Source organism: Gadus morhua, chromosome 1 (genome assembly GCF_902167405.1).
Source record: "Gadus morhua chromosome 1, gadMor3.0, whole genome shotgun sequence".
Taxonomy (NCBI): Eukaryota; Metazoa; Chordata; class Actinopteri; order Gadiformes; family Gadidae; genus Gadus; species Gadus morhua.
In genome coordinates this window covers 20,035,190-20,107,278 of record NC_044048.1, presented here as the reverse complement: position 1 = coordinate 20,107,278, position 72,089 = coordinate 20,035,190, and the positions used below count along the sequence as shown (strand labels likewise).

Sequence of the window (72,089 nt, the reverse complement as noted above, 5' to 3'; positions counted from 1 at the left end):
CGTACGCACATTTTTAGTAACGATCCTACGCACAGTTTTATAAATGAGACCAATATTCAGATTTATAAAACACTGCGTACGCACACTTGTACGCAATCTTTGCTTTATAAATCACATACTGACTATAATTGTGCGCAGCTGAATCAGCTTCACGTTCCGCCCTCTACACGCCCCTTTTTAACCATAAATGGTCAATGCAAATGACCTCATGAATGCGATCTGCATATAAAACAGACTCAGATGCCGGTATTATGTCTTGTTGGAAACAATGGCAGAAGTACTGAGAAAATCAAAAAAGCGAAATTTCACGGAGGTTGAAGTGGAGACACTTGTGGGTGAGATGGAGGCCCGAAAGGTAGTTTTGTTCGGCGGTCACGGGATTGGGATCGCCAACAACAAAAAGCAGAGTGAGTGGCAACATGTTGCTGCAGCAGTGAACTCTGTCAGTAGCACGGAGCGCACAGTCCCAGAATTAAAAAAGAAGTGGTCTGACATAGAGTTACATATTTTTATGTAGCCTACCAATAAATCGTTATGGTCCCTAAATACCCTCTCCCTCCGAATCCTGCATGGTCCGCCAGAAGTGCCATATGTTGCAGCATTACCACGGCGCTCACCTCTGTATTTATAGGGTTACGGTAATAAGACTGACGAGAACGCCTTGGATAATCAGTTTGTAATTACCCACGTAAAATGTTCTTGAACATAACCCCTTTTTAATGCCTGATTTGTCATGAAAAGCATCAAGAGTAACGGACAACGATTGTGATGAGTGTGGCTTGGTTTTTCACACTTGGGATTTAATTGACATTTGATCATGTGTTTTCAGTGTCACATAAAAATATTATGTTATTGACACATGTTGGACAGATGCTTTATTCCATGCAGTCGCGCCGTCAGTGGACAGTATGGAGTGACGGGATTAAATATAGAGAATTTCTTTTTATTTCTATTCTAAGGAGATATTTCTGGAGTTATAACTGAGAAATAACGCAGTGGACTTAAATTATTCTGATTAGGATTTAACGCATGATACGGGTTGAAATTAAATTGATGAAGGGCGATGATAAAACATAATCGTTCTTCTCACTCTGCAATTCTTCGGTCTGACTTCAGTTCACCACCACACCGTCTGTGTCGCCAATTCTCCTTTTCCTCCAAACCATGCGTACGCATGGGTCAGAGTTTGCTTAGGGCTGCGCACATTTTCCCGTCAAGTTGGTTTTTTATAGATCACAACCTTGGCGTGAAAAGTCACGTACGCAACTTTCAGCCCCGTTTTGTGCGTACGCAACGGTTATAAATGAGACCCCTGGGGCCTCATGTACTAAGACTTGCGTGGATTTCATACTGAAACTTGGCGTACGCCAAAACCCAGAAACTGTCTTACGCACAAATAAATTCAGATGTATCAAAGTGTGCGAACGCATGGATCCAAGCACGTTTCTTTTGTACATCTCAATCAAAGTGGAATTGAGCGCATATGCCGAGGTGCCAAACTCCTCCCTGTCCACGCCCTCATTTAAATATGCAATTTCATTTAAATAGGCCTCTGGACCTGAGATTCACCTCTTAATCCGATCACCTGGCACCATGAACAGAGTTAAAAAACGCAACTTCACGGAGTCCGAGCTCGAGATTTTGCTCCACGAGGTAGAAATGCGCAAGCATATGTTATTTTGTACCCTGTCAACAGGGATAAATGCTAAACAAAAGAGAAATGAGTGGGAGCGTGTTTGCGAGGCCGTCAATGCAGTGGGGTCTCAGCAGCGCACACACTCTGAAATTAAAAAAAAGTGGTCAGACCTCAAGGTGGAGGTGAAGCAGAGGGTTTCTGCCCACCGCCGAAGCGTGACCGCAACAGGAGGGGGGACGGGAGTGGGGGAACTCTCCCCCTTCGATTTGAGAGTGGCCGCTTTGATCGGTGACACCAGTGGCGTAGCCAGAAACTAGTGGTGTTCCTGTTTTTTTTTTCAAATTGATTAACTCCAAAATAATACATTAACCATGTATTTTAACAGAGAAAAAAATGCAACCGCTTGCAACGTGTGCGCATACTCATGGAGCCATACTATTACGCATGGTTAACAAACCCATTTAATCAGTATCTGAACAACACCGCTGCTGGGTTAAGAATGTAACGTATTTGCTGCTATATTTGCGCTGCAACTGAATTCACAGGGCAAGGCGGCGTGGCTCGGCTTTGAATGCATTAATTGTCTCATATTAATGCATTAATGCATATGAGGCCGGTCTGGACTCATATTAATCTCATATGATGATTCCGTCCCACACAGCTGGCATGGCTCGGCTCAGGGTGGACTGGCACACTCCTGACCGATCGGCCAGCTCCCGCTGGAAGGCCCCTGTTGCCAGGAACCCCAGCGTGGTCAGCACCTGTGTGGGCACGGACAACCCCTGGCTCCTGGCTGTGTGGCGCTCTAGGGCCGGCCGCAGCTCTGCGCACAGCTCCAGTAATACTGGCCTGGGGAAACGAAATCGGCTCATGAGCCAATCATCATCATTTGCGAGTAAGTCCTCGCGTTCCCTAAATATACGTTCCCTTCGGATTTGACCATTTGCGATGTCCTCTAACAACGCTAACGCAGCCATTTTTAAAACAATTTTCTTCATCCATTCCGCATGCTTTTATAGCCACCCATATAATTGCAAGGTGTGTTAATCGTTCATTAGTGTGTCTCTGATGTGCAAATCACTCGGATGAGTCATGGTTTTCACCTTTTTTCCCAGTTTCCCAGCGTCACCTCTAAGTGTCGCCAAAGGAGCAATAGCTGTAGAAACGTGCGTACGACAGCTCTGGAGCTGGCGTGGGGACCGCACATTTTTACGGTCATTTCACGTTTTGTACATCTGAACGTGAGCGTGGAAAAGGACGTACGCCACGTTTTTGTGCGTACGCAACCTTAGTACATGAGGCCCCTGGTCCTTTTCCCCGCACTCACAGATCCTGCCACTTCCATCTGCAATCACTTCCTTCCCCTCACCTGAGCTTCCACTTCAGTCCAACACCTGCATTTCATTCCCCCATCAGTCTCTCCCTGTATGACCAGTTCACTTCCTTTGCACCCTTGTCGGTTTGTTGTATTCGTCATGCCCTTTCTCCTTGTTGTACTCTTGTACTTAGTCTCTGATATGCCAGTTCATGTAACTGGCATATCAGAGACTTGTGGTTCTTGGGGAAGAATCAAGATAAATGGGCATCTGAGAGCTGTGACGAACAGAACAGGTTTCTTTGTGAAAAAAAAAATATATATATATTGTTGAAAACATTTCTTTGTGCCTATTTTGTACATGTACCTCTTCTCTCTGCTATTTTGTTTCATACTCTTTGGGTTCCTTCATTGGATAAGAGCTGTCATTGGCTGCCAGGTGTTCCTTAAAAGGAGATGACATGAATACCTCCATTTTTTTGTCCCCTCAATGGTGTGAAGATCACCCTTCAGAAAAGGAAATGGACATTTATAACTGATGTGTTTAAAGTGAGCGTGAAAAAACAAAAACAAAAAAAAGATGAGAAACTCGTCTCAAGATCACCTTCACAATTGTCACGACTATGGAACCACGTACCGAGTCCGTGATTGTACGGTGTCTGGTGAGGACCCCACTGTGCGTGGTGAGAGTAGGACACCTCGCGGTCGCTGCAGCTCTGTCCCTTGGCACTTTTTGCCCTGAACTGTTCATATGTATATTTTAATCATTGGTTCCAAACATTGTATAATATCTCACACGAAACCAATTGTATATTAAACCCTAATTTTTAATCTTCTAACCTTCTATATTTAACTTTAACTTTAAACATTTATTTTCGCATAGGCATATGGCAAAAATGTGTATTCAAAAGAGGTCTTCATGTATATTTTGATAGCTTTGAAGTAAGTTGAACAAGCTGTTCATTGCTGATTTGACCCTAAGTGATGCAGCAAAAGTACCACTGACGCACAGTGTCTCTATAAGCAGAAGTGGAAAGTAACATCTGGTCAAATACTTCCTGTTTGATCACAGTAGGTGTTAAGACTTTAAAAATGGACAGAAAGGCCAACCACACGTAGGAGTAGGATGATAAGATAAACTCTGTGAAACACTTTAGACCAGAATATGGCTGAGGTGATTCACACCAGAAAAATAAAAATGAAAAAGGACGTCTGGAATACAAATGGAGTGAGAGAGGAGAGGACAGAGGACATCTTGGTTTGTCCTGAGAGCCTAAGAGATCAACAGCAGGACTATGTGGGGACAGAGGTGTCCTCCAAGTCTCTGAGAATAGGAACACTGGCCAGAAACGTTGATTCCTACCGATCTGGCCAGTGATGTTACTTCTTTGCCACTACCTTCAGAAAATGAAAGACATTTATAAATCATGCATTTTTTATATTGGAATGTATCTTGACTTTGGTACCATGTAACCATCCCTCCAGGACCTGCACAGCTCCAGGGCTCTGAGGCGGGCAGGCAGGAATATGGCCGACCCCTCCCATCCTGGTCACAGTCTATTTGGAACTCTGGCAGGAGGCTGCGGTCCATCAGGACCAAAACCTCACGCCACTTGAACAGTTTCTTCCCCTGTTCAGTTGGCTTCCTTAACAGGTCCCAGGATCACCACCCCCACTGACCGACACTGACTCTGGCACTCATACCCATCACCAATTTGTAAATTCTTATACACTTTTAAGTATCTTTTACTTTGTTTTTGACTTTATTCTATTTTATCCTATTTTTAATTGATCACTTATGTCCCTGCTTGTTTATATTGTGTTATATATATATATATATATATATATATATATATATATATATATATATATATATATATATATATATATCACTGTTTGTTCATTGTTATTGCCTCCATGTATGCACCTTATTCACCAAGCCAAATTCCTGGTTGGTGTAAAACCCTTCTTGGCAATTAAATCCTTCCTGATTCTGATTCTGATGTAGTGTGATCACTATAAATATTCTACTTATTCTACTGTGTTCAGATAAACCAGTAGACTTGTGTCTTGGTGTGTGAATAGGCTTGTAGGGCTGCACTCTTTTGTTCGACTTTTTGACTGTTTTAGTGGCTCCAGGAGACTGATTTTAAAAGCTGTACAAGTCTGACCCCTAGTGGTCAAACAAGACTTCGCTCCAGAAATCCGAGATGCTCAGCTTTGCGTAACTATACACTGTAGACGTGTAGAGCATATTGTAATGCAGCGTTGAATGGATGAATAGCTTACATAAGGGTACCCAGCACTTTTCAGACCACACTCAAGCTTATGGTTATTGTCCCCACCACTTCTAAAAACAAACTGACGCCCTTGCTAAAGGAATACTTTTGAAGGTACACACATGCATTCGCACGAGTAAATTACGTTGAATTTGAGATTTCTTTTATTTTTCCAAAGGGTCAAAATATATTGATGAACATTAAAAAAATTAAAAAAAGTAAATATACAACGGCTATAATCCTATGATCCGTAAATCAAGTGTCTATTCTCTGTAGTGAATTTGGTCCTTTTTTCTAAAGTTCTTCAGCAATATGTTTTGTTCATATTTTATTATTTGGATTTCGTTTGGACTGGTCCGTTTGAACTGATACCTATTTTACTATTGGGACTGATAAATAAAAAATATATATTTCCGATCAAGCAATGTTTCATCCGCAACATTTCTAACTCCAGTATTTGATGGAGTAAGAAAATGCTTTTGCATTTTCACGAAAAATGTACAACAGCTTTTGAATGTATTTTCCATGTTTATCAACAATCTTAAAACATTCAGATGTTAGTTTTTAATTTACTGTTTGTTCTCTTCAGACAGAGAAAAAAGTTCTGCTATTGAACTCATTCCTCCGTAAATTAGGAGACTGTGTTGTGGTATGTTAACACATCATTGATTTCCAGGTATCTGATCACTACATTGTGTGTCGAGGTCACATGCTGTTATCTGTTGACTGCTGATTGGTTGATTGATCAGCTACCCATTTGCTGGAAAACTGCAATCTGGCAACAGTGGTCCCACTAGACTCCACAGCCCAAGTGAAGGTAGAGCAACGCTTTTCTCTGTGTGTGTGTGTGTGTGTGTGTGTGTGTGTGTGTGTGTGTGTGTGTGTGTGTGTGTGTGGAGAGAATATGTGAAGAATGAATCTGTTTGGAGTGAATCTGTTGACTTTAGCGCTGCTACCTTAGACACGCCGCCTGAAGGCTGATTGGCTGTCTACAGCTCAGGTAGGGAAGGCAGGCATCACAGACAGCATCCAGGTCAGCCTCACCTGAAACACAGAGCAATAAAGAAGTGTGTATTAATATATTTGTGTGTATGGGGGCGGGGCTAGTCTAGTAGGTAGGGTGTCCAAAGGGTCCGGGTTCGATCCCAGAGGTCCTCCGTTCTCTCTCCAGGATGATGGCTGCTAAATGTAGGAGTAGGACCCAGAGAGGGATATGTATCAATTATCTTTAAGGAGCTTAGTTTGCTCCTGGGAATCCCGTCTCTGCCACACTTGACACTGAAGAACACAAAACGCAGCTTGCAGAGTTTCTTTAGAAATGACAAAGTCTTGTTTGACCACGTGGGAGCAGACTTGTACAGCATGTAAAGTCGGGCTGTGCGATCAGAGCCACGAGCCCAATAGCAGAATACAAGTCTGCTGTTCTGTTATCTGCCCACCAGATGCCAGGACAGCTTTGAACAGACACCAATGTTGCCAGAAGTATTTGTTAGTTGCGTTTGGCAAAGGAGCAGTAGGCATTTGTGGAGTGTGTGTGGATGATGGCTGGTTGAGGCGGCCTCACCTGGCCCGAGTCAGACTGATTGAACCCTGGGGCTGGGTGGGACAGTACATCAGTTCTGCATTGAGTAATCAATGCGGGCAGGTTAAACCAGCCATCACCACAACACTCAAGGAGATCTGCTGCATGGCAACATGGAGCACCAGGTCATGCCTCCTAGATGGTGTGTAATGTCGTCCATGCTCCAGTCCTCATGATTGTTATAGATGATGGCTGTTATAATCTGTAGATTGGTGGAGTGTTGCATTGTTTTTGTTAATGCAATATTGCTGCAAAATGATTAAGTAAAAAACACAAAATGAGTCTTGACATTCAGGCAGCTATGTGTAAACTAAATAGTTCTGCAAAACCTCCAGGACTGCTTTCTGACTGAAGCAGACCGTTGCTGGACAAAAAACAACCATTAAATCTTTTACATTTCTTATTGGTTTGCGTGTTTCATCTAAATCTAGCCTACTGCTCCTTTTAAGAACTAGAAAATGCATTTCCTGCCCAAAACGTGGTCAGTGTTGTATTGCAAAGTGAGGTTGAAACTATGTTTTCCGAAATCCATATAGCTAAAGAAGTAAAGAAGAAAAGAACAGGGGGATTTGTGACAAGAAAATAATAAAATGATAGTTGAAAACATTTCTTTGTGCCTATGTTGTACATGTACCTCTTCACTCTGCTATTTTGTTTCATACTTTTCGTGTTCCTTCATTGGATACGAGCTGTGATTGGCTGCAAGGTGTTCCTTAAAAGGAGATGACATGAATACTTCAATTTTTGTTTGTCCCCTCAATGGTTCGAAGATCACCCTTCAGAAATGGAAATGGACATTTATAACGGATGTGTTTAAAGTGAGTGAAAAAAAAACACAGACTTTCTGTGAGAAAACAAAGGTGAGCAACTCGTCTCAAACACTATTCACAATAGTCACAACAATGGAACAACGTACCGGCAACGTTCAACAGGATGTTCAATGTTCAATCATACATATACCGTCTGTTTAAATAATTACCGAACATTAACTAATATCTCACTCAAAACAAATTGTATATTGAACCCTAATTTGAAATGATCTGACCTTTTATATTAACTATATATATGTAGAACTTTTATATTAACATTTATTTTGGCATCGGCCTTCGGCAAAGATATGAATTTCAACCATGTCTTCATGTTTATTTGGATCGCTTTAAAGTAAGAATAAGAATCGGAAGAATGCCGAAATATCCCTGAGTGATGCTGAACACGTACCACTGACATAGTGTCTCTATAAGCACAAGTAGAAAGTAACGTGTACAAGTAGAAAGTAACGTGTACAAGTAGAAAGCAACGAGTAATGTGGTTAAAGACTTCCTGTTTGATCAAAGTTGCCCTTAAGACTTTGACAGGCTGTCATACAAAACACACAGAAGGTCCAAGCACTCATAGGGGTAAGAGGATAAGATAAACTCTCTGAAAATACTTAAGACCAGAACATGGCCGAGGTGATTCACGCCAGACCCAGCATGAGCAGATCTGGTGGTTGTGGACAGTGAAGAGGAGATTGACTTCATTAGAAGGTACAACTCATACTTCTGTCTGGGAGCGACGGATGAGGCCCCGTGCTGAAGGGATGTGGAGATGGGTTGATGGGACAGTCCTGTCACTGGATAAACCCTCCTGGTGCGGAGGGGAACCTGAAGGTGGTGTGGACAATAACTGCCTCAAGGTAGCGAGGGTCTTGGGGAAGAATCAAGACAAACGGCCATCTGAGAGCTGTGAAGAACAAAACTTTTGTTCTTCACAGAACAAAGCTTTGTGAAAAGAAAATAATAAAATGTTTGTTGAAACCATTTCTCTGTGCCAATTTTGCACATGTACCTCATCAGTCTGCAATTTTGTTTCATACTTTTTGGGTTCCTTCATTGGATAAGAGCTGTGATTGGCTGCAATGTGTTCCTCAGAAGGAGATTACATGAATACTTCACTGGTCACTGCAGCAGCTGTACATAGGTGCTGTTCTTGTTACTTTATTTTTGTTCAATGTTTCCACAGTTGTTCTGGTGTTGGAGGCTGCAGGTTAGGAGGCAACGAGTCAGACAGCCATTGGCTGGTTTTCAGTTGACGCAAACCACACAAGTTCTCTGTCTAGGGCTGCCTTTGTCCCCTCGACGGTGTGAAGATCACCCTTCAAAAAAGAAAAATGGATCTTTATAACGGATGTGTTGTAGATGTAAATTAATCATTTTATTTTTCATGTTTAATTGTATCTTGACTTTGATACCATGTAGTGTGATCAATCAAAAACACTTGTATATTAATCATTTGCACTTGAACGGTTTTAGCGGCTCCACATTGAACTGATCTTTGATCTGCTTTTGTGTTGAAGCTTTCTGTGGCCAATCCACTATTCTTTCAGCCTCCGTTCTTTTAATTGCAGTTTACCCTGAACTTCTCCTTTTATATATATAAATCAATGGGACCAAACATTAAATAATATCTAACTCGAAATAAATTGTATTTTAAACCCAAATTTTAAATCATGGAATCTTTTATATTAAATTTAAAATTGTATTTTAGCATTTGCCTGTGACAAAGATATGTACTTCAAACATGTATTCATGTACATTTTGATCGCTTTGAAGAAGGTAGAATAATCTGAACATTAGTGAAATGACCCTAAGTGATGCTGCCGACGTACCACTGCACCCAGCCGAAAGTAACATGTGGTTATAAACTTCCTGTTTGAAGTTGCCCCACTTTGACATGCTGTCATACAAAACACACAGAGAGAACAACAACTCACAGGGGTAGGACGATAAGATTAACTCTGTGAAAACACTTTAGACCACAACATGGCTGAGGCAATTTACGCCAGACCCAACATGATGACCAAGGCCAGGTATACACAAGGAGAGAGAGAGGAGAGGATAGTGGACATCTACGCTAGCTTTGAGGGCCTCAGAGATCAACAGCAGGACTCTGTGGGGACAGAGGAGTCCTCCAAGTCTCTGGGAACAGGAAGAAGTCAGCGGCCGGACGCTGTGAGCCCTCCTTGGTGTCCTATCAGGGCTGTGGTGGTGCTTCTGGGCCTGCTGTCTGTTGTCCTGCTGGCTGGACTGCTGGGGTTGGCCGTTAAATACAAGACATGGAGAAGACTGTAATGGAGAAGGCTGTAAACATGGACAGAGACATGGAGCAACTTCTCCTAACGCTGAAGAATTTGACGGAACAGAGAGACGCACTGCTCTGTAAACAGGAATGTCCAGGTGGTTGGAAGAAGTTTGGTTGTAAATGTTACAAGATTTCCGATACGGGGCTATCCTGGAATGAGAGCAGGGAGTTCTGTGTTTCCCGTGGAGCAGACCTGGTAGTTGTGGACAGTAAAGAGGAGATGGACTTCATTAGCAGGTTGTACAACGTGTACTTCTGGCTCGGAGCGACAGATGCGGCCGGTGAAGGGACTTGGAGATGGGTTGATGGGACCGGCCTGTCGCTGGATGACCCCTCCTGGAGCGGAGGGAGACCTCAAGGTGGTGTTGACAGGAACTGCTTAAGGAGGGCCTGGGCGCAGAACCAATATAAATGGACAGATGTCAGCTGTGATTACACAAGCTGGGGGCTTTGTGAACAAAATTTAATGAAATGAATTATTTTGGCCTTCTCTGTACACGTGCCTCTTCACTTGATGCCAACATACATCGGCTGCTTTGTTTCATACATGTCTGATTGGCTGCAAGTTGTTCATTTAAAGGAGATGAGATGCACTGCTCACTGCAGGAGATGTACAACGTTGTACATAGATGCTGTTCTTGTTCCTACTTGTAAAAAAAATGTCAACGTTTCCACAGTTGCCCTTGGTCCTAGAGGCTGAGGTTAGGAGGTAAAGAGTCACACAGTCATTAACTGGTCTTCAGCTGCTGCAAACCACACTCGTTCTCTATCTAGGGCTGCCTTTGTCCCCTCAACGATGTGAAGATCCTTCAGAAAATTGAATTGTCGTTCATAACAGATGTGTTAAAAGCAGATGTTGTAAACTGTATTCAATTTTATATTGAATTAGCTTAGTTTTTTGCTTCTTTTTTGGGGTAAAATCCATCACGAAAAATGTTGTACCATCTTTTGAATGTTGTCCCCACTCTTAACCCAGTTCACTATCCTTTTATTCACCTAAAATGGCAATATTTTAAGGTGCTGTGTTTGTTCACTTCAAACAGAAACAAGTTCCTCCTCATTTCTAAGTAAATCAGGATATCAGTGTATAACCATGGTAACACATCATTGATATCCAGATATCAACGATGTGATACCTGATCACAAGCAATGTTGGAGTGACAAAGACTCTTTCTTCATCTTCACATTTTCATCTTCATTGCAATAAACTACATTGTGTCCTTGAGCAAGTGTCTCCATGTTATCTCCTTAAGTGTTGCCTCCTTCTGAACACATTGCAGCCAGCTCCAACATGTGGCTATCAAATGGAGGAAACAAATTACGGAACAAAATGACCACATGCTGGCATACAAAAGGCACAGAAAGACCAACCACTCACAGGGGTAGGACGATAAGATCAACTCTCTGAAAACAGTTTAGACCAGAACATGGCTGAGGTCATTCACACCAGACGCAACATGATAACCAAGACCAGGTATACAAAAGGAGAGGGAGAGGAGAGGATAGTGGACATCTTGGTTTGTCCTGAGAGCCTCACAGATCAACAGCAGCACTCTGTGGGGACAAAGGAGTCCTCCAAGTCTCTGGGATCAGGACCACTGGCCAGAAACTGTGATTCCTACAGAGTGTCAGATCTGGCCAGTGATGTTACTTATGTGCCTCTACCTTCAGAAAATGAAAGACATTTATCATACTTTTTTTATATTGGAATGTCACTTGACTTTGGTACCATGTAGTGTGATCACTTTAAATTTTCTACTTGTTCTACGATGTTCAGATAAAACAGCAGACTTGTGTCCTGGTGTCTGAAAAGGCTTGTAGGGCTGCACTCTTTTGTTTGACTTTTTGACTGTTTTAGCGGCTCCAGGAGACTGATTATAAAAGCTGTACAAGTCGGGCCCCTAATGGTCAAACAAGATTTTATCGCGTCAGAAATGCGAGATGCTCAGCTTTGCGTAACTAAAGGAATACTTTTGAAGGTGCACACGTGCATTCGCACATATTCAGAGTAAATTACGTTGAATTTGAGATTTATTTTATTTTTCCAAAGGTTCAAAATATATTGATGAACATTTAAAAAAAAAAAAGTATCAGTTCTGTTTGAACTGATACCTATTTAACTATTGGGACTGATGAATAAATAAATAATTATGTTTCCAATCAAGCAATGTTTCATCCACAATATTTCTTACTCCAGTATTTGCTGGAGTAAGAAAATGCTTTTGAATGTATGTTCTATGTTTATTAACAATCTTAAAACATTCAGATGTTAGTTTTTAATTTACTGTTTGTTCTCTTCAGACAGAAGAAAAAGTTCTGCTATTGAACTGATTCCTCAGTAAATTAGGAGACTTTGGGGTATGGTAACACATCATTGATATCCATTGTGTGTCGAGGTCACATGCTGTTATCTGTTGACTGCTGATTGGTTGATTGATCAGCTACCCATTTGCTGGACAACTGCAATCTGGCAACAGTAGTCCCACTAGACTCCACAGCCCAAGTGAAGGTAGAGCACCGCCGCTTTTCTGTGTGTGTGTGTGTGTGTGTGTGTGTGTGTGTGTGTGTGTGTGTGTGTGTGTGTGTGTGTGTGTGTGTGTGTGTGCAGGGCCGTCGGACTGCGGGGACAAAGGGGACAGTTGTGGGGGGGCCCAAGGCAGAGGGGGGGCCCATGACCAAAAAAAAAATATATATATTTTAGCTTTTTTTTTTTTACCCCTCCCCCCCGTCAACAATCACTCCGGACCCCCCCCCCCCCCCCCCCCGTCTACAATCGCTTCCCCCCCCCCCCCCCCCCCCCCCGTCAACAATCGCTCCGGACCCCCCCCCCCCCCGTCAACAACCTGGCGCAGGGGGGCCCATCAGTACCTATAGTATAGGGGCCCAGGATTTGGTGCTACGGCCCTGTGTGTGTGTGTGTGTGTGTGTGTGTGTGTGTGTGTGTGTGTGTGTGTGTGTGTGTGTGAGAGAATCTGTGAAGAATGAATCTGTGTGGAGTGAATCTGTTGACTTTAGCGCTGCTACCTTAGACACGCCTCCTGAAGGCTGATTGGTTGTCTACAGCTCAGGTAGGGAAGGCAGGCATCATAGACGGCATCCAGGTCAGCCTCACCTGAAACACAGAGCAATACAGACGTGTGTGTATGGGGCGGGGCTAGTCTAGTGGTGGGTAAGGCGTCCAAAGGGTCCGGGTTTGATCACAGAGGTCCTCTACTTCTCTCTCCAGGATGATGGAAGTCTTGTTTGACCACTTGGGGACAGACTTGTATAGTTGTTTAGATATTTTTTGTGTCATTTGTTAAACGTTTGAACGAAGTTTAATGGTTAGAAATTGACCAGTAGTAATTGGAACTTTTAATTGTTGAATATTTGAAAATCTATGAATGATTTGATGTAGAAAAAGTAGTAGCGAGCGATTCCAAGATAATGTGAACATTTTTAAAATGAAAAGTCTCAAGGTGAATGGAGTCTCTAGGTGAAAAACTGTGGAAGGTGAAGGGTCCCAAAATGTGTAGAGTATAAAAAGAAAAAAAGAAAGAAAGAGGCAGCCTGAGAACAGCAATAGTTGGGCGCTGTTTGAAGACCTAGCTTGATCACCACCTCCAGCAGCACCAAGAGGAACGGTGGAAAAGAACACAACAGAATTACACAGATGAACAGTTCCTGTAGTGAAGAATGTATTGATGTAATATTATAAGTAATGCTAAAGTGTAGGCTCCTTCTTAACACAAGATGGAGTCAGGCATGCTAGGCCAAGCTCCTCTCCTCAACCATCCCCCAGCTCCAGAAGGGAGTCAGGCCTGCTAGGCCAAGCTCCTCTCCTCAACCATCAACCAGCTCCAGGTGGGAGTCAGCCTGGTAGGCCCAGCTCATTGCCTCAGTCGGTGAGATCAAGCCATTTACATTATTCTTCACTTTCCCTTTCACTTCACTCTTTATGCAATGCATTGATTATTATCAATGCATTGCATATTATTATAGTGATTTGAACCAATTACCCGCTGTGTCTTGGTGCTGGGGGGCTCTGTGGTTCAAATAAGACTCGAGCTTTATTATTCTACATCTAATATACAAGCGTTGGCCAGAAAAAGAGTAGTCATAATGATTGTGGTTGCTGGTCATCCCCTGTGATTTCCTTGGTAATACTGCAGCTACCGCGACGGGCCGTCGCGGTAGGAAGTCTATCTAACCGGATGAGCCGTCGCTGACGGCTCATCCGGTTAGATAGACTTCCTGTTTGTTAATAGTGGGTTTTGAGACCAACCACTCACAGGGGTAGGACGATTAGCATGCCGAGGCACCTTGTCACCTGGTGTCAGGATCCCAGTTGGGTTTCATGGATTCATGTTTCACACATCGTGCTCATTTAGCTTGAATCCAAAATGTATTGACCCTCACCTAATTTTGGCTGAATTACTTTGCAAGACGAAGTGAAACACATGCAGGCCATGAGATTCAACGTGTGTCAAGTGTGTGTGTGGTGTGTGTGTGGTATGTGTGTGTGTGTGTGCGTGTGTGTGTAGAGTGAATCTGTGGACTGTAGCGCTGCTACCTTAGACACGCCTCCTGAAGGCTGATTGGTTGTCTACAGCTCAGGTAGGGAAGGCAGGCATCACAGACAGCATCCAGGTCAGCCTCACCTGAAACAGGTGTTCTTTTATCTGCCCACCAGATGCCAGAATAGCTTTGAACAATCACAGATGGACCAAGTTGCAAAATCTGAAGTAGGCCCTCCTAGGTGTCCTATTAGGGCTGTGGTGGTGCTTCTGGGCCTGCTGTCTGTTGTCCTGCTTGCTGGACTGCTTGGGTTTGCAGTGAAATACAAGACTGACGTGAAGAAGACCGTCAAAAGATTTTTAAATTGCTTTTGGACTGAAGGCTTCTGTTGCCACTCCACAATTTCTTCAGCTTCCATCCTTTAAATCACAGTGTTTGCCCTGAACATTCCCTTTACCATGTACCAAACATTCAATAATATCTCACTCGAAACAAATTGTCTATTAAACCCACAAATAATATTATCTAACATTGAATAATACATTTAAATTTTTATTTTAGCATTGGACTATAACAAATATATGTATTTCAAACATGTCTTCATGTACATTTTGAATGCTTTAAAGTAAGTAGAATAATTGCAACATTACGGAAATTACCCTAAGTGATGCTGCAGTCGTACCACTGACACACAGTCTCTATAAGCAGAAGTGGAAAGTACCATGTGGTTAAAGACTTCCTGTTGGGTCAAAGTTGCTCTTAAGACTTTGACATGCTGTCATACAAAACCCACAGAAGGGCCAAGCACTCATGGGGGTAAGAGGAAACGATAAACCCTTTAGACCAGAATATGGCTGAGGTAATTTACGCAACGCCCAACATGATAAACAAGGCCAGGTATACAGAAGGAGAGAGAGAGGAGAGGATAGTGGACATCTACGCTAGTCCTGAGAGCCTCAGAGATCAACAGCAGCACTCTGTGGGGACAGAGGAGTCCTCCAAGTCTCTGGGAACAGGAAGAAGTCAGCGGCCGGACACTGTGAGCCCTCCTTGGTGTCCTATCAGGGCTGTGGTGGTGCTTCTGGGCCTGCTGTCTGTTGTCCTGCTGGCTGGACTGCTTGGGTTGACCGTTAAATACAAGACCGACATGGAGAAGACCGTAAGCATGGACAGAGACAAGGAGCAACTTTTCCTAACGCTGAAGAATTTGACGGAACAGAGAGACGCACTGCTCTGTAAACAGGAATGTCCAGGTGGTTGGAATAAGTTTGGTTGTAAATGTTACAAGACTTCCGACACGTATCAATCCTGGAATAAGAGCAGGGAGTTCTGTGTTTCCCACGGAGCAGATCTGGTGGTTGTGGACAGTAAAGAGGAGATGGACTTCATTAGCAAGTTGTACTCGTACTTCTGGCTCGGAGCGACAGATGAGGCCAGTGAAGGGACGTGCAGATGGGTTGATGGGACCGTCCTGTCACTGTATGACCCCTTCTGGAGTGGAGGGGGACCTCAAGGTGGTGGGGACAAGAACTGCTTAGGGAAGGTCTGGGAGCAGAACCAATATAAATGGGAAGATAGGAGCTGCGAGGAAACGAACAGGGCATTTTGTGAACATAATTTAATGAAATGATTGTTGAAAACATTTCCTGTGAGTATTTTTTACATCTTAATGCCAACAGATGTTTGCGTTTTTTCCAAAAATGTTTGGGTTCCGCAAATCTATAAGAGCTGTGATAGGCTTTAAGGTGTTCCTTAAAAGGAGATGGCATGAATACCTCACTGGTCACTGCAGTAGCTGTACATAGATGCTGCTCTTGTTACTTTTTTATTTTTCAATGTTTCTGAGGTTAGGAGGTAAAGAGGTAAAGAGTCAGGACAGTCATTGGCTGATATTCAGTTGCCGCAAACCACACTAGTTCCCTATCTAGGGCTGCCTTTGGGTGTGGATATCACCCTACAAAAGAGGAAATAGGATCTTTATAACGAATGTGTGGTAGACGTAAAATGATTTATTTTTTATGTTGAATTGTATCTTGACTTTGCTACCATTTAGTGTGATCAATGTAAAACATTTGTATATTAATTCTCTAGTTGTTCTCCGGTGTTCAGAGGGAACAGTAGACTTGTGTCCTGGTGCCTGAATAGGCTTGTAGGTCTGCACTTGGACAGTTTTAGCAGCTCAACATTGAACTGATCTTTGATTTGCTTTTTGACTGAAGGTTTATTTTGCCAATCCACAATTTTTTCAGCTTCCATTCTTTAAATTGCAGCGTTTCCCCTGACTTTTTCCTTTCATATATTTTAATCATTGGTACCAAACATAAAATAATATCTCACTCGAAACAAATTGTATATTAAACCCACATTTGAAATCATCCAACCTTTTATCCTAATTTTATTTTACATTGGCCTATGACAAAGATATCTATTTCAAACATGGCTTTATGTACATTTTGATCACTTTGAAGTAAGTACAATAAACTGAACATTACTTAAATGACCCTAAGTGTTGCTGCAGTCGTACCACTGACAGTCTCTATAAGCAGAAGTGGAAAGTAACATGTGGTTAAAGACTTCCTGTTCCTGGGTCAAAGTTGCTCCTAAGACTTTGACATGCTGTCATACAAAACCCACAGAAGGGCCAAGCACTCATAGGGGTAAGAGGAAACGATAAACTCCCTGAAAACCCTTTATACCAGAACATGGCTGAGGCGATTCACCCCCGACCCAACATGATGACGGAGGTCAGGACCACACGAGGAGAGGGAGAGGAGAGGATAGTGGACATCTTGGTTTGTCCTGAGAGCCTCAGAGATCAACAGCAGGACTCTGTGGGGACAGAGGAGCCCTCCAAGTCTCTGGGAACAGGAAGAAGTCAGCGGCCGGACGCTGTGAGCCCTACCAAGTGTCAGATCTGGGCAGTGATGGTGCTTCTGGGCCTGCTGTCTGTGGTAATGCTGGCTAGACTGATTGGGTTGGCAGTGCAACACAAGAAGACTGCAAGCATGGAAAGAGACATGGAGCAACTTCTCCTAACGCTGAAGAATTTGACGGAACAGAGAGAAGCATTGCTTTGTAAACAGGACTGTCTACTCTAGATGGTTAGAAGAAGTTTGGTTGTAAATGTTACAAGACTTACGACACGTATCAATCCTGGAATAAGAGCAGGGAGTTCTGTGTTTCCCACGGAGCAGATCTGGTGGTTGTGGACAGTAAAGAGGAGATGGACTTCATTAGCACGTTGGGCTGGTACTCATGGCTCGGAGCGACGGAAGCGGCCGGTGAAGGGATGTGGAGATGGGTTGATGGGACCGCCTTGTCACTCGATAACCCCTCCTGGAGCAGAGGGGGACCTGATGGTGGTGAGGCCAAGAACTGCTTAGTGAGGTTCAGGGAGCAGGACCAATATAAATGGGCAGATTGGAGCTGCGAGGAAATTAACAGGGCATTTTGTGAAAATAATTTAATGAAATGATTGTTGAAAACATTTCTTTGGGAGTATTTTTTACCTCTAACATAAGTTTGCTGTTTTTTTCAAAACGTTTTGGGGTCCTCAATTCTATAAGAGCTGTGATAGCCTTTAAGGTGTTCCTTAAAAGGGGATGACATGAATACCTCACTGGTCACTGCAGGAGCTGTACATAGATACTGCTCTTGTTACTTTTTTTTCAATGTTTCCATGGTTGCCTCAAGCACAGGTGCTTGAGGCTGAGGTTAGGAGGTAAAGAGTGATGACAGTCATTTGCTGGTTTTCAGTTGCCGCAAACCACACTAGTTCCCTATCTAGGGCTGCCTTTGTCCCTTTAACGGTGTGAATATCACCCTTGAAAAGATGAAATTGGATCTTTATAACAAATGTGTGGTAGACGTAAAATGATGTTTTATTTTTTATGTTGAATTGTAACTTCCCTTTGGTACCATATAGTGTGATCAATATAATACACTTGGACCGTTTTAGCAGCTCAACATTGAACTGATCTCTGATTTGCGTTTTGACTGAAGGTTTCTTTCGACAATCCACTATTTCTTCAGCTGCATTCCTTTAAGTTGCAGTGTTTGCCCTGAACATTTCCTTTTATATTTTTCAATCATTGGTACCAAACATTAAATAATATCTCCCTCAAAATAAATTTTATATATTAAACCCACATTTTAAATCATCTAGCCATTATAATATTAACATGCCTTCATGTGCATTTTGATTGCTTTGAAGCAAGTAGAATAATCAGAACATTATTTTTTATTTTCACATATTCATCTTTATTGCAATGAATTACATTGTGTAGGCCAACTTGAGCAAGGGTCTTAATGTTGAACCCTCACGTGAACATGGATCTAACGGTGGCAATTACGATAACTGTCTCCGATTAGAGAGGGGCGTGGAGCAGAACCAATATGTATTTGACTCGATGGACAGATGAGAGCTGTTGGCCCTTCTACCCATAGATGCTTCTACCCATAGACATCTTATATGATAGACGGAGCATCGAATGCTACCGCCTACTGGCGCTGACGAAACGCGGGGCCGCCATCTTGGAGTGGTCATCCGCTCCACTCAGTGTAATCCGTTTGGCTGGAGCAATGAACTGTCAGCGCATTTAATTTATCATACCTCACTGAATACCACAGATTTTGATGCGGTTTTTAGTCATACGTGTAGCTATGATAAAGGCAACATGGTTTGGCGTGTTTTATTATTCAATACCAATTATACCAATAGTACGGTAATGTTAAATCTTACTTGTGAAAAGTAATCCCCCGATTCCTATTGTGGATGGTCCGCCGATTTGAGCAGGAATACGCTGAACAGCCCGGCATCCTGTTTCTGCTGCTGTTGTTGCTCCCGGTTGACCACTCCAAGATGGCGGCCGTATTTCTCGCGTCCCAGCAGCCAATGCTCCGTCTATGCTATAGATGTCTATGCTTCTACCCTCTGGGTAGAGGGAATCTGTTGACTGTAGCGCTGCTATCTTAGACACGCCCCCTGAAGGCTGATTGGTTGTCTGCAGCTCAGCCTCACCTGAAACACAGAGTGGGTAGAGCGTCCAAAGGGTCCAGGTTTGATCCCAGAGGTCCTCTGCTTCTCTCTCCAGGATGATGGCTGTTAAATGTAGGAGTTGGAACCAGAGAGGGAAATGTCTTTAACAATAATTCAATTATCTTTAAGGAGCTTAGTTTGCTCCTGGGAATCCCGTCTCTGCCACACTGTACACCAGGCCTATTCAACTAGCGGCCCGTGGGCCAAATGCGGCCCCTCTTAATTTTTTTCTGGCCCGCAAGAGGTTGCATGCAAAAAATAAATAAAATAAAGGAGAAACATTGTTGAATGCAAATCAGGTTTCTGTGTGTAGCCGGTGATACTAGCCAGTATCAGTCCCCAACAATCAGGAACTGACATCACTTATTCTGACAATGTTTGGCTCAACCGATACGTTTGGGTCTAGCTTTCCTCATATGAATGCCATCAGAACAAGGGCACGTTGCTCCATGACCTATGAGAAGCTGCATGAGTGTCTCATGATGAGGAAAACAAGGCAGTGCAATCTTTCTCACTGACTCACTGGCTCAAAATGTCTCATATGTACAGTAGTTCTGTTTGGTGATGATTCAAACAACATTGTTTAATCCTAAATACGTGGCCAAAACATGTGAGAACAAAATCTTTTATAATGATACGATTAAAAGTGAAGAAGGAAGGAATGCGTCTGACAAGTTTATTCCAAGTAGTAGTAGTATATATATTAAGTTAACACTACTTTAAGTACGATTTATTTGTAGCAATTCATTCACGTAGTTTTACTCTGTGTGGCCCATGGACCCCCAGTGGTTTTCCTTTTGGGCCCACTTGTTAAGGAGGTTGAATAGCCCTGCTGTACACTCAAGAACACAAAACGGAGCTTGCAGTTTCTTTATAAATGACAGTCTTGTTTGACCACTTGGGGGCAGACTTGTACAGCATGTAAAGTCGGGCTGTGGGAGCAGAGCCACGAGCCCAATAGGAGAGTACAAGTCTGCTGTTCTGTTATCTGCCCACCAGATGGCAGTACAGCTTTGAACAGACACCAATGTTGCCAGAAGTATTTGTTAGTAGTGTTTGGCAAAGGAGCAGTAGGCATTTGTGGAGTGTGTGTGGATGATGGGTGGTTGAGGCAGCCTCACCTGGCCCGAGTCAGACTGATTGAACGCTGGGGCTGGGTGGGACAGTGCATCAGTTCTGCCTTGAGTAATCAATGCGGGCAGGTTAAACCAGCCATCACCACAACACTCAAGGAGATCTGCTGCATGGCAACATGGAGCACCAGGTCATGCCTCCTAGATGGTGGGTAACGTCGTCCTTGCTCCAGTCCTCATGATTGTTATAGATGATGGTTGTTATAATCTGTAGATTGGTGGAGTTTGTCATTGTTTTTGTTAATGCAATATTGCTGCAAAATGATTAAGTAAAAAATATAAAATGAGTCTTGACATTCAGGCAGCTATGTGTAAAGTAACTAGTTCTACAAAACCTCCAGGACTGCTTTATGACTGAAGCAGACCGTTGCTGCTCCTTTTAAGAACTAGAAAATGCATTTCCTGCCCAAAACATGAAATCCATATAGCTAAAGAAGTAAAGAAGAAAAGAATAGGGGGATTTGTGACAAGAAAATAATAAAATGATAGTTGAAAACATTTCTTTGTGCCTGTGTTGTACATGTACCTCTTCACTCTGCTATTTTGTTTCATACTTTTTGGGTTCCTTCATTGGATACGAGCTGTGATTGGCTGCAAGGTGTTCCTTAAAAGGAGATGACATGAATGCTTCACTTTTTGTTACTCCCCACAATGGTTCGAAGATCACCCTTCAGAAAAGGAAATGGACATTTATAACGGATGTGTTTAAAGTGAGTGAAAAAGAAACAGACTTTCTGTGAGAAAACAAAAGTTAGCAACTCGTCTCAAACACTATTCACAATAGTCACAACAATGGAACAACGTACCGGCAACGTTCAACAGGATGTTCAATGTTCAATCATAAATATATACCGTATGTTTAAATAATTACCGAACATTAACTAATATCTCAATCAAAACAAATTGTATATTAAACCCTAATTTGATATGATCTGACCTTTTATATTAACTTTAAACATTTATTTTAGCATCAGCCTTTGGCAAAGATATGAATTTCAACCATGTCTTCATGTACTTTTGGATCGCTTTAAAGTAAGAAGAAGAATCTGAAGATTGCCGAAATGACCCTGAGTGATGCTGAACACGTACCACTGACATAGTGGGCCCTATCTTGCATCCGGCGCAAGTGACACTGGCGCATGTGTCGTTGCTAGTTTACAACTGGCGCAGAGCTTTCTTTTCCCACCACCGCCACTCGCCGGTAAATTAGGGATTGATCATGCGCCCCAAGGGGCGGTTCGGCAGAAGGAGGAGGCGTGTTCTGGCGCAAACGGTATTTTGTCGTTTCTGAATACCATTGCGCTACTGACCAGGAAATACCTGTTTTAAAGTCAGTGGCGCGTTGTTCAGATGCTATTTTAAGGGCGCATGCATACATGCGCATGCGATGCATACGTATTGCTTGTGCACCTCGCGCATACACTTTGCTTCTCCCATCTACCTAGCCGCACATTCTTGGTAAATTATTTGGGAAAGAACAGTTGATGCAGCGGTAATAAGTTGTACTTTTAAATCAATGCATCTGCAAACACCGTACAGCAAACACATATTTTCTTGACAGAGACATCGTGTAGGCCTACATGCCCATAACTTTTAGGATTGATGAGTATTTGATCGTGAAAAACATTGTTTTACCGCGAGTGAGTGTTAAAAATAATGAATGAATGCGGGCGCGGGTGTGTGCTCTGTTTCACACGCAAACTAAACACGTAACACATAATACAATCAATGGCAATGTCTATTACCGCGGGGAGTGGACACATGCATATTAGGATAGCATACAATACTGATAAGAAACAATGTTTATAATGTATTGCGTAGGCCTATATCATTAAATAGAACCACAGTTACCGCATATCATATGTTATATATCATATACGTTTTCTTTGCCGAAATTTATTTGAGGACTCAGTATTTCTGAAGTTGTGGAAGAAAACCCTTTATTCCATGTGTGAATTAGGCTATATTATTTGGCAATAAACTGAGCCATTTGCAGTTTGAAATTCATGTGCATCTGTCTCATCGGAGACTGCAGACGCGCTGTCAAAATATCAACTCGTCCGATTAAAATGCGCTCATGGCTCTTAAAGGGGATGGGAGCTGGCACTCTCATTGGTTTGTTGGACGTTACGCCCAAAACACACCTACGGGTTACTAGGCTGCTTCAGACCAACCCTTTTGACACTTGCGCCGCGACGCAAGTGTCATTTATCCGCCTGTAAAATAGCGATAGCGCCGTAGAACCGCCCACAAAGCTACTTGCGCTTTGCGCTTCCCACTTGCGTTTCAGACCGTTAAAATAGGGCCCAGTGTCTCTATAAGCACAAGTAGAAAGTAACATGTGGTTAAAGACTTCCTGTTTGATCAAAGTTTCCCTTAAGACTTTGACAGGCTGTCATACAAAACACACAGAAGGGCCAAGCACTCATAGGGGTAAGAGGATAGGATTAACTCTCTGAAAATAATTAAAGATCCCATGCCATTCTATTTTATGATGCTTTAATATAGGTATTAGTGGGCCACAAACACAGTATTCAAAGATGTCCCCGAAATTCAGCCGTGGTGCAGAGTTACAGTCACTCCGAAACAGTCGCACATTGAGCTTCCCCCAAACGCCTGTTTCGGTGGGCGTGTCAAGGCAGGTCAAGGAGGGGGGTGGGGGTGTGGCCCTGAGCAGCTTGTAGCCACTACCATGCGCTCTGTATACGGTGGGCGTGTCAAGGCAGGTCAAGGAGGGGGGTGGGGGTGTGGCCCTGAGCAGCTTGTAGCCACTGACAGTACCATGCGCTCTGTTTACGGTGGATGTATCGCAATGGCTCGTAGAAACCCATATTATACATATCTATATCATATAATATATTATATATATTATCACGGCCAAAAGCTGTGTGAGCCTCCAGACGATAGGTTATTATGAATCTCAAACGACCGCGTCTACTTCAGATTGATGTGGAAGTTCTTCCACTTCCACATCAATCTGTAGTAGACAGAACCGTGCGCTGCCTGCTGCCTGCTGCCGGCGCGAGGCACCACCGCCCGGCTGCCCGCTGCCGGGCGGTGGTGCTTCGCGGCGGTGGTGCCTCGCGGCAACCGGCGGCAGGCAGCATGTCGCAGTTCATGTAGTTCGATGTCGTTCTGCCATTGCATTCAAAATTCTGTAACTAGCTGTGTTATATTACGAACTAAGCAACTACCGTACACGTATTAGCATTTAGCACTAGCTCAATCACGACTCCTTCAGAATTCTTGTGGGTGGTTACGAACCAACCAAGTGGGCAGGGCCATGAATAATAATTTGACAACGCTACGTCACAGTGTCACCTTATCCAGATCGGCTCATTTCTTCTGCCTTTTTCCTTTCATTGCCTATTACATTCAGCAGACAAACTGCATAGATTTCAAACTTACCACAGCTCACAAACTTATTCAGACCTATGTTATTTAACAAACAATAGGAAAAATGTGATTTTAATGGCATGGGGTCTTTAAGACCAGAACATGGCTGAGGTGATTCACGCCAGACCCAGCATGAGCAGATCTGTTGGTTGTGGACAGTAAAGAGGAGATTGACTTCATTAGAAGGTACAACTCATACTTCTGTCTCGGAGCGACGGATGAGGCCCCGTGCTGAAGGGATGTGGAGATGGGTTGATGGGACCGTCCTGTCACTGGATAAACCCTCCTGGAGCGGAGGGGAACCTGAAGGTGGTGTGGACAATAACTGCCTCAAGGTAGCGAGGGTCTTGGGGATGAATCAAGATAAACGGCCATCTGAGAGCTGTGAAGAACAGAACAGGGGTCTTTGTGAAAAGAAAATAATAAAATGTTTGTTGAAACCATTTCTCTGTGCCTATTTTGTACATGTACCTCATTACTCTGCAATTTTGTTTCATACTTTTGGGGTTCCTTCATTGAATAAGAGCTGTGATTGACTGCAAGGTGTTCCTTAGAAGGAGATGACATGAATACTTCACTGGTCACTGCAGCAGCTGTACATAGGTGCTGTTCTTGTTACTTTATTTTTGTTCAATGTTTCCACAGTTTTTCTGGTGTTAGAGGCTGAGGTTAGGAGGCAACGAGTCAGACAGCCATTGGCTGGTTTTCAGTTGACGCAAACCACACAAGTTCTCTGTCTAGGGCTGCCTTTGTTCCCTCGACAGTGTGAAGACCACCCTTTAAAAAAAGAAAAATGGATCTTTATAACGGATGTGTTGTAGATGTAAATTAATCATTTTATTTTTCATGTTTAATTGTATCTTGACTTTGATAGCATGTAGTGTGATCAATCAAAAACATATATATAATCATTTGCATTTGAACAGTTTTAGCGGCTCCACATTGAACTGATATTTGATCTGCTTTTGTGTTGAAGCTTTCTGTGGCCAATCCACAATTTTTCAACTTCCATTCTTTTAATTGCAGGTTTGCCCTGAACTTTTCCTTTTATATATATATATATAAATCAATGGGAACAAACATTAAAAATATCTAACTCGAAATAAATTGTATATTAAACCCAAATTTTAACCTTTTATATTAAATTTAAAATTGTATTTTATCATTGGCCTGTGACAGATATGTACTTCAAACATGTCTTCATGTACATTTTGATCGCCTTGAAGTAGGTAGAATAATCAGAACATTAGTGAAATTACCCTAAGTGATGCTGCAGACGTACCCCTGCACCCAGTCGAAAGTAACATGTGGTTATAGACTTCCTGTTTGAAGTTGCCCGACTTTGACATGCTGTCATACAAAACACACAGAGAGACCAACAACTCACAGGGGTAGGACGATAAGATTAACTCTGTGAAAACACTTTAGATCAGAACATGGCTGAGGCGATTCACCCCCGACAGAACATGATGACGAAGGCCAGGTATACACAAGGAGAGAGAGAGGAGAGGATAGTGGACATCTACGCTAGCCTGGAGAGCCTCAGAGATCAACAGCAGCACTCTGTGGGGACAGAGGAGTCCTCCAAGTCTCTGGGAACAGGAAGAAGTCAGCGGCCGGACGCTGTGAGCCCTACCAAGTGTCAGATCTGGGCAGTGATGGTGCTTCTGGGCCTGCTGTCTGTGGTAATGCTGGCTAGACTGATTGGGTTGGCAGTGCAACACAAGAAGACTGCAAGCATGGAAAGAGACATAGAGCAACTTCTCCTAACGCTGAAGAATCTGACGGAACAGAGAGACGCACTGCTCTGTAAACAGGAATGTCCAGGTGGTTGGAAGAAGTTTGGTTGTAAATGTTACAAGACTTCCTATACGTATCAATCCTGGAATAAGAGCAGGGGCTTCTGTGTTTCCCACGGAGCAGATCTGGTGGTTGTGGACAGTAAAGAGGAGATGGACTTCATTAGCCGGTGGTACAACGGGTACTTCTGGCTCGGAGCGACAGATGCGGCCGGTGAAGGGACGTGGAGATGGGTTGATGGGACCGTCCTGTCACTGGATGACCCCTTCTGGAGTGGAGGGGGACCTCAAGGTGGTGGGGACAAGAACTGCTTAGGGAAGGTCTGGGAGCAGAACCAATATAAATGGGAAGATAGGAGCTGTGAGGATCCGAACCAGGCATTTTGTGAACATAATTTAATGAAATGATTGTTGAAAACATTTCTTTGTGAGTAATTTTTACATCTTAATGCCAACAGATGTTTGCGTTTTTTTCAAAAAGTTTTGGGTTCCTCAAATCTATAATAGCTGTGATAGGCTTTAAGGTGTTCCTTAAAAGGAGATGGCATGAATACCTCACTGGTCACTGCAGGAGCTGTAAATAGATGCTGCTCTTGTTACTTTTTTATTTTTCAATGTTTCTGAGGTTAGGTGGTAAAGAGGTAAAGAGTCATGACAGTCATTGGCTGATATTCAGTTGCCGCAAACCACACCAGTTCCCTATCTAGGGCTGCCTGTGTCCCTTTAACGGTGTGGATATCACCCTACAAAAGAGGAAATAGGATCTTTATAACGAATGTGTGGTAGACGTAAAATTATTTATTTTTTATGTTGAATTGTATCTTGACTTTGCTACCATTTAGTGTGATCAATGTAAAACACTTGTATATTAATTCTCTAGTTGTTCTCCGGTGTTCAGAGGGAACAGTAGACTTGTGTCCTGGTGCCTGAATAGGCTTGTAGGTCTGCACTTGGACTGTTTTAGCAGCTCAACATTGAACTGATCTTTGATTTGCTTTTTGACTGAAGGTTTCTTTTGCCAATCCACAATTTCTTCAGCTTCCATTCTTTAAATTTCAGCGTTTCCCCTGACTTTTTCCTTTCATATATTTTAATCATTGGTACCAAACATAAAATAATATCTCACTCGAAACAAATTGTATATTAAACCCACATTTGAAATCATCCAACCTTTTATCCTAATTTTATTTTACCTATGACATTGGCCTATGACAAAGATATCTATTTCAAACATGTCTTTATGTACATTTTGATCACTTTGAAGTAAGTACAATAATCTGAACATTACTTAAATGACCCTAAGTGATGCTGCAGTCGTACCACTGACACACAGTCTCTATAAGCAGAAGTGGAAAGTAACATGTGGTTAAAGACTTCCTGTTGGGTCAAAGTTGCTCCTAAGACTTTGACATGCTGTCATACAAAACCCACAGAAGGGCCAAGCACTCAGGGTAAGAGGAAACGATAAACTCTCTGAAAACCCTTTAGACCAGAACATGGCTGAGGCGATTCACCCCCGACCCAACATGATGACGGAGGTCAGGACCACACGAGGAGAGGGAGAGGAGAGGATAGTGGACCTCTTGGTTTGCCCTGAGAGCCTCAGAGATCAACAGCAGGACTCTGTGGGGACAGAGGAGTCCTCCAAGTCTCTGGGAACAGGAAGAAGTCAGCGGCTGGACGCTGTGAGCCCTACCAAGTGTCAGATCTGGGCAGTGATGGTGCTTCTGGGCCTGCTGTCTGTGGTAATGCTGGCTAGACTGATTGGGTTGGCAGTGCAACACAAGAAGACTGCAAGCATGGAAAGAGACATGGAGCAACTTCTCCTAACGCTGAAGAATTTGACGGAACAGAGAGACTCACTGCTTTGTAAACAGGACTGTCTAGATGGTTAGAAGAAGTTTGGTTGTAAATGTTACAAGACTTACGACACGTATCAATCCTGGAATAAGAGCAGGGAGTTCTGTGTTTCCCACGGAGCAGATCTGGTGGTTGTGGACAGTAAAGAGGAGATGGACTTCATTAGCCGGTGGTACAACGGGTACTTCTGGCTCGGAGCGACAGATGCGGCCGGTGAAGGGACGTGGAGATGGGTTGATGGGACCGTCCTGTCACGGGATAACCCCTCCTGGAGCAGAGGGGGACCTGATGGTGGTGAGGCCAAGAACTGCTCAGTGAGGTTCAGGGAGCAGGACCAATATAAATGGGCAGATTGGAGCTGCGAGGAAATTAACAGGGCATTTTGTGAAAATAATTTAATGAAATGATTGAAGTATTTTTTACAACTAACAGATGTTTGCTGTTTTTTTCAAAACGTTTTGGGGTCCTCAATTCTATAAGAACTGTGATAGGCTTTAAGGTGTTCCTTAAAAGGGGATAACATGAATACCTCACCGGTCACTGCAGGAGCTGTACATAGACACTGCTCTTGTTACTTTTTTTTCAATGTTTCCACAGTTGCCTCAAGCACAGGTGCTTGAGGCTGAGGTTAGGAGGTAAAGAGTGATGACAGTCATTCGCTGGTTTTCAGTTGCCGCAAACCACACTAGTTCCCTATCTAGGGCTGCCTTTGTCCCTTTAACGGTGTGAATATCACCCTTGAAAAGATGAAATTGGATCTTTATAACAAATGTGTGGTAGACGTAAAATTATTGTTTTATTTTTTATGTTGAATTGTAACTTCCCTTAGGTACCATATAGTGTGATCAATATAATACACTTGGACTGTTTTAGCAGCTCAACATTGAACTGATTTTTGATTTGCGTTTTGACTGAAGGTTTCTTTTGACAATCCACCATTTCTTCAGCTGCATTTCTTTAAATTGCAGTGTTTGCCCTGAACATTTCCTTTTATATTTTCATTGGTACCAAACATTAAATAATATCTCCCTCGAAATTAATTGTGTATTAAACCCAAATTTCAAATCATCTAGCCAGTATAATATTAACATGTCTTCATGTGCATTTTGATTGCTTTGAAGTAAGTAGAATAATCAGAACATTATTTTTTATTTTCACGTATTCATCTTTATTGCAATAAATTACATTGTGTAGGCCTACTTGAGCAAGGGTCTTCATGTTGAACCCTCACGTGAACATGAACATGGATCTAACAGTGGCAATTACGATAACTGTCTCCGATTAGAGAGGGGCGTGGAGCAGAACCAATATGTATTTGACTCGATGGACATCATCAACCTTTTATTATTAGACTCAAGGTCCATTTAAAAACATACAATACAAGAAATGGACAACACACACATAAATAAGAATAAAAACATAACGACCAATTATAAAAGGCACTTATACCAATGCCTCCAAAGGTATGACTGGTAGCGTACTGCGCTATAACTTGGGTTCGACAGCAGCATTATGACTTCATTCTTTGAATTATTCAGGCGACAGATAAATCTGTACATAAGGTTCCTCAATAAAGCTTGTAAGGTGTTAACTCCTGCATTCACAAATAGCTCACTTGCACTACTCCACCTAGGTCTTTTAAGTAAGATCCTAAAACAATCGTTGTAAGCAACTTGTAGTCTGTGCATACTTGATATTTTGAACTTACCCCATAAGGGGGCAGTATACAGTGGAGTGCAATATGCTCTAAAGAGACATATTTTAACATGATCAGAACACATATGAAATTTTCTTGCCAACATATTGGCTTGGGCATATAATGTAAGACACTGTTTTATAATGTCGTCATCGTCAGACATTTTATCTGTTATAAAGTGCCCGAGTTATAACAAACATAAAGCTTTTCCCCAGAAAGATAAAATTGTGGAAAGTGGAGGTCCTTATCTCCCTTCGCCCTACATATTATCACACTGCTCTTATTTGAATTGTATTGCACATCATGTTTGACACCATATTCTGTACACACATTTAACAACTGCTGAAACCCGGGAGAGAGAATGGCCAAATCATCCGCATACATTAAATGGTTAATCACCGTGTTACTAATCATACAGCCCGTTCTACAATTGTTCAGTTGGTCAGATAAATCGTTCATGTACAGATTGAAGAGGGCTGGTGACAGTAGCCCCCCTTGTCGAACTCCATTAGCAACACTGAAAGGACCAGAGACACTGCTACCCCATCTGACTTGCATACTCTGGTTAGCATACCAGTATGCAAGTATTCTTATAATGCTAGCAGGTACACCCCTTTGATTTAATTTTTGTGAACAGCTTCTGGTGATTGACTCTATCAAAGGCCTTAGAGGCATCAATAACTCCAATTAAAACAGAGGAATGTTGCCCTCTATACATTTCTACTATTTCTTTCAAACTATAAATACACAACTCAGTGCCATGCTCTGGTTTGAAACCAAACTGATTGTCTCTGGTATTAATATACTTACCCAATCGATCTAAAAGAATACTCCCCAGAACTTTGGAAATCACACTTGCCAGTGCGATTGGCCTATAATTGTCCATGCTCCCAATCTTGCCTGCTTTGTTCTTAATGACAGGCACAAGAGTTACGGCCAACATAGAGTCGGGCAACAGCCCATGCGTCATAAAGCCAGTGAAACATATGGCAAGTAGAGCGGCCACTTTCGGGCTAGCAAACCCGAGGTGCTCTGCAGTGATCTGATCTGAGCCACTTGCTTTATTCACAGATAATTTTGTGATAGCTTCAAAAACCTCATGTGTTGTGATTCCTACTGCATCCCTATTGGAAATATTGCCAACTGTATAAGAGTCACTTTTTACACAATTAAATAAAGCCGAGTAATTCTGCTTCCACAAATCAGCGATTTTATCAGCTCCAGAGACTCCCTCTACTGTGCTAGGCAACAATGTATTGCTCCTGTTAAGAGTTCTCACTTCCTTCCAAAATTCAACAACATTCTTACTTAGAAGCTTTTCAGCCATAGAGTCTGCCCTCATAACTTGTTCATTTTTGGATATATAACGAACTGCATATTAAAATTTTGAAAGAGTTAACTTTTTATAATCCAGGACAGGCCCCTGTCTAGGTCGGCCTTCCTGAACCCAAGCTTTATATGCCTCTTTAGCTTCTGCATGATGAGCAGCAACATGCTTTTTCCAACCTGGCTTGGTGTCAGACTTTCCCCTTTTAGAATACTTATGATATGACCTGCCGGCCTCATACACAGCTCCAACAATATCATTGTACATAGCACAGAGATCTTTACGGTGAGAAATTACATTACAGTTTACGTCAGAACACATAATTGCATCTCTCGGTAAATATACAGCACTAAGAAGGATATCAGTTTTCCCATAGTATGTTAAAATATCCTCATTTGTGAGCTTGGCCCAATCCAGTTTGGCCTTACAGGCATGTTTACCCTCCTGAGACATCTCAGGGAGACTCTCACAATCTAGTGACACAACAAAAGGAATATGATCAGACATGGACGCCTCATACACAATCTTAATAGATCTTATAATTTCATGGGCATCAGCAGTGCTAATGCAATGGTCAAGCCATGATGTTGCGTGCCAAGCCTCGCTTATATAAGAATAGCTATCAGCAGGTAAAAATATTTGGCTGGAAACATTTAAATTGTTATCGTCACATAACTGTAGCATATGCTTAGCAAACAAGGAACGTTTGTCTGTAAGGTCAGCATTCATATCAACCACTACAAGGACGCTTGTGGAATGATTATCAGAAATAAAATAATTTATAAAAGCAAGCCTATTCAGATATTCATCTTCATTTTGTTGCGACTCATATGGTGTTTATACATTTAGAATACTGAACTCCTTGTTATTTATTTGTATGCGCACTGCAATACACCAGTCAACTTCAAGCCTGATGACATTAATGACAGAGTCCAGCTTTTTGTGCCAGAGGATAGCCACGCCCCCTGCTATCCTCCCTCTCACTATTCCCAAGGATAGGTCCGTTGTGGACTCGCCAGCCCCGTGGAAATTGTCATTAAAACAGTTCAACTTTCCCAAATCCTGCTTTGGTAGAAAAGTTTCTTGCAACCATAAAATGTCACAATGTTGCAGCAAATTGTCCACTACTATACGTCGGCTCCTATCACCTTCGCTGTTACCCAGGCGCAGCCCGCGACAGTTATATGATCCAACTTGCATAAAGTTTGCCTACAGTTTAGCTGAGCATTGCATCCGTAGACCCATTCGGTACAATTGCTCTAGAAACCGACCTAGCTGCGCCAGCACCTATCACTCCCACTTTACGAGGTTCATAATATCTCCTCACAAGCGAGCCTTCAGGCCAGAGTTCTGGGTTGTACATCTCCGCAACTTCATCGCACTCAGCACACACTTAATGAGCTATATCTATTGCCTGCAGTGACAATACGCTGACAATTAACGTAGCGGCCAAGCTGTTCAGTAAGATATATACTCAGTGTCTCAGCATCTAGGAATTTGGTGCCGAAAACACTTACCAATTTCGTACGCACCACTTTTATATCCTTTTGCACAGCAGTGCCAACAATAGGCTTGGGCATCCTCCGTTCAGGTTTTCCAGCACGCTGTTTTAATAAGACCGACTGGCCCTCGGGATTATTGCTCCGACCTCGGCCCTGTTTCACGACTTGACTCCATCTTGGCGAGTTGGGTGCTGTTTTTCCAGGACTCATACAGGTAGTCACGGTTATTGCTGCAGCAACAGGTTCAACACAGGCGGGTTCACCTGCAACGGAGGAAAGGGGACAGATGAGAGCTGTTGGCTCTTTTTCCCTTCTGGGTAGAGGGAATCTGTTGACTGTAGCGCTGCTATCTTAGACACGCCCCCTGAAGGCTGATTGGTTGTCTGCAGCTCAGCCAGGAGCTTAGTTTGGTCCTGGGAATCCCGTCTCTGCCGCACTGTACACTCAAGAACACAAAACGCAGCTTGCAGTTTCTTTAGAAATGACAAAGTCTTGTTTGACCACGTGGGGGCAGACTTGTACAGCATGTAAAGTCGGGCTGTGGGAGCAGAGCCACGAGCCTAATAGCAGAATACAAGTCTGCTGTTCTGTTACCTGCCCACCAGATGGCAGTACAGCTTTGAACAGACACCAATGTTGCCAGAAGTATTTGTAGTGTTTGGCAACGGAGCAGTAGGCATTTATGGAGTGTGTATGTATGATGGCTGGTTGAGGCAGCCTCACCTGGCCCGAGTCAGACTGATTGGACTCTGGGGCTGGGTGGGACAGTACATCAGTTCTGCATTGAGTAATCAATGTGGGCAGGTTAAACCAGCCATCACCACAACACTCAAGGAGATCTGCTGCATGGCAACATGGAGCACCAGGTCATGCCTCCTAGATGGTGGGTAACGTCGTCCTTGCTCCAGTCCTCATGATTGTTATAGATGATGGTTGTTATAATCTGTAGATTGGTGGAGTGTTGCATTGTTTTTGTTAATGCAATATTGCTGCCAAATGATTAAGTAAAAAATACAAAATGAGTCTTGACATTCAGGCAGCTATGTGTAAACTAAATAGTTCTGCAAAACCTCCAGGACTGCTTTCTGACTGAAGCAGACCGTTGCTGGACAAAAAACAACCATTAAATCTTTTACATTTCTTATTGGTTTGCGTGTTTCATCTAAATCTAGCCTACTGCTCCTTTTAAGAACTAGAAAATGCATTTCCTGCCCAAAACGTGGTCAGTGGTGCTGTAGTGCAAAGTGAGGTTGAAACTATGTTTTCCGAAATCCATATAGCTAAAGAAGTAAAGAAGAAAAGAACAGGGGGATTTGTGACAAGAAAATAATAAAATGATAGTCGCTAATTATTAATTATTATTATTATTATCATCATTATTATTATGTATATTAATTATTAATTATTAATATACAAATTGTATATTAAACCCTAATTTGAAATGATCTGACCTTTTATATTAACTTTAAACATTTATTTTGGCATCGGCCTTCGGCAAAGATATGAATTTCAACAATGTCTTCATGTACATTTGGATCGCTTTAAAGTAAGAAGAAGAATCTGAAGATTGCCGAAATGACCCTGAGTGATGCTGAACACGTACCACTGACACAGTGTCTCTAAAAGCACACGTAGAAAGTAACGTGTGGTTAAAAGACTTCCTGATTGATCAAAGTTGCCCTTAAGACTTTGACAGGCTGTCATACAAAACACACAGAAGGGCCAAGCACTCATAGGGGTAAGAGGATAAGATAAGCTCTCTGAAAATAATTAAGACCAGAACATGGCTGAGGTGATTCACGCCAGACCCAGCATGAGCAGATCTGGTGGTTGTGGACAGTGAAGAGGAGTTTGACTAGAAGGTACAACTCATACTTCTGTCTCGGAGCGACGGATGAGGCCACGTGCTGAAGGGATGTGGAGATGGGTTGATGGGACCGTCCTGTCACTGGATAAACCCTCCTGGTGCGGAGGGGAACCTGAAGGTGGTGAGGATAGGAACTGCCTCAAGGTAGCGAGGGTCTTGGGGAAGAATCAAGACAAACGGCCACCTGAGAGCTGTGAAGTACAGAACAGGGGGCTTTGTGAAAATAAAAAAATAAAATGATAGTCGCCCACATTTCTTTGTGCCTATGTTGTACATGTACCTCTTCACTCTGCTATTTTGTTTAATACTTTTTGGGTTCCTTCATTGGATGAGAGCTGTGATTGGCTGCAAGGTGTTCCTTAAAAGGAGATGACAGGAATACTTCACTTTTTGTTTGTCCCCACAATGGTTCGAAGATCACCCTTCAGAAAAGGAAATGGACATTTATAACGGATGTGTTTAAAGTGAGTGAAAAAAAAACACAGACTTTCTGTGAGAAAACAAAGGTGAGCAACTCGTCTCAAACACCATTCACAATAGTCACAACAATGGAACGTACCGGCAACGTTCAACAGGATGTTCAATGTTCAATGTTCGATGTTCAATCATACATATACCGTATGTTTAAATAATTACCGAACATTAACTAACATCTCACTCGAAAGAAATGAACAAGGCATTTTGTGAATATTTTTTAATGAAATGATTGTTGAAAACATTTCTTTGTGAGTATTTTTTACATCTTAATGCCAACAGATGGCTGCTGTTTTTTTCGAAACGTTTTGGGTTCCTCAATTCTATAAGAGCTTTGATAGGCTTTAAGGTGTTCCTTGGAGATGGCATGAATACTTCACTGGTCACTGCAGGAGCAGTACATAGATGTACATAGATGTTTTTCAATGTTTCCACAGTTGCTCTTGGTGCTGGAGGCTGAGGTTAGGAGGTAAAGAGTCATGACAGTCATTGGCTGGTTTTCAGTTGCCCAAAACCACAATAGTTCCCTATCTAGGGCTGCCTTTGTCCCTGTAACGGTGTGAATATCACCCTTCAAAAGATGAAATTGGATCTTTATAACCACACACACACTTATATGCCATCCGCAAACTCAAAGGACTCTATGTTGCCCCCCATCTCCTCCTTCTGTTATATCAAAGTATTGTCCAACCCATTCTGCTCTACTGTTCCACCTGCTTCTTTAACATGCTCACTGTCAAAAACCGGGTCAAACTTACACGTGTCACAAATATAGCTGCCAAATTAATTGGTCTCCCCACACCCACACTGTCAGAGCTCAATATAAAGGCCATCTCACGCATTGAATCCACAATAGCACAGGACAACACTCACCCTCTCAACTGCCACTTCACTGTCATGCCCTCTGCACGCAGGTATAGGTCCCTGTTGTGCAGGAGGGCTCGCTACAGCAAAAGCCTGGTGCCTGCAGCCATAACAGCACTCAATAAAAGGCCAAGATAAATCACCCCCAGTCCTACTCTGTGTAGATGTTTTCTGTAGAACTGTGTAGATGTTTATTTGTTTCTGTCTATTGTCTGTCGGCGTGCGGCCCATATATGTAATGTACTGTGACATGAAGAAAAATTTCCCCTTGGGGACAATAAAGTCTAAAGTCTAAAGTCTACAAAGTCTAACGAATGTGTGGCAGACGTAAAATGATTCTTATTTTTTATATGTTGAATTGTATCTTGACTTCGTTACCATTTAGTGTGATCAATATAAAACACTTGTATATTAATTCTCTATTTGTTCTAAGGTGTTCAGAGGGAACAGTAGACTTGTGTTCTGTTGTCTGAATAGGCTTGTAAGTCTGCACTTGGACTGTTTTAGCAGCTCAACATTGAACTGATCTTTGATTTGCTTTTTGACTGAAGGTTTCTTTTGCCAATCCACTATTTCTTCAGCTTCCATCCTTTAAATTTTCCTTTTATAGATTTTAATCATTGGTACCAAACATAAAATAATATCTCACTCTAAACAAATTGTATATTAAACCCACATTTGAAATCATCACACCTTTTATATTAATTTTATTTTCCATTGGCCTATGACAAAGATATCTATTTCAAACAGGTCTTCATGTACATTTTGATCACTTTGAAGTAAGTAGATTAATCTGAACATTACTGAAATGACCTTAAGTGATGCTGCAGTCGTACCACTGACACCCAGTCTCTATAAGCAGAAGTAGAAAGTAACATGTGGTTAAAGACTTCCTGTTTGATCAAAGCTGCTCCTAAAGACTTTGACATGCTGTCATACAAAAAACACAGAAGGGCCAAGCACTCAAAGGGGTAAGAGGATAAGATAAGCTCTCTGAAAACACTTTAGACCAGAATATGGCTGAGGTGATGTACGCAACGCCCAACATGATGACCAAGGCCAGGAATACACAAGGAGAGAGAGAGGAGAGGATAGTGGACATCTACGCTAGTCCTGAGAGCCTCAGAGATCAACAGCAGGGCTCTGTGGGGACAGAGGAGTCCTCCAAGTCTCTGGGAACAGGAAGAAGTCAGCGGCCGGACGCTGTGAGCCCTCCTTGTTGTCCTATCAGGGCTGTGATGGTGCTTCTGGGCCTGCTGTCTGTGGTCCTGCTGGCTGGACTGATTGGGTTGGCAGTGCAACACAAGAAGACTGCAAGCATGGAAAGAGACATGGAGCAACTTCTCCTAACGCTGAAGAATTTGACGGAACAGAGAGACTCACTGCTTTGTAAACAGGAATGTCCAGATGGTTGGAGGAAGTTTGGTTGTAAATGTTACAAGGCTACCGATACGTATCATTCCTGGAATAACAGCAGGGAGTTCTGTGTTTCCCAAGGAGCAGATCTGGTGGTTGTGGACAGTAAAGAGGAGATGGACTTCATTGGCTGCTGGTACAACGTGTACTTCTGGCTCGGAGCGACAGATGCGGCCGGTGAAGGGACGTGGAGATGGGTTGATGGGACCGTCCTGCCACTGGATGACCCCTCCTGGAGTGGAGTGGGACCGCATGGAGGTGAGGACAAGAACTGCTTAAGGAGGGCCTCTGAGCTGAACCAATATAAATGGACAGATGAGAGCTGTGAATCCACAAGCTTTTTGGTGCTTTGTGAACAAAATTTAATGAAATGAATTATTTTGGCCTTCTCTGTACACGTGCCTCTTCACTTGATGCCAACATACATCAGCTGCTTTGTTTCATACATGTTTGGTGCCTTCATTCGATAAGAGCCCTGATTGGCTGCAAGTTGTTCATTTAAAGGAGATGAGATGCACTGGTCACTGCAGGAGATGTACAACGTTGTACATAGTTGCTGTTCTTGTTGCTACTTGTAAAAAAATGTCAATGTTACCACAGTTGCTCTTGGTCCTAGAGGCCGTTGTAAAGTCCATTGGTTCTGCTCACAGACACCCGTCATCTTGAGGCCCTTCTCCTTATCCTCTCACTCTGTTATTTATGTAATTTGGTTTCCATTCTCCATCTGTTCACCACATGTCCTGGTCCTTATCCCCGCACTCACAGATCCTGCCACTTCCATCTGCAATCACTTCCTTCCCCTCACCTGAGCTTCCTCTTCAGTCCAACACCTGCATTTCATTCCCCCATCAGTCTATCCCTGTATGACCAGTTCACTTCCTTTGCTCCCTTGTCGGTTTGTTGTATTCGTCATGCCCTTTCTCCTTGTTGTACTCTTGTACTTAGTCTCTGATATGCCAGTTCATGTAACTGGCATATCAGAGACTTGTGGTTCTTGGGGAAGAATCAAGATAAATGGGCATCTGAGAGCTGTGACGAACAGAACAGGTTTCTTCGTGAAAAAAAGAAAATATATATATTGTTGAAAACATTTCTTTGTGCCTATTTTGTACATGTACCTCTTCTCTCTGCTATTTTGTTTCATACTCTTTGGGTTCCTTCATTGGATAAGAGCTGTCATGTGGCTGCAAGGTGTTCCTTAAAAGGAGATGACATGAAAACTTCCCTTTTTGTTTGTCCCCTCAATGTTGTGAAGATCACCCTTCAGAAAAGGAAATGGACATTTATAACTGATGTGTTTAAAGTGAGCGTGAAAAAACACAAGCACTCTCTGAGAAAAAAAAGATGAGAAACTCGTCTCAAGATCACCTTCACAATTGTCACGACTATGGAACCACGTACCGAGTCCGTGATTGTACGGTGTCTGGTGAGGACCCCACTGTGCGTGGCGAGAGTAGGACACCTCGCGGTCGCTGCAGCTCTGCCGCTTGGCAGTTTGCCCTGAACTGTTCATATGTATATTTTAATCATTGGTTCCAAACATTGTGTAATTTCTCACACGAAACCAATTGTATATTAAACCCTAATTTTTAATCTTCTAACCTTCTATATTTAACTTTAACTTTAAACATTTATTTTCGCATAGGCATATGGCAAAAATGTGTATTCAAAAGAGGTCTTCATGTATATTTTGATAGCTTTGAAGTAAGTTGAACAAGCTGTTCATTGCTGATTTGACCCTAAGTGATGCAGCAAAAGTACCACTGACGCACAGTGTCTCTATAAGCAGAAGTGGAAAGTAACATCTGGTCAAATACTTCCTGTTTGATCACAGTAGGTGTTAAGACTTTAAAAATGGACAGAAAGGCCAACCACTCGTAGGAGTAGGATGATAAGATAAACTCTGTGAAACACTTTAGACCAGAATATGGCTGAGGTGATTCACCCCAGAAAAAGAAAAATGAAAAAGGACGTCTGGAATACAAATGGAGTGAGAGAGGAGAGGACAGAGGACATCTTGGTTTGTCCTGAAAGCCTAAGAGATCAACAGCAGGACTATCTGGGGACAGAGGTGTCCTCCAAGTCTCTGAGAATAGGAACACTGGCCAGAAACTTTGATTCCTACCGATCTGGCCAGTGATGTTACTTCTGTGCCACTACCTTCAGAAAATGAAAGACATTTATAAATCATGCATTTTTTATATTGGAATGTATCTTGACTTTGGTACCATGTAACCATCCCTCCAGGACCTGCACAGCTCCAGGGCTCTGAGGCGGGCAGGCAGGAATATGGCAGACCCCTCCCATCCTGGTCACAGTCTATTTGGAACTCTACCCTCTGGCAGGAGGCTGCGGTCCATCAGGACCAAAACCTCCCGCCACTTGAACAGTTTCTTCCCCTGTTCAGTTGGCTTCCTTAACAGGTCCCAGGATCACCTGACTGACACTGACTCTGGCACTCATACCCATGGCCAATTTGTAAATTCTTATACACTTTTAAGTATCTTTTACTTTATTTATTTTTTTATTCTATAACAGAATAGAACAGAATTCTATTGTATCCTATTTTTAATTGATCACTTATGTCCCTGCTTGTTTATATTGTGTTATATATATATATATATATCACTGTTTGTTCATTGTTATTGTCTCCATGTATGCACCTTATTCACCAAGCCAAATTCCTGGTTGGTGTAAAACCCTTCTTGGCAATTAAATCCTTCCTGATTCTGATTCTGATGTAGTGTGATCACTTTAAATTTTCTACTTATTCTACTGTGTTCAGATAAAACAGTAGACTTGTGTCTTGGTGTGTGAATAGGCTTGTAGGGCTGCACTCTTTTGTTTGACTTTTTGACTGTTTTAGCGGCTCCAGGAGACAGATTTTAAAAGCTGTACAAGTCTGACCCCTAGTGGTCAAACAAGACTTCGCTTCAGAAATGCGAGATGCTCAGCTTTGCGTAACTAAAGGAATACTTTTGAAGGTACACACATGCATTCGCACTTATTCAGAGTGAATTACGTTGAATTTGAAATTTATTTTATTTTTCCAAAGGGACAAAATATATTGATGAACATTAAAAAAAGAAAAAAAAGTAAATATACTACGGCTATAATCCTATGATCTGTAAATCAAGTGTCTATTCTCTGTAGTGAATTTAGTCCTATTTTCTAAAGTTCTTCAGCAATATGTTTTGTTCATATTTTATTATTTGGATTTCGTTTGGACTGATCCGTTTGAACTGATACCTATTTTACTATTGGGACTGATAAATAAAAAATATATATTTCCGATCAAGCAATGTTTCATCCGCAACATTTCTAACTCCAGTATTTGATGGAGTAAGAAAATGCTTTTGCATTTTCACGAAAAATGTACAACAGCTTTTGAATGTATTTTCCATGTTTATCAACAATCTTAAAACATTCAGATGTTAGTTTTTTAATTTACTGTTTGTTCTCTTCAGACAGAGAAAAAAGTTCTGCTATTGAACTCATTCCTCCGTAAATTAGGAGACTGTGTTGTGGTATGTTAACACATCATTGATATCCAGGTATCTGATCACTACATTGTGTGTCGAGGTCACATGCTGTTATCTGTTGACTGCTGATTGGTTGATTGAACAGCTACCCATTTGCTGGAAAACTGCAATCTGGCAACAGTGGTCCCACTAGACTCCACAGCCCAAGTGAAGGTAGAGCAACGCTTTTCTCTGTGTGTGTGTGTGTGTGTGTGTGTGTGTGTGTGTGTGTGTGTGTGTGTGTGTGTGTGTGTGTGTGTGTGTGTGTGTGTGTGTGTGTGTGTGTGTGTGTGTGTGTGTGTGTGTGTGTGTGTGTGTGTGTGTGTGTGTGTGGAGAGAATATGTGAAGAATGAATCTGTTTGGAGTGAATCTGTTGACTTTAGCGCTGCTACCTTAGACACGCCTCCTGAAGGCTGATTGGCTGTCTACAGCTCAGGTAGGGAAGGCAGGCATCACAGACAGCATCCAGGTCAGCCTCACCTGAAACACAGAGCAATAAAGAAGTGTGTATTAATATATTTGTGTGTATGGGGGCGGGGCTAGTCTAGTAGGTAGGGTGTCCAAAGGGTCCGGGTTCGATCCCAGAGGTCCTCCGTTCTCTCTCCAGGATGATGGCTGCTAAATGTAGGAGTAGGACCCAGAGAGGGATATGTATCAATTATCTTTAAGGAGCTTAGTTTGCTCCTGGGAATCCCGTCTCTGCCACACTTTACACTGAAGAACACAAAACGCAGCTTGCAGAGTTTCTTTAGAAATGACAAAGTCTTGTTTGACCACGTGGGGGCAGACTTGTACAGCATGTAAAGTCGGGCTGTGCGATCAGAGCCACGAGCCCAATAGCAGAATACAAGTCTGCTGTTCTGTTATCTGCCCACCAGATGCCAGGACAGCTTTGAACAGACACCAATGTTGCCAGAAGTATTTGTTAGTTGCGTTTGGCAAAGGAGCAGTAGGCATTTGTGGAGTGTGTGTGTATGATGGCTGGTTGAGGCGGCCTCACCTGGCCCGAGTCAGACTGATTGGACGCTGGGGCTGGGTGGGACAGTACATCAGTTCTGCATTGAGTAATCAATGCGGGCAGGTTAAACCAGCCATCACCACAACACTCAAGGAGATCTGCTGCATGGCAACATGGAGCACCAGGTCATGCCTCCTAGATGGTGTGTAACGTCGTCCATGCTCCAGTCCTCATGATTGTTATAGATGATGGCTGTTATAATCTGTAGATTGGTGGAGTGTTGCATTGTTTTTGTTAATGCAATATTGCTGCAAAATGATTAAGTAAAAAATACAAAATGAGTCTTGACATTCAGGCAGCTATGTGTAAACTAAATAGTTCTGCAAAACCTCCAGGACTGCTTTCTGACTGAAGCAGACCGTTGCTGGACAAAAAACAACCATTAAATCTTTTACATTTCTTATTGGTTTGCGTGTTTCATCTAAATCTAGCCTACTGCTCCTTTTAAGAACTAGAAAATGCATTTCCTGCCCAAAACGTGGTCAGTGCTGTATTGCAAAGTGAGGTTGAAACTATGTTTTCCGAAATCCATATAGCTAAAGAAGTAAAGAAGAAAAGAACAGGGGGATTTGTGACAAGAAAATAATAAAATGATAGTTGAAAACATTTCTTTGTGCCTATGTTGTACATATACCTCTTCACTCTGCTATTTTATTTCATACTTTTTGTGTTCCTTCATTGGATACGAGCTGTGATTGGCTGCAAGGTGTTCCTTAAAAGGAGATGACATGAATACTTCAATTTTTGTTTGTCCCCTCAATGGTTCGAAGATCACCCTTCAGAAATGGAAATGGACATTTATAACGGATGTGTTTAAAGTGAGTGAAAAAAAAACACAGACTTTCTGTGAGAAAACAAAGGTGAGCAACTCGTCTCAAACACTATTCACAATAGTCACAACAATGGAACAACGTACCGGCAACGCTCAACAGGATGTTCAATGTTCAATCATACATATATCGTATGTTTAAATAATTACCGAACATTAACTAATATCTCACTCAAAACAAATTGTATATTGAACCCTAATTTGAAATGATCTTGATGATCATGATCCTTTTATATTAACTATATACAGGTATATATAGAACTTTTATATTAACATTTATTTTGGCATCGGCCTTCGGCAAAGATATGAATTTCAACCATGTCTTCATGTTTATTTGGATCGCTTTAAAGTAAGAATAAGAATCGGAAGATTGCCGAAATATCCCTGAGTGATGCTGAACACGTACCACTGACATAGTGTCTCTATAAGCACAAGTAGAAAGTAACGTGTACAAGTAGAAAGTAACGTGTACAAGTAGAAAGTAACGAGCAATGTGGTTAAAGACTTCCTGTTTGATCAAAGTTGCCCTTAAGACTTTGACAGGCTGTCATACAAAACACACAGAAGGTCCAAGCACTCATAGGGGTAAGAGGATAAGATAAACTCTCTGAAAATACTTAAGACCAGAACATGGCTGAGGTGATTCACGCCAGTCCCAGCATGAGCAGATCGGGTGGTTGTGGACAGTGAAGAGGAGATTGACTTCATTAGAAGGTACAATTCATACTTCTGTCTGGGAGCGACGGATGAGGCCACGTGCTGAAGGGATGTGGAGATGGGTTGATGGGACCGTCCTGTCACTGGATAAACCCTCCTGGTGCGGAGGGGAACCTGAAGGTGGTGTGGACAAGAACTGTCTTAAGGTAGCGAGGGTCTTGGGGAAGAATCAAGATAAACGGCCATCTGAGAGCTGTGAAGAACAAAACTTTTGTTCTTCACAGAACAAAGCTTTGTGAAAAGAAAATAATAAAATGTTTGTTGAAACCATTTCTCTGTGCCAATTTTGTACATGTACCTCATCAGCCTGCAATTTTGTTTCATACTTTTTGGGTTCCTTCATTGGATAAGAGCTGTGATTGGCTGCAATGTGTTCCTTAGAAGGAGATTACATGAATACTTCACTGGTCACTGCAGCAGCTGTACATAGGTGCTGTTCTTTATTTTTGTTCAATGTTTCCACAGTTGTTCTGGTGTTGGAGGCTGAGGTTAGGAGGCAACGAGTCAGACAGCCATTGGCTGGTTTTCAGTTGCCGCAAACCACACTAGTTCTCTATCTAGGGCTGCCTTTGTTCCCTCGACAGTGTGAAGACCACCCTTCAAAAAAGAAAAATGGATCTTTATAACGGATGTGTTGTAGATGTAAATTAATCATTTTATTTTTCATCTTTAATTGTATCTTGACTTTAATAGCATGTAGTGTGATCAATCAAAAACATATATATAATCATTTGCACTTGAACGGTTTTAGCGGCTCCACATTGAACTGATCTTTGATCTGCTTTTGTGTTGAAGCTTTCTGTGACCAATCCACTATTCTTTCAGCCTCCATTCTTTTAATTGCAGTTTTGCCCTGAACTTTTCCTTTTATACATATAAATAAATGGGACCAAACATTAAATAACATCTAACTCGAAATAAATTGTATATTAAACCGAAATTTTAAATCATTGAATCTTTTATATTTAATTTAAAATTGTATTTTATCATTTGCCTGTGACAAAGATATGTACTTCAAACATGTCTTCATGTACATTTTGTTCGCTTTGAAGAAGGTCGAACAATTTGAACATTAGTGAAATTACCCTAAGTGATGCTACAGACGTCCACTGACACCCAGTCGAAAGTAACATGTGGTTATAGACTTCCTGTTTGAAGTTGCCCCACTTTGACATGCTGTCATACAAAACACACAGAGAGACCAACAACTCACAGGGGAAGGACGATAAGATCAACTCTGTGAAAACACTTTAAACCACAACATGGCTGAAGCGATTCAACCCCGACCCAACGTGACGACCGAGGTCAGGACCACACGAGGAGAGGGAGAGGAGAGGATAGTGGACATCTTGGTTTGTCCTGAGAGCCTCGGAGATCAACAGAAGCACTCTGTGGGGACAGAGGAGTCCTCCAAGTCTCTGGGAACAGGAAGAAGTCACGCTGTGAGTCCTCCTTGGTGTCCGATCAGGGCTGTGGTGGTGCTTCTGGGCCTGCTGTCGGTTATCCTGCTGGCTAACCTGATTGGGTTGGCAGTGCAACACAAGAACGACATGGACCAGGTTCTCCTTACGCTGAAGAACTTAACAGAACAGAGAGACACACTTCTTTGTCAAGAGGACTGCCCAAATGCTTGGGATAAGTTTCGTTGTAAATGCTACAGGATTTCCACTGAGTGGCTATCCTGGAATGAGAGCAGGGAGTTCTGTGTTTCCCAAGGAGCAGATCTGCTGGTGGTGGACAATAAAGAGGAGATGGACTTCATTAGCAAGGCCACCTCATACCACGACTTCTGGCTCGGAGCGACAGATGAGGCCGGTGAAGGGATGTGGAGATGGGTTGATGGGACCGTCCTGTCACTGGATAACCCCTCCTGGAGCAGAGGGGGACCTGTTGGTGGTGAGGACCAGAACTGCTTAGTGAGGGTATCGGATCCTAACCAATTTAAATGGGCAGATGAGAGCTGTGAAGAACAGAACCGGGGGGTTTGTGAACAAAATGTACAAAAATGATTGATTAAAACATTTCTTTATGAATATATTTTACATGTTAATGCCGACATATATCGGCTGTTTCTTTTCATACATGTTGGGTGCCTTCATTCGATAAGGGCTGTGATTGGCTGCAAGTTGTTAAAAGGAGATGAGATGCAATGGTCACTGCAGGAGCTGTACATAGATGCTTCTCTTGTGAATTTATTTTTTTAAATGTTTCCACAGTTGCTCTTGGTGCTTGAGGCTGAGGTTAGGAGGCAAAGAGTTAGACAGCCATTGGCTGGTTTTCAGTTGCCGCAAACCACACTAGTTCTCTATCTAGGGCTAACTTTGTCCCCTCGACGGTGTGAAGATCACCATTCAAAAAAAGAAATGGATCTTTATAACGGATGTGTTGTTGATGTAAACTAATCTTTTTATATTTTTATGTTTAATTGTATCTTGACTTTGATACCATGTTACCATGTAAAAACGTGTATATTATTCATTTGCACTTGAACGGTTTTAGCGGCTCCACATTGAACTGATCTTTGATCTGCTTTTGTGTTGAAGCTTTCTGTGGCCAATCCACTATTTTTTCAGCCTCCATTCTTTTAATTGCAGTTTTACCCTGAACTTTTCCTTTTATATATATAAATCAATGGGACCAAACATTAAAAATATCTAACGCGAAATAAATTGTATGTTAAACCCAAATTGTAACCTTTTATATTAAATTTAAAATTGTATTTTATCATTGGCCTGTGACAAAGATATGTACTTCAAACATGTCTTCATGTACATTTTGATCGCCTTGAAGTAGGTAGAATAATCAGAACATTAGTGAAATGACCCAAAGTGATGTTGCAGACGTACCACTGACACCCAGTCGAAAGTAACATGGGGTTATAGACTTCCTGTTTGAAGTTGATCGACTTTGACATGCTGTCATACAAAACGCACAGAGGCCGGTGAAGGGATGTGGAGATGGGTTGATGGGACCGTCCTGTCACTGGATAACCCCTCCTGGAGCAGTGGGGGACCTCATGTTGGTGAGGATCAGAAATGCCTCGAAATAGCTGACATCTGGGAGAATTCCCAATATAAATGGACGGATAAGAGCTGTGAAGCCCTAAAGTCTGGGCTTTGTGAACAAAAGTTAACGCAATGATTGATGAAACATTTTTGTTCCTATTTTTACATCTTAATGCCAATAGACATCGGCTGTCTTGTTTCATACTTTTTGGGTTCTCTATTGAATGAGAGCTGTGATTTGCTGCAAGGTGTTTCTTAAAAGGAGATGACATGAAAACTTCACTGGTTACTGCAGAAGCTGTACACATAGATGCTCTTCTTGATTTGCAACTTCTGATGCATTAGTTCACATTTGGGTTTACGAATGCACACATTTTGGGCATGTTCTCAGATTATGAAACACGTGCGAATGTGTTTTGCCCCAACAGCGCTGCAATGATTGTAGCAAAAGTGTCAATTGCATGACCCTTTCAAGTTGTTATGCACAGGATAGGATTTGTGCACCTGTAACACAGACTTGTGAACTTGTAGACCCTGTTTAGTGTTTACAATGGTAGAAAAAATATTTACGACTTCAAATGTACTGTTACACATTTGTGACTTTAGAGTACACATCCAAAATAAATATTTACGACTTCAAAATTGCTGTTACACATTTGTGACTTTAGTGTACCCTAAGTGATGCTGCAGACTTACCACTGTCTGACACCCAGTCGAAAGTAACATGGGGTTATAGACTTCCTGTTTGAAGTTGATCGACTTTGACATGCTGTCATACAAAACGCACAGAGAGACCAACAACTCACGAGGTAGGACGATAAGATTAACTCTGTGAAAACACTCAAGACCAGAACATGGCTGATGCAATTTACGCCAGACCCAACATGATGACCAAGTTCAGGTATACACGAGGAGAGAGAGAGGAGAGGATAGTGGACATCTACGCTAGCCCAGAGAGCCTCAGAGATCCACACCAGGACTCTGTGGGGACAGAGGAGTCCTCCAAGTCTCTGGGAACAGGAAGAAGTCAGCGGCCGGACGCTGTGAGCCCTCCTTGGTGTCCTATCAGGGCTGTGGTGGTGCTTCTGGGCCTGCTGTCTGTTGTCCTGCTGGCTGGACTGATTGGGTTGGCAGTTAAATACAAGAATGACATGGAGAAGACTGTAATGGAGAAGAATGTAAGTATGGACAGAGACAAGGAGCAACTTCTCCTAACGCTGAAGAATTTGATGGAACAGAGAGACGCACTGCTCTGTAAACAGGAATGTCCAGGTGGTTGGAATAAGTTTGGTTGTAAATGTTACAAGACTTCCGACATGCATCAATCCTGGAATAAGAGCAGGGAGTTCTGTGTTTCCCACGGAGCAGATCTGGTGGTGGTGGACAGTAAAGCGGAGATGGACTTCATTAGCACGTTGGGCTGGTACTTCTGGCTCGGTGCGACAGATGAGGCCAGTGAAGGGACGTGGAGATGGGTTGATGGGACCGTCCTGTCACTGGATGACCCCTCCTGGAGCAGAGGGGGACCTCAAGGTGGTGGGGATAAGAACTGCTTAAAGACCGTCCTTGAGCAGAACCAATTTAAATGGACGGATGACAGTTGTAAATACACAAACTGGGGGCTTTGTGAACAAAATTTAATGAAATGAATTATTTTGGCCTTCTCTGTACACGTGCCTCTTCACTTGATGCCAACATACATCGGCTGCTTTGTTTCATACATGTTTGGTTCCTTCATTTGATAAGAGCTGTGATTGGCTGCACGTTGCTAATTTAAAGGAGATGAGAATGATACAATGGTCACTGCAGGAGATGTACAACGTTGTACATAGACGCTGTTCTTGTTACTACTTGTAAAAAAAATGTCAATGTTTCCACAGTTGCTCTTGGTCCTGGAGGCTGAGGTTAGGAGGTAAAGAGTCACACAGTCATTAACTGGTCTTCATCTGCTGCAAACCACACTAGTTCTCTATCTAGGGCTGCCTTTGTCCCCTCAATGATGTGAAGATCAACCTTCAGAAAATTGAATCGTCATTCATAACAGATGTGTTAAAAGCAGATGTTGTAAACTATATTCATTTTTATATTGAATTAGCTTAGTTTTTTGCTTCTTTTTTGGGTAAAATCCATCACGAAAAATGTTGTACTATCTTTTGAATGTTGTCCCCACTCTTAACCCAGTTCACTATCCTTTTTATTCACCTAAAATGGCAATATTTTAAGGTGCTGTGTTTGTTCTCTTCAAACAGAAACAAGTTCCTCCTCATTTCTGAGTAAATTAGGATATCAGTGTATAAATCCTCTTAAGACCCATTCGCCCACCGGTGGGCGATTTGTGTTTGTTGACCACATGTTCCCACTACGCAGCGACATAACCCGCTTCAACTTTCATCATTACAGACATTCTATACATCGTTAGAAAGGGTAGAATCTCCACAATTTATTCATCCAGCTGTTTTTTCTATAAATCATGAGCACAAAACCATCAATCATTGATATTTACCAGCATGGTAAACCGGAAATGCCAATAAAACAGAGAGACTCCCTACCTTTGAAGCAATCCGAGAACCGTAATATGTGTCCATTCCTCAATTATTTATATTCCAAATGTCCGTGAGAATCCACTGATCAAAAGCATCCACATGGTTTTTCATAAAATTATTCCAGCTTGTGAATATTGTCGTGTAAAGTCCATTTGTTTACCATCTCCAAACTTTGTTCGTCAACTAACATCCAGATTTTCGAAGCCGCATGGATATTTTCTCTACCTCCAGTATGGAGTTGTTGGGTATGCTTGTTTTCATCACTTTGCTGGCTACAAAATGAAAGTGTCCCCGTCTTTTTCTGTTCAGTTTTCACCCCGGTACAGCCCGTGAAGTAGATGGAGCGCTCCCAGTTCGAAGGGCCAATGGGCTTTGTTTACTTCGTTACGCGGCTTTACTATAGGGACAGCGTATTGGCTATTGATATGTCAATCACTTGGGCTTCTAGCCAATGAGTTTACCTTTCCAACGCTGCTAGGCGTGTCCAGCTGTGATACGTATGAGCCGAGATATAAAGCTGCGTCAACACGGCAGACAACTCACTTTGCGCATATTTTGCGCATATATTGTTCATATTTAGTTCTTGTCATATTTTCATGATATGGCCAATATCTCAATATGAATGTGTGAAAGAATTTTAGTTTTGAATCACGGAGAAAGGTTTTATAGTCACCAAAATGCTTCAGTAATGTTTCCAGTGTCACAGAAGTAGAGTAAATGCATTTGGCACAATTTGGCCATTTGGAGACATTTTGGAGAGGTTTGTGCCGCCAGTGACAACACACCATAAAAACTCCATTAACTCCCCAAGGTTTAGGCCTAGAACTCCAAAATTTCTTCCAGGTGTAGTTGGCATGATGTAGAAGGTATTTAGCATATTGCCATATGCCTTACATATAAAGCACATCCTAGTTATTGTAGTTCAATTATGACCTATTATTTTCGAAGACAAAAAAAATTGCTTTAGAGCCATGTCTGAACTGATGTCATTTAGGTTGTGTGTATGATACATGCCAAATACATATCTACAGAAACTAGAGCTTGTCAGCTTTCAAATGAAGTATCATACATCCATCTAGGACTTAGGGTTACTGTGTTATAAGCTTTTCCATTTGGGTATGTGTATAGGCGAAAAAAACCAAAATACTGCCGGGTCTTAAGAGGATAACCATGGTAACACATCATTGATACGATTTTTGTAGAGTGACGTAAACAAATGTCATTGTTTGACTGACATAAGGTCCATGGACCTCAGAGCCCTCAGATCCGTTGTAAAGTCCATTGGTTCTGCTCACAGACACCCGTCATCTCGAGGACCTTCTTCTCATCGTCTGACTCTGTTATTTATGTTATTTGGTTTCCATTCTCCATCTGTTCACCACATGTCCTGGTCCTTTTCCCCGCACTCACAGATCCTGCCACTTCCATCTGCAATCACTTCCTTCCCCTCACCTGAGCTTCCACTTCAGTCCAACACCTGCATTTCATTCCCCCATCAGTCTCTCCCTGTATGACCAGTTCACTTCCTTTGCTCCCTTGTCGGTTTGTTGTATTCGTCATGCCCTTTCTCCTTGTTGTACTCTTGTACTTAGTCTCTGATATGCCAGTTCATGTAACTGGCATATCAGAGACTTGTGGGTCTTGGGGAAGAATCAAGATAAATGGGCATCTGAGAGCTGTGACGAACAGAACAGGTTTCTTTGTGAAAAAAAAAATATATATATATTGTTGAAAACATTTCTTTGTGCCTATTTTGTACATGTACCTCTTCTCTCTGCTATTTTGTTTCATACTCTTTGGGTTCCTTCATTGGATAAGAGCTGTCATTGGCTGCCAGGTGTTCCTTAAAAGGAGATGACATGAATACTTCCCTTTTTGTTTTTCCCCTCAATGGTGTGAAGATCACCCTTCAGAAAAGGAAATGGACATTTATAACTGATGTGTTTAAAGTGAGCGTGAAAAAACAAAAACAAAAAAAAGATGAGAAACTCGTCTCAAGATCACCTTCACAATTGTCACGACTATGGAACCACGTACCGAGTCCGTGATTGTACAGTGTCTGGTGAGGACCCCACTGTGCGTGGCGAGAGTAGGACACCTCGCGGTCGCTGCAGCTCTGTCCCTTGGCACTTTTTGCCCTGAACTGTTCATATGTATATTTTAATCATTGGTTCCAAACATTGTATAATATCTCACACGAAACCAATTGTATATTAAACCCTAATTTTTAATCTTCTAACCTTCTATATTTAACTTTAACTTTCAACATTTATTTTCGCATGGGCATATGGCAAAAATGTGTATTCAAAAAAGGTCTTCATGTATATTTTGATCGCTTTGAAGTAAATTGAATAAGCTGTTCATTGCTGATTTGACCCTAAGTGATGCAGCAAAAGTACCACTGACGCACAGTGTCTCTATAAGCGGAAGTGGAAAGTAACATCTGGTCAAATACTTCCTGTTTGATCACAGTAGGTGTTAAGACTTTAAAAATGGACAGAAAGGCCAACCACTCGTAGGAGTAGGATGATAAGATAAACTCTGTGAAACACTTTAGACCAGAATATGGCTGAGGTGATTCACACCAGAAAAAGAAAAATGAAAAAGGACGTCTGGAATACAAATTGAGAGGAGTGAGAGAGGAGAGGACAGAGGACATCTTGGTTTGTCCTGAGAGCCTAAGAGATCAACAGCAGGACTATGTGGGGACAGAGGTGTCCTCCAAGTCTCTGAGAATAGGAACACTGGCCAGAAACTGTGATTCCTACCGATCTGGCCAGTGATGTTACTTCTGTGCCACTACCTTCAGAAAATGAAAGACATTTATAAATCATACATTTTTTACAACGGAATGTATCTTGACTTTGGTACCATGTAACCATCCCTCCAGGACCTGCACAGCTCCAGGGCTCTGAGGCGGGCAGGCAGGAATATGGCAGACCCCTCCCATCCTGGTCACAGTCTATTTGGAACTCTGGCAGGAGGCTGCGGTCCATCAGGACCAAAACCTCCCGCCACTTGAACAGTTTCTTCCCCTGTTCAGTTGGCTTCCTTAACAGGTCCCAGGATCACCTGACTGACACTGACTCTGGCACTCATACCCATCACCAATTTGTAAATTCTTATACACTTTTAAGTATCTTTTACTTTATTTTTTATTTTATTCTATTTTATCCTATTTTTAATTGATCACTTATGTCCCTGCTTGTTTATATTGTGTTATATATACATATATCACTGTTTGTTCATTGTTATTGTCTCCATGTATGCACCTTATTCACCAAGCCAAATTCCTGGTTGGTGTAAAACCCTTCTTGGCAATTAAATCCTTCCTGATTCTGATTCTGATGTAGTGTGATCACTTTAAATTGTCTACTTATTCTACTGTGTTCAGATAAAACAGTAGACTTGTGTCTTGGTGTGTGAATAGGCTTGTAGGGCTGCACTCTTTTGTTTGACTTTTTGACTGTTTTAGCGGCTCCAGGAGACTGATTTTAAAAGCTGTACAAGTCTGACCCCTAGTGGTCAAACAAAACTTCGCTTCAGAAATGCGAGATGCTCAGCTTTGCGTAACTAAAGGAATACTTTTGAAGGTACACACATGCATTCGCACTTATTCAGAGTGAATTACGTTGAATTTGAGATTTATTTTATTTTTCCAAAGGGTCAAAATATATTGATGAACATTAAAAAAATAAAAAAAGTAAATATACTACGGCTATTATCCTATGATCTGTAAATCAAGTGTCTATTCTCTGTAGTGAATTTAGTCCCTTTTTCTAAAGTTCTTCAGCAATATGTTTTGTTCATATTTTATTATTTGGATTTCGTTTGGACTGGTCCGTTTGAACTGATACCTATTTTACTATTGGGACTGATAAATAAAAAATATATATTTCCGATCAAGCAATGTTTCATCCGCAACATTTCTAACTCCAGTATTTGATAGAGTAAGAAAATGCTTTTGCATTTTCACGAAAAATGTACAACAGCTTTTGAATGTATTTTCCATGTTTATCAACAATCTTAAAACATTCAGATGTTAGTTTTTAATTTACTGTTTGTTCTCTTCAGACAGAGAAAAAAGTTCTGCTATTGAACTCATTCCTCCGTAAATTAGGAGACTGTGTTATGGTATGTTACCACATCATTGATATCCAGGTATCTGATCACTACATTGTGTGTCGAGGTCACATGCCGTTATCTGTTGACTGCTGATTGGTTGATTGATCAGCTACCCATTTGCTGGAAAGCTGCAATCTGGCAACAGTGGTCCCACTAGACTCCACAGCCCAAGTGAAGGTAGAGCAACGCTTTTCTCTGTGTGTGTTTGTGTGTGTGTGTGTGTGTGTGTGTGTGTGTCTGTGTGTGTGTGTGTGTGTGTGTGTGTGTGTGTGTGTGTGTGTGTGTGTGTGTGTGTGTGTGGAGAGAATATGTGAAGAATGAATCTGTTTGGAGTGAATCTGTTGACTTTAGCGCTGCTACCTTAGACACGCCTCCTGAAGGCTGATTGGCTGTCTACAGCTCAGGTAGGGAAGGCAGGCATCACAGACAGCATCCAGGTCAGCCTCACCTGAAACACAGAGCAATAAAGAAGTGTGTATTAATATATTTGTGTGTATGGGGGCGGGGCTAGTCTAGTAGGTAGGGTGTCCAAAGGGTCCGGGTTCGATCCCAGAGGTCCTCCGTTCTCTCTCCAGGATGATGGCTGCTAAATGTAGGAGTAGGACCCAGAGAGGGATATGTATCAATTATCTTTAAGGAGCTTAGTTTGCTCCTGGGAATCCCGTCTCTGCCACACTTTACACTGAAGAACACAAAACGCAGCTTGCAGAGTATCTTTAGAAATAACAAAGTCTTGTTTGGCCACGTGGGGGCAGACTTGTACAGCATGTAAAGTCGGGCTGTGCGATCAGAGCCACGAGCCCAATAGCAGAATACAAGTCTGCTGTTCTGTTATCTGCCCACCAGATGCCAGGACAGCTTTGAACAGACACCAATGTTGCCAGAAGTATTTGTTAGTTGCGTTTGGCAAAGGAGCAGTAGGCATTTGTGGAGTGTGTGTGTATGATGGCTGGTTGAGGCGGCCTCACCTGGCCCGAGTCAGACTGATTGGACGCTGGGGCTGGGTGGGACAGTACATCAGTTCTGCATTGAGTAATCAATGCGGGCAGGTTAAACCAGGCTTCACCACAACACTCAAGGAGATCTGCTGCATGGCAACATGGAGCACCAGGTCATGCCTCCTAGATGGTGTGTAACGTCGTCCATGCTCCAGTCCTCATGATTGTTATAGATGATGGCTGTTATAATCTGTAGATTGGTGGAGTGTTGCATTGTTTTTGTTAATGCAATATTGCTGCAAAATGATTAAGTAAAAAACACAAAATGAGTCTTGACATTCAGGCAGCTATGTGTAAACTAAATAGTTCTGCAAAACCTCCAGGACTGCTTTCTGACTGAAGCAGACCGTTGCTGGACAAAAAACAACCATTAAATCTTTTACATTTCTTATTGGTTTGCGTGTTTCATCTAAATCTAGCCTACTGCTCCTTTTAAGAACTAGAAAATGCATTTCCTGCCCAAAACGTGGTCAGTGTTGTATTGCAAAGTGAGGTTGAAACTATGTTTTCCGAAATCCATATAGCTAAAGAAGTAAAGAAGAAAAGAACAGGGGGATTTGTGACAAGAAAATAATAAAATGATAGTTGAAAACATTTCTTTGTGCCTATGTTGTACATGTACCTCTTCACTCTGCTATTTTGTTTCATACTTTTCGTGTTCCTTCATTGGATACGAGCTGTGATTGGCTGCAAGGTGTTCCTTAAAAGGAGATGACATGAATACTTCAATTTTTGTTTGTCCCCTCAATGGTTCGAAGATCACCCTTCAGAAATGGAAATGGACATTTATAACGGATGTGTTTAAAGTGAGTGAAAAAAAAACACAGACTTTCTGTGAGAAAACAAAGGTGAGCAACTCGTCTCAAACACTATTCACAATAGTCACAACAATGGAACAACGTACCGGCAACGTTCAACAGGATGTTCAATGTTCAATCATACATATACCGTCTGTTTAAATAATTACCGAACATTAACTAATATCTCACTCAAAACAAATTGTATATTGAACCCTAATTTGAAATGATCTGACCTTTTATATTAACTATATATATATAGAACTTTTATATTAACATTTATTTTGGCATCGGCCTTCGGCAAAGATATGAATTTCAACCATGTCTTCATGTTTATTTGGATCGCTTTAAAGTAAGAATAAGAATCGGAAGAATGCCGAAATATCCCTGAGTGATGCTGAGCACGTACCACTGACATAGTGTCTCTATAAGCACAAGTAGAAAGTAACGTGTACAAGTAGAAAGTAACGTGTACAAGTAGAAAGCAACGAGTAATGTGGTTAAAGACTTCCTGTTTGATCAAAGTTGCCCTTAAGACTTTGACAGGCTGTCATACAAAACACACAGACGGTCCAAGCACTCATAGGGGTAAGAGGATAAGATAAACTCTCTGAAAATACTTAAGACCAGAACATGGCCGAGGTGATTCACGCCAGACCCAGCATGAGCAGATCTGGTGGTTGTGGACAGTGAAGAGGAGATTGACTTCATTAGAAGGTACAACTCATACTTCTGTCTGGGAGCGACGGATGAGGCCCCGTGCTGAAGGGATGTGGAGATGGGTTGATGGGACCGTCCTGTCACTGGATAAACCCTCCTGGTGCGGAGGGGAACCTGAAGGTGGTGTGGAAAATAACTGCCTCAAGGTAGCGAGGGTCTTGGGGAAGAATCAAGACAAACGGCCATCTGAGAGCTGTGAAGAACAAAACTTTTGTTCTTCACAGAACAAAGCTTTGTGAAAAGAAAATAATAAAATGTTTGTTGAAACCATTTCTCTGTGCCAATTTTGTACATGTACCTCATCAGTCTGCAATTTTGTTTCATACTTTTTGGGTTCCTTCATTGGATAAGAGCTGTGATTGGCTGCAATGTGTTCCTTAGAAGGAGATTACATGAATACTTCACTGGTCACTGCAGCAGCTGTACATAGGTGCTGTTCTTGTTACTTTATTTTTGTTCAATGTTTCCACAGTTGTTCTGGTGTTGGAGGCTGCAGGTTAGGAGGCAACGAGTCAGACAGCAATTGGCTGGTTTTCAGTTGACGCAAACCACACAAGTTCTCTGTCTAGGGCTGCCTTTGTCCCCTCGACGGTGTGAAGATCACCCTTCAAAAAAGAAAAATGGATCTTTATAACGGATGTGTTGTAGATGTAAATTAATCATTTTATTTTTCATGTTTAATTGTATCTTGACTTTGATACCATGTAGTGTGATCAATCAAAAACACTTGTATATTAATCATTTGCACTTGAACGGTTTTAGCGGCTCCACATTGAACTGATCTTTGATCTGCTTTTGTGTTGAAGCTTTCTGTGGCCAATCCACTATTCTTTCAGCCTCCGTTCTTTTAATTGCAGTTTACCCTGAACTTCTCCTTTTATATATATAAATCAATGGGACCAAACATTAAATAATATCTAACTCGAAATAAATTGTATTTTAAACCCAAATTTTAAATCATGGAATCTTTTATATTAAATTTAAAATTGTATTTTAGCATTTGCCTGTGACAAAGATATGTACTTCAAACATGTATTCATGTACATTTTGATCGCTTTGAAGAAGGTAGAATAATCTGAACATTAGTGAAATTACCCTAAGTGATGCTGCCGACGTACCACTGCACCCAGCCGAAAGTAACATGTGGTTATAAACTTCCTGTTTGAAGTTGCCCCACTTTGACATGCTGTCATACAAAACACACAGAGAGAACAACAACTCACAGGGGTAGGACGATAAGATTAACTCTGTGAAAACACTTTAGACCACAACATGGCTGAGGCAATTTACGCCAGACCCAACATGATGACCAAGGCCAGGTATACACAAGGAGAGAGAGAGGAGAGGATAGTGGACATCTACGCTAGCTTTGAGGGCCTCAGAGATCAACAGCAGGACTCTGTGGGGACAGAGGAGTCCTCCAAGTCTCTGGGAACAGGAAGAAGTCAGCGGCCGGACGCTGTGAGCCCTCCTTGGTGTCCTATCAGGGCTGTGGTGGTGCTTCTGGGCCTGCTGTCTGTTGTCCTGCTGGCTGGACTGCTGGGGTTGGCCGTTAAATACAAGACATGGAGAAGACTGTAATGGAGAAGGCTGTAAACATGGACAGAGACATGGAGCAACTTCTCCTAACGCTGAAGAATTTGACGGAACAGAGAGACGCACTGCTCTGTAAACAGGAATGTCCAGGTGGTTGGAAGAAGTTTGGTTGTAAATGTTACAAGATTTCCGATACGGGGCTATCCTGGAATGAGAGCAGGGAGTTCTGTGTTTCCCGTGGAGCAGACCTGGTAGTTGTGGACAGTAAAGAGGAGATGGACTTCATTAGCAGGTTGTACAACGTGTACTTCTGGCTCGGAGCGACAGATGCGGCCGGTGAAGGGACTTGGAGATGGGTTGATGGGACCGGCCTGTCGCTGGATGACCCCTCCTGGAGCGGAGGGAGACCTCAAGGTGGTGTTGACAGGAACTGCTTAAGGAGGGCCTGGGCGCAGAACCAATATAAATGGACAGATGTCAGCTGTGATTACACAAGCTGGGGGCTTTGTGAACAAAATTTAATGGAATGAATTATTTTGGCCTTCTCTGTACACGTGCCTCTTCACTTGATGCCAACATACATCGGCTGCTTTGTTTCATACATGTCTGATTGGCTGCAAGTTGTTCATTTAAAGGAGATGAGATGCACTGCTCACTGCAGGAGATGTACAACGTTGTACATAGATGCTGTTCTTGTTCCTACTTGTAAAAAAAATGTCAATGTTTCCACAGTTGCTCTTGGTCCTAGAGGCTGAGGTTAGGAGGTAAAGAGTCACACAGTCATTAACTGGTCTTCAGCTGCTGCAAACCACACTCGTTCTCTATCTAGGGCTGCCTTTGTCCCCTCAACGATGTGAAGATCCTTCAGAAAATTTAATTGTCGTTCATAACAGATGTGTTAAAAGCAGATGTTGTAAACTGTATTCAATTTTATATTGAATTAGCTTAGTTTTTTGCTTCTTTTTTGGGGTAAAATCCATCACGAAAAATGTTGTACCATCTTTTGAATGTTGTCCCCACTCTTAACCCAGTTCACTATCCTTTTATTCACCTAAAATGGCAATATTTTAAGGTGCTGTGTTTGTTCACTTCAAACAGAAACAAGTTCCTCCTCATTTCTAAGTAAATCAGGATATCAGTGTATAACCATGGTAACACATCATTGATATCCAGATATCAACGATGTGATACCTGATCACAAGCAATGTTGGAGTGACAAAGACTCTTTCTTCATCTTCACATTTTCATCTTCATTGCAATAAACTACATTGTGTCCTTGAGCAAGTGTCTCCATGTTATCTCCTTAAGTGTTGCCTCCTTCTGAACACATTGCAGCCAGCTCCAACATGTGGCTATCAAATGGAGGAAACAAATTACGGAACAAAATGACCACATGCTGGCATACAAAAGGCACAGAAAGACCAACCACTCACAGGGGTAGGACGATAAGATCAACTCTCTGAAAACAGTTTAGACCAGAACATGGCTGAGGTCATTCACACCAGACGCAACATGATAACCAAGACCAGGTATACAAAAGGAGAGGGAGAGGAGAGGATAGTGGACATCTTGGTTTGTCCTGAGAGCCTCACAGATCAACAGCAGCACTCTGTGGGGACAAAGGAGTCCTCCAAGTCTCTGGGAACAGGACCACTGGCCAGAAACTGTGATTCCTACAGAGTGTCAGATCTGGCCAGTGATGTTACTTATGTGCCTCTACCTTCAGAAAATGAAAGACATTTATCATACTTTTTTTATATTGGAATGTCACTTGACTTTGGTACCATGTAGTGTGATCACTTTAAATGTTCTACTTGTTCTACGATGTTCAGATAAAACAGCAGACTTGTGTCCTGGTGTCTGAAAAGGCTTGTAGGGCTGCACTCTTTTGTTTGACTTTTTGACTGTTTTAGCGGCTCCAGGAGACTGATTTTAAAAGCTGTACAAGTCGGGCCCCTAGTGGTCAAACAAGACTTTATCGCGTCAGAAATGCGAGATGCTCAGCTTTGCGTAACTAAAGGAATACGTTTGAAGGTGCACACGTGCATTCGCATATATTCAGAGTAAATTACGTTAAATTTGAGATTTATTTTATTTTTCCAAATGTTCAAAATATATTGATGAACATTTGAAAAAAAAAAAGTATCAGTTCTGATTGGTTGATTGATCAGCTACCCATTTGCTGGACAACTGCAATCTGGCAACAGTAGTCCCACTAGACTCCACAGCCCAAGTGAAGGTAGAGCACCACTTTTCTGTGTGTGTGTGTGTGTGTGTGTGTGTGTGTGTGTGTGTGTGTGTGTGTGTGTGTGTGTGTGTGTGTGTGTGTGTGTGTGTGTGTGTGTGTGTGTGTGTGTGTGTGTGTGTGAGTGTGTATGTGGAGAGAATCTGTGTAGAGTGAATCTGTGTAGAGTGAACATGTGGACTTTAGCACTGCTACCTTAGACACGCCTCTTGTAGGCTGATTGGTTGTCTACAGCTCAGGTAGGGAATGCAGGCATCACAGACAGCATCCAGGTCAGCCTCACCTGAAACACCGAGCAATAAAGACGCGTGTATTAATATATTTGTGTGTATGGGGCGGGGCTAGTCTAGTGGTGGGTAAGGCGTCCAAAGGGTCCGGGTACGATCCCAGAGGTCCTCTGCTTCTCTCTCAAGGATGATGGAAGTCTTGTTTGACCACTTGGGGGCAGACTTGTATAGTTGTTTCGATATTTTCTGTGTCATTTGTTAAACGTTCGAACGAAGTTTAATGGTTAGAAATCGACCAGTAGAAATTGAAGCTTTTAATAGTAGAATATTTGAAAATCTATGAATGATTTGATGAGGAAAAAGTAGTAGCGCGCGATTCAAAGATAATATGAACATTTTAAAAATGAAAAGACTCCAGGTGAATGGAGTCTCTAGGTGAAAAACTGTGGAAGGTGAAGGGTCCCAAAATGTGTAGAGTATAAAAAGAAAAAAAGAAAGAAAGAGACGGCCTGAGAACAGCAATAGTTGAGCGCTGTTTGAAGACCTAGCTTGATCACCACCTCCAGCAGCACCAAGAGGAACGGTGGAAAAGAACACAACAGAATTACACCAATGAACAGTTCCTGTAGTGAAGAATGTATTGATGTAATATTATAAGTAATGCTAAAGTGTTGGCTCCTTCTTAACACAAGATGGAGTCAGGCCTGCTAGGCCAAGCTCCTCTCCTCAACCATCCACCAGCTCCAGGTGGGAGTCAGCCTGGTAGGCCCAGCTCCTCTCCTCAGTCGGTGAGATCAATCCATTTACATTATTCTTCACTTTCCCTTTCACTTCACTCTTTATGCAATGCATTGATTATTATTTGTCACTACAGAGCTCTTTGATGTAGTTTGCTCTTGTTTAAACACTGAAATACTGATAGAGCCCTGTTACTTATGAAGCGCTGAACACATGATCAGTGATTTGAACTAATTACCCGCTGTGTCTTGGTGCTGGGGGGCTCTGTGATTCAAATAAGACTGGAGCTTTATTATTCTACATCGAATATACAAGCGTTGGCCAGAAAAAGAGTAGTCATAATGATTGTGGTTGTTTGTCATCCCCTGCAGTTGCCTTGGTAATACTGCAGCTACCGCGACGGCTCATTCGGTTAGAAAGACTTCCTGTTTGTTAATAGTGGGTTTAGAGACCAACCCACTCACAGGGGACGATAAGATAAACGATGTGTCAGCAGCACGCCGAGGCACCATGTCACCTGGTGTCAGGATTCCAGTTGGGTTTCATGGATTCATGTTTCACCCATCATGCTCATTTAGCTTGAATCCAAAATGTATTGACCCTCACCAAATTTTTGGCCGAATTACTTTGCAAGACGAAGTGAATCACATGCAGGCCATGAGATTCAATGTGTGTCAAGTGTGTGTCAAGTGTGTGTGTGTGTGTGTGTGTGTGTGTGTGTGTGTGTGTGTGTGTGTGTGTGTGTGTGTGTGTGTGTGTGTGTGTGTGTGTGTGTGTGTGTGTGTGTGTAATGTGTACAGAGTGAATCTGTGGACTCTAGCGCTGCTACCTTAGACACGCCTCCTGAGGGCTGATTGGTTGTCTACAGCTCAGGTAGGGAAGGCAGGCATCACAGACAGCATCCAGGTCAGCCTCACCTGAAACAGGTGTTCTGTTATCTACCCACCAGATGCCAGAACAGCTTTGAACAATCACAGATGGACCAAGTTGCAAAATCTGAAGTAGGCCCTCCTAGGTGTCTTATCAGGGCTGTGGTGGTGCTTCTGGGACTGCTGTCTGTTGTCCTGCTTGCTGGACTGCTTGGGTTTGCAGTGAAATTCAAGACCGACGTGAGGAAGAACGTCAAATGATTTTTAAATTGCTTTTGGACTGAAGGCTTCTGTTGCCTCTCCACAGTTTCTTCAGCTTACATCCTTTTAATTACAGTGTTTGCCCTGAACTTTCCCTTTACCATGTACCAAGCATTCAATAATATCTCACTCGAAACAAATTGTCTATTAAACCCACAAATAATATTATCTAACATTAAATATTAAATCTAAATTTTTATTTTAGCATTGGACTATTACAAAGATATGTATTTCAAACATGTCTTCATGTACATTTTGATTGCTTTAAAGTAAGAAGAATAATTGTAACATTACGGAAATTACCCTGAGTGATGCTGCATTCGTACCACCGACACACAGTCTCTATAAGCAGAAGTGGAAAGTACCATGTGGTTAAAGACTTCCTTTTGGGTCGAGGTTGCTCTTAAGACTTTGACATGCTGTCATACAAAACCCACAGAAGGGCCAAGCACTCAAAGGGGTAAGAGGAAAAGACAAACCCTCTGAAAAAACTTTAGACCAGAACATGGCTGAGGGGATTCACCCCCGACCCAACGTGACGACCGAGGTCAGGAACACACGAGGAGAGGGAGAGGAGAGGATAGTGGACATCTTGGTTTGTCCTGAGAGCCTCAGAGATAAACAGCAGCACTCTGTGGGGACAGAGGAGTCCTCCAAGTCTCTGGGAACAGGAAGAAGTCAGCGGCCGGACGCTGTGAGCCCTACCAAGTGTCAGATCTGGGCAGTGATGGTGCTTCTGGGCCTGCTGTCTGTTGTCCTGCTGGGTAGACTGATTGGGTTGGCAGTGCAACACAAGAAGACTGTGAGCATGGACAGAGACGTGGAGCAACTTCTCCTAACGCTGAAGAATTTGACGGAACAGAGAGACGCACTGCTCTGTAAACAGGAATGTCCAGTTGGTTGGAATAAGTTTGGTTGTAAATGTTACAAGACTTCCGATACGAATCAATCCTGGAATGAGAGCAGGGAGTTCTGTGTTTCCCACGGAGCAGATCTGGTGGTTTTGGACAGTAAAGAGGAGATGGACTTCATTAACGAGTTGTACGTGTACTTCTGGCTCGGAGCGACAGATGCGGCCGGTGAAGGGACGTGGAGATGGGTTGATGGGACCGGCCTGTCGCTGGATAATTCCTCCTGGAGCGGAGGGAGACCTCGAGGTGGTGTTGACAGGAACTGCTTATGGATGGTCTGGGAGCAGAACCAATATAAATGGACAGATGTCAGCTGTGAAATCAGATACTATGGGCTTTGTGAACAAAATTTAATGAAATGATTTATTTTGGCCTTCTCTGTACACGTGCCTCTTCACTTGATGCCAACATACATCGGCTGCTTTGTTTCATACATGTCTGATTGGCGGCAAGTTGTTCATTTAAAGGAGATGAGATGCACTGCTCACTGCGGGAGATGTACAACGTTGTACATAGATGCTGTTCTTGTTCCTACTTGTAAAAAAAATGTCAATGTTTCCACAGTTGCTCTTGGTCCTAGAGGCTGAGGTTAGGAGGTAAAGAGTCACACAGTCATTAACTGGTCTTCAGCTGCTGCAAACCACACTCGTTCTCTATCTATGGCTGCCTTTGTCCCCTCAACAATGTGAAGATCACCCTTCAGAAAATTGAATTTCATTCGTAACAGATGAGTTAAAAGCAGATGTTGTAAACTATATTCATTTTTATATTGAATTAGCTTAGTTTTTTGCTTCTTTTTCGGGTAAAATCCATCACGAAAAATGTTGTACCATCTTTTGAATGTTGTCCCCACTCTTAACCCAGTTCACTATCCTTTTATTCACCTAAAATGGCAATATTTTAAGGTGCTGTGTTTGTTCACTTCAAACAGAAACAAGTTCCTCCTAATTTCTAAGTAAATCAGGATATCAGTGTATAACCATGGTAACACATCATTGATATCCAGATATCAACGATGTGATACCTGATCACAAGCAATGTTGGAGTGACAAAGACTCTTTCTTCATCTTCACATTTTCATCTTCATTGCAATAAACTACATTGTGTCCTTGAGCAAGTGTCTCCATGTTATCTCCTTAAGTGTTGCCTCCTTCTGAACACATTGCAGCCAGCTCCAACATGTGGCTATCAAATGGGGGAAACAAATTACGGAACAAAATGACCACATGCTGGCATACAAAAGGCACAGAAAGACCAACCACTCACAGGGGTAGGACGATAAGATCAACTCTCTGAAAACAGTTTAAACCAGAACATGGCTGAGGTCACTCACACCAGAGGCAACATGATGACCAAGACCAGGTATACAAAAGGAGAGGGAGAGGAGAGGATAGTGGACATCTTGGTTTGTCCTGAGAGCCTCACAGATCAACAGCAGCACTCTGTGGGGACAAAGGAGTCCTCCAAGTCTCTGGGAACAGGACCACTGGCCAGAAACTGTGATTCCTACAGAGTGTCAGATCTGGCCAGTGATGTTACTTATGTGCCTCTACCTTCAGAAAATGAAAGACATTTATCATACTTTTTTTATATTGGAATGTCACTTGACTTTGGTACCATGTAGTGTGATCACTTTAAATTTTCTACTTGTTCTACGATGTTCAGATAAAACAGCAGACTTGTGTCCTGGTGTCTGAAAAGGCTTGTAGGGCTGCACTCTTTTGTTTGACTTTCTGACTGTTTTAGCGGCTCCAGGAAACTGATTTTAAAAGCTGTACAAGTCGGGCCCCTAGTGGTCAAACAAGACTTTATCGCGTCAGAAATGCGAGATGCTCAGCTTTGCGTAACTAAAGGAATACTTTTGAAGGTGCACACGTGCATTCGCACATATTCAGAGTAAATTACGTTGAATTTGAGATTTATTTTATTTTTCCAAAGGTTCAAAATATATTGATGAACATTTAAAAAAAAAAAAGTATCAGTTCTGTTTGAACTGATACCTATTTTACTATTGGGACTGATGAATAAAAAAATAATTATGTTTCCAATCAAGCAATGTTTCATCCACAATATTTCTTACTCCAGTATTTGCTGGAGTAAGAAAATGCTTTTGAATGTATGTTCTATGTTTATTAACAATCTTAAAACATTCAGATGTTAGTTTGTTCTCTTCAGACAGAAGAAAAAGTTCTGCTATTGAACTGATTCCTCAGTAAATTAGGAGACTTTGGGGTATGGTAACACATCATTGATATCCATTGTGTGTCGAGGACACATGCTGTTATCTGTTGACTGCTGATTGGTTGATTGATCAGCTACCCATTTGCTGGACAACTGCAATCTGGCAACAGTAGTCCCACTAGACTCCACAGCCCAAGTGAAGGTAGAGCACCGCTTTTCTGTGTGTGTGTGTGTGTGTGTGTGTGTGTGTGTGTGTGTGTGTGTGTGTGTGTGTGTGTGTGTGTGTGTGTGTGTGTGTGTGTGTGTGTGTGTGTGTGTGTGTGTGTGTGTGTGTGTGTGTGTGTGTGTGTGTGTGTGTGTGTGTGTGTGTGTGTGTGTGTGTGTGTGTGTGTGTGTGTGTGAGAGAATCTGTGAAGATTGAATCTGTGTGGAGTGAATCTGTTGACTTTAGCGCTAATACCTAAGACACGCCTCCTGAAGGCTGATTGGTTGTCTACTGCTCAGGTAGGGAAGGCAGGCATCACAGACGGCATCCAGGTCAGCCTCACCTGAAACACAGAGCAATACAGACGTGTGTGTATGGGGCGGGGCTAGTCTAGTGGTGGGTAAGGCGTCCAAAGGGTCCGGGTTCGATCCCGGAGGTCCTCTACTTCTCTCTCCAGGATAATGGAAGTCTTGTTTGACCACTTGGGGGCAGACTTGTGTAGTTGTTTCGATTTTTTTCTGTCATTTGTTAAACGTTTGAACGAAGTTTAATGGTTAGAAATTGACCAGTAGTAATTGGAACTTTTAATAGTTGAATATTTGAAAATCTATGAATGATTTGATGTAGAAAAAGTAGTAGCGAGCGATTCCAAAATAATGTGAACATTTTTAAAATGAAAAGTCTCAACGTGAATGGAGTCTCTAGGTGAAAAACTGTGGAAGGTGAAGGGTCCCAAAATGTGTAGAGTATAAAAAGAAAAAAAGAAAGAAAGAGGCAGCCTGAGAACAGCAATAGTTGAGCGCTGTTTGAAGACCTAGCTTGATCACCTCCTCCAGCAGCACCAAGAGGAACGGTGGAAAAGAACACAACAGAATTACACAGATGAACAGTTCCTGTAGTGAAGAATGTATTGATGTAATATTATAAGTAATGCTAAAGTGTTGGCTCCTTCTTAACACAAGATGGAGTCAGGCCTGCTAGGCCAAGCTCCTCTCCTCAACCATCCCCCAGCTCCACAAGGGAGTCAGGCCTGCTAGGCCAAGCTCCTCTCCTCAACCATCAACCAGCTCCAGGTGGGAGTCAGCCTGGTAGGCCCAGCTCATTGCCTCAGTCGGTGAGATCAATCCATTTACATTATTCTTCACTTGCCCTTTCACCTCAATCTTTATGCAATGCATTGATTATTATTTGTCACTACAGAGCTCTTTGATATAGTTTGCTCTTGTTTAAACACTGAAATACTGATAGAGCCCTGTTGCTTATGAAGCTTCAAATAAGACTGGAGCTTTATTATTCTACATCAAATATACAAGCGTTGGACGGGAAAAGAGTAGTCATAATGATTGTGGTTGTTTGTCATCCCCTGCGGTTGCCTTGGTAACACTGCAGCTACCACGACGGCTCATCCTGTTAGAAAGACTTCCTGGTTGGTAATAGTGGGTTTAGAGACCAACCACTCACAGGGGACGATAAGATAAACGATGTGTCAGCCGCACGCTGAGGCACCTTGTCACCTGGTTTCAGGGTCTCAGTTGGGTTTCATGGATTCATGTTTCACCCATCGTGCTCATTTAGCTTGAATCCAAAATGTATTGACCCTCACCTAATTTTTGGCTGAATTACTTTGCAAGACGAAGTGAATCACATGCAGGCCATGAGATTCAATGTTTGTCAAGTGTGTGTGTGTGTGTGTGTGTGTGTGTGTGTGTGTGTGTGTGTGTGTGTGTGTGTGTGTGTGTGTGTGTGTGTGTGTGTGTGTGTGTGTGTGTGTGTGTGTGTGTGTGTGTGTGTGTAGAGTGAATCTGTTGACTGTAGCGCTGCTACCGTAGACACGCCTCCTGAAGGCTGATTGGTTGTCTACAGCTCAGGTACAGAAGGCAGGCATCACAGACAGCATCCAGGTCAGCCTCACCTGAAACAGCTGTTCTGTTATCTGCCCACCAGATGCCAGAACAGCTTTGAACAATCACCGATGGACCAAGTTGCAAAATCTGAAGTAGGCTATCCTAGGTGTCTTATCAGGGCTGTGGTGGTGCTTCTGGGCCTGCTGTCTGTTGTCCTGCAGGCTGGACTGCTTGGGTTTGCAGTGAAATTCAAGACCGACGTGAGGAAGACAGTCAAATGATTTTTAAATTGCCTTTGGACTGAAGGCTTCTGTTGCCACTCCACAATTTCTTCAGCTTACATCCTTTTAATTACAGTGTTTGCCCTGAACTTTCCCTTTACAATGTACCAAACATTCAATAATATCTCACTCGAAACAAATTGTCTATTAAACCAACAAATAATGTTATCTAACATTGAATATTAAATCTAAATTTTTATTTTAGCATTGGACTATAACAAAGATATGTATTTCAAACATGTCTTCATGTACATTTTGATTGCTTTAAAGTAAGAAGAATAATTGCAACATTACGGAAATTACCCTAAGTGATGCTGCAGTCGTACCACTGACACACAGTCTCTATAAGCAGAAGTGGAGAGTAGCATGTGGTTAAAGACTTCCTGTTGGGTCAAAGTTGCTCTTAAGACTTTGACATGCTGTCATACAAAAAACACACAGAAGGGCCAAGCACTCATAGGGGTAAGAGGATAAGATAAACTCTCTGAAAACACTTTAGACCAGAACATGGCTGAGGCGATTCACCCACGACCCAACATAATGACGGAGGTCAGGACCACACGAGGAGAGGGAGAGGAGAGGATAGTGGACATCTTGGTTTTTCCTGAGAGCCTCGGAGATCAACAGCAGCACTCTGCGGGGACAGAGGAGTCCTCCAAGTCTCTGGGAACAGGAAGAAGTCAGCGGCCGGACGCTGTGAGCCCTACCAAGTGTCAGATCTGGGCAGTGGTGGTGCTTCTGGGTCTGCTGTCTGTGGTAATGCTGGCTAGACTGATTGGGTTGGCAGTGCAACACAAGAAGACTGCAAGCATGGAAAGAGAAATGGAGCAACTTCTCCTAACGCTGAAGAATTTGACGGAACAGAGAGACGCACTGCTCTGTAAACAGGAATGTCCAGATGGTTGGATAAAGTTTGGTTGTAAATGTTAGAAGGCTTCCGACACGTATCAATCCTGGAATAACAGCAGGGAGTTCTGTGTTTCCCGCGGAGCAGATCTGGTGGTTGTGGACAGTAAAGAGGAGATGGACTTCATTAGCAGGTGGTACAGCGGGTACTTCTGGCTCGGAGCGACAGATGCGGCCGGTGAAGGGACGTGGAGATGGGTTGATGGGACCGTCCTGTCACTGGATAACCCCTCCTGGAGTACAGGGGGACCTTCAAGTTGGTGAGGGCAAGAACTGCTTAAAGAAGGCCTTGGAGCAGAACCAATTTAAACGGACAGATGAGAGCTGTGAAACCAAATACTGGGGTCTTTGTGAACTAAATTTATTGAAATGATTTATTTTGGCCTTCTCTGTACACGTGCCTCTTCACTTGATGCCAACATACGTCGGCTGCTTTGTTTCATACATGTTTGGTTCCTTCATTCGACAAGAGCCCTGATTGGCTGCAAGTTGTTCATTTGAAGGAGATGAGATGCACTGCTCACTGCAGGAGATGTACAGCGTTGTACATAGATGCTGTTCTTGTTACTACTTGTAAAAAAATGTCAATGTCTCCACAGTTGCTCTTTGTCCTGGAGGCTGAGGTTAGGAGGTAAAGAGTCAGACAGTCATTAACTGATCTTCAGCTGCTGTAAACCACACTCGTTCTCTATCTAGGGCTGCCTTTGTCCCCTCAACGATGTGAAGATCACCCTTCAGAAAATTACTTATGAACTATCGTTCATAACAGATGTGTTAAAAGCAGACGTTGTAAACTTTATTCATTTTTACATTGAATTAGCTTAGTTTTTTGCTTATTTTTTGGGGTAAAATCCACCACAAAAAATGTTGTATCTCTTTTGAACGTTGTCCCCACTCTTAACCAAATCACTGTCAAACCATTAATACATTTTATTTAAAACAATAATTTGAAATCCTCTTATCCTTTTTATTCACCTAAAATGGCAACTTTCTAAATTTAGAAATAATATATAATATAATATATAATCAATAATTCAATGATTGTTGAAAACATTTCTTTATGCCTATTTTGTAAATGTACCTCTTCACTCTGCTTTTTTGTTTCATACTCTTTGGGTTCCTTCATTGGATAGGAGCTGTGATTGGCTGCAAGGTGTTCCTTAAAAGGAGATGACATGAATACCTCCATTTTTTTGTCCCCTCAATGGTGTGAAGATCACCCTTCAGAAAAGGAAATGGACATTTATAACTGATGTGTTTAAAGTGAGCGTGAAAAAACACAAGCACTCGTCTCGAAAAAAAACTCGTCGCAAGATCACCTTCACAATTGTCACGACTATGGAACCACGTACCGAGTCCGTGATTGTACGGTGTCTGGTGGGGGCCCCACTGTGCGTGGCGAGAGTAGGACGCCTCGCGGTCGCTGCAGCTCTGCCGCTTGGCAGTTTGCCCTGAACTGTTCATATGTATATTTCAATCATTGGTTCCAAAACTTGTATAATATCTCACACGAAACAAATTGTATATTGAACCCTAATTTTTAATCTTCTAACCTTCTGTATTAACTTTAAACATTTATTTTAGCATAGGCCTATGGCAAAAATGTGTATTCAAAAGAGGTCTTCATGTATATTTTGATAGCTTTGAAGTAAGTTGAACAAGCTGTTCATTGCTGATTTGACCCTAAGTGATGCAGCAAAAGTACCACTGACACACAGTGTCTCTATAAGCAGAAGTGGAAAGTATCATCTGGTCAAATACTTCCTGTTTGGTCACAGTAGGTGTTAAGACTTTAAAAATGGACAGAAAGGCCAACCACACGTAGGAGTAGGATGATAAGATAAACTCTGTGAAACACTTTAGACCTGAATATGGCTGAGGTGATCACCACAGAAAAAGAAAAAGGAAATAGGACGTCTGGAATACAAATGGAGTGAGAGAAGAGGACAGAGGACATCTTGCTTTGTCCTGAGAGCCTAAGAGATCAACAGCAGGACTATGTGGGGACAGAGGTGTCCTCCAGGTCTCTGAGAATAGGAACACTGGCCAGAAACTTTGATTCCTACCGATCTGGCCAGTGATGTTACTTCTGTGCCACTACCTTCAGAATATGAAAGACATTTATAAATCATAAATTTTTTATATTGGAATGTATCTTGACTTTGGTACCATGTAACCATCCCTCCAGGACCTGCACAGCTCCAGGGCTCTGAGGCGGGCAGGCAGGTATATGGCCGACCCCTCCCATCCTGGTCACAGTCTATTTGGAACTCTGGCAGGAGGCTGCGGTCCATCAGGACCAAAACCTCACGCCACTTGAACAGTTTCTTCCCCTGTTCAGTTGGCTTCCTTAACAGGTCCCAGGATCACCACCCCCACTGACTCACACTGACTCTGGCACTCATAACCATCACCAATTTGTCAATTCTTATACACTTTTAAGTATCTTTTACTTTATTTTTTATTTTATTCTATTTTATCCTATTTTTAATTGATCACTTATGTCCCTGCTTGTTTATATTGTGTTATATATATATATATCACTGTTTGTTCATTGTTATTGTCTCCATGTATGCACCTTATTCACCAAGCCAAATTCCTGGTTGGTGTAAAACCCTTCTTGGCAATTAAATCCTTCCTGATTCTGATTCTGATGTAGTGTGATCACTTTAAATTTCCTGGTATCTGATCACTACATTGTGTGTCAAGGTCACATGCTGTTTTCTGTTGACTGCTGCTTGGTTGATTGATCAGCTACTGTCGTGGCAATTTCTGTATCAGATATTGCGTCTAAGCAGATGAGATATTTAGATGCAAAAAAGCACACAATACTTGTTGACAATTAGTGGTCATATATTTGTAATAAAAGTACGAACAAAGATACATCACAACATGCACCAACAAACAACACAACAGGCATACATTACAATAATCTGAGGCCTCAGATGGGAGCTTCTCTTTGCGTGTTACTTCACTCTCTGAAGGTACGCTGCAGAAGTCCACTGAGTGTTTGAAATCAATGAGTTCTTATTCACTTCGATGTGCTTCTGGGACTGCTGTCTGTTGTCCTGCAGGCTGGACTGCTTGGGTTTGCAGTGAAATTCAAGACCGACGTGAGGAAGACCGTCAAATGATTTTTAAATTGCTTTTGGACTGAAGGCTTCTGTTGCCACTCCACAATTTCTTCAGCTTACATCCTTTTAATTACAGTGTTTGCCCTGAACTTTCCCTTTACAATGTACCAAACATTCAATAATATCTCACTCGAAACTAATTGTCTATTAAACCCACAAGTAATATTATCTAACATTGAATATTAAATCTAAATTTTTATTTTAGCATTGGACTATAACAAAGATATGTATTTCAAACATGTCTTCATGCACATTTTGATTGTTTTAAAGTAAGAAGAATAATTGTAACATTACGGAAATGACCCTAAGTGATGCTGCAGTCGTACCACCGACACACAGTCTCTATAAGCAGAAGTGGGAAGTAACATGTGGTTAAAGACTTCCTGTTGGGTCAAAGTTGCTCTTAAGGCTTTGACATGCTGTCATACAAAACCCACAGAAGGGCCATGCACTCAAAGGGGTAAGAGGAAACGATAAACTCTCTGAAAACCCTTTTAGACCAGAACATCGCTGAGGGGATTCATCCCCGACCCAACATGATGACGGAGGTCAGGACCACACGAGGAGAGGGAGAGGAGAGGATAGTGGACATCTTGGTTAGTCCTGAGAGCCACAGAGATCAACAGCAGGACTCTGTGGGGACAGAGGAGTCCTCCAAGTCTCTGGGAACAGGAAGAAGTCTGCTGCCGGACGCTGTGAGCCCTACCAAGTGTCAGATCTGGGCAGTGATGTTGCTTCTGGGCCGGCTGTCTGTGGTAATGCTGGCTAGACAGATTGGGTTGGCCGTGCAACACAAGAAGACTGTGAGCATGGACAGAGACATGGAGCAACTTCTCCTAACGCTGAAGAATTTGACGGAACAGAGAGACGCATTGCTTTGTAAACAGGAATGTCCAGATGGTTAGAAGAAGTTTGGTTGTAAATGTTACAAGACTTACGACACATATCAATCCTGAAATAAGAGCAGGGAGTTCTGTGTTTCCCACGGAGCAGATCTGGTGGATGTGGACAGTAAAGAGGAGATGGACATCATTAGCACGTTGGGCTGGTACTCATGGCTCGGGGCAACAGATGCGGCCGGTGAAGGGATGTTGAGATGGGTTGATGGGACCGCCCTGTCACTGGATAACCCCTCCTGGAGTACAGGGGGATCTGTTGGTGGTGAGGCCAAGAACTGCTTAGTGAGGTTCAGGGAGCAGAACCAATATAAATGGGCAGATTGGAGCTGCGAGGAAATGAACAGGGCATTTTGTGGAAATAATTTAATGAAATGATTGTTGAAAACATTTCTTTGTGAGTATTTTTTACATCTAACAGATGTTTGCTGTTTTTTTCAAAACGTTTTGGGGTCCTCAATTCTATAAGAACTGTGATAGGCTTTAAGGTGTTCCTTAAAAGGGGATGACATGAATACCTCACTGGTCACTGCAGGAGCTGTACATAGATACTGCTCTTGTTACTTTTTTTTTTTGATTTTTGATTTGCGTTTTGACCGAAGGTTTCTTTTGACAATCCACCATTTCTTCAGCTGCATTCCTTTAAATTGCAGTGTTTGCCCTGAACATTTCCTTTTATATTTTTCAATCATTGGTACCATTCATTAAATAATATCTCCCTCGAAATAAATTGTATATTAAACCCAAATTTTAAATCATCTAGCCAGTATAATATATTAA

General features: G+C 42.3%; 3 protein-coding genes across 3 annotated transcripts; all 3 read left to right on the top strand.

The window, feature by feature from the left end:
* The first annotated feature begins 25,277 nt into the window (after nt 1-25,277).
* Nucleotides 25,278-26,964, top strand: LOC115551362 (C-type lectin domain family 6 member A-like). The gene has a single exon (XM_030367069.1). The coding sequence runs from the start codon at nt 25,433-25,435 to the stop codon at nt 26,201-26,203; it is 771 nt and encodes a 256-aa protein (XP_030222929.1). The 5' UTR covers nt 25,278-25,432; the 3' UTR covers nt 26,204-26,964.
* A 9,349-nt stretch (nt 26,965-36,313) lies between these two features.
* Nucleotides 36,314-40,095, top strand: LOC115551313 (CD209 antigen-like protein E). The gene is made up of 2 exons (XM_030366999.1): nt 36,314-37,059; nt 39,049-40,095. Exons 1-2 carry the CDS (start codon nt 36,402-36,404, stop codon nt 39,219-39,221), a joined length of 831 nt encoding a protein of 276 aa, XP_030222859.1. The 5' UTR covers nt 36,314-36,401; the 3' UTR covers nt 39,222-40,095.
* Nucleotides 40,096-44,014: 3,919 nt separating this feature from the next.
* LOC115551413 (natural killer cells antigen CD94-like) lies at nt 44,015-45,285 on the top strand. The gene has a single exon (XM_030367136.1). It carries the CDS (start codon nt 44,150-44,152, stop codon nt 44,894-44,896), a length of 747 nt encoding a protein of 248 aa, XP_030222996.1. The 5' UTR covers nt 44,015-44,149; the 3' UTR covers nt 44,897-45,285.
* Nucleotides 45,286-72,089: the final 26,804 nt, after the last annotated feature.

Bases quoted from the DNA above. Each gene is read 5' to 3' on its own strand.
- LOC115551362 (XM_030367069.1), top strand. From the start codon at position 25,433: ATGGCTGAGGCGATTCACCCCCGACAGAACATGATGACGAAGGCCAGG.
- LOC115551313 (XM_030366999.1), top strand. From the start codon at position 36,402: ATGGCTGAGGTGATGTACGCAACGCCCAACATGATGACCAAGGCCAGG. The intron at 37,060-39,048 runs GTGAGGACAAGA...CCATCCCTCCAG, and splicing joins TGGAGTGGGACCGCATGGAG to GACCTGCACAGCTCCAGGGC.
- LOC115551413 (XM_030367136.1), top strand. From the start codon at position 44,150: ATGGCTGAAGCGATTCAACCCCGACCCAACGTGACGACCGAGGTCAGG.